We start from the raw sequence: 72,089 nt of genomic DNA, 5'->3' as shown, positions 1-72,089 counted from the left end.
TAAGGGGGAGAGTATTCTGATACTGAAATTTACTGTATAAAAGTTGGGTGAGCCCCAGTGTATGTGTGTGTATTCCCAGGGTAAGGGGAAGCACCCAACTTTGCATTGTTGCTGTAATAACTGTTCTTTGTTCTCAATTTTTGTCTTGAGCAATTTCTTTAAAGGTACATCTATTTCTAACAAATGGGGGCTCATCCGGGATCACACTCCCTCCACTGACAGAGTATCCCGACGACGAGAGTAGGTGCACCCCGGCTGATTCAGCTGGACTCACGGACGACGGGTGGCTGGTCAGTGGAAGAAGCGAGTGATATCCGAGAAGAGGCATTGAGAACAAACGACGGAAGAAACGTTAAGGAAGCGCGCTAGAACCTTGCTACTGGAACCCGGTAAGAGGAATTTTACTTGCCTTTCAGTATGGGAAATACAGGTAGCAAGGAAGAGAGTCCTGGTTCAGGATGTGAGGATCAGATAACTACACACAGCCCGCTTCGGTTGATGTTATCTGAGTGGGGCACGGGAAGGACCCGTTTGAAGGACAAACTGACCATGGTCAGGTATTGTTGTAGGGACTGGGTTAAATACCCGATAAAAGGGAGCTCTGTGTACTGGCCAAAACTCGGATCCGAGGATGACTGGATGTGTCAAGCATTGAACATCTGGCTCTATCAAAACCAGAGAGATAACCTAGAGAGCAGAGAATATGCAGCCTGCTGGCTTAGGGGATCGTTTGATCAATTGGTTTTGAAAGAAAAAGAGTACAGGGACAAGAGAGAGGAGGAACTTTTTGTCCCTGAACCACAAGGGTGGGATGTGTTACATTCCCTCCCTCCACCTTATGTTCCTCCTATGCCGGCTCCTATCTTTCCTCCCCCTCCTATAACCTACCCTTCTGCACCTTCCCCACCTCCCCCACCACTAGAGAAGAGAGAAGAGAGCAGGAGTGGTATGATGACTCGCTCACAAAGCACTCGATTACCACCCCCGTTGACAGGAGAGAGAGGAGACTTTAATTCAGAACAGTGTGAGACTCTTCAGGAAGAAAGGGCAGAGCCCCCCAATCCATCTCCCAGGGAGCAGGAACCCAGACCTAATCAGCCAGAAACCAACTGGATGCGACCACTGCGGGAGGTTCCCGTAGGAGAGGGTCTCGGTTTCGTTAATGTGCCCCTGACCAGTACTGAAGTGCGTAACTTTAAGAAAGAACTCACCTCCCTGATAGAAGATCCCCAGGGATGTGCTAAACAGTTAGACCAATTTTTGGGACCAAATCTATATACTTGGGAGGAGTTAACATCTATCTTTAGGACCCTGTTTACTTTGGATGAGCGTGGGATGATCCGCCAGGCAGGGATTAAAGTCTGGGATAGGGATCACCAAGGGGGACTAGATGCGGTAGCAGGAGAAACTAAATTTCCCTTGGCAAGATCTAATTGGGATAAAAATACCAATGATGGTCGGGTATTGATGGAAGAATACAGGGTTATTTTGATAAGAGGAATCAAGGAATCTGTCCCAAAGGGACAGAATTTCAAGAAAGCCTTTGAGGTTCCCCAAGGTCCAGACGAGACCCCTTCCGCATTTCTGAACAGATTGCGTGCGGCAATACAGCAATATGGGGGTCTCGACATAGAATCCCCGGCAGGGCAACAATTGGTACTAACTGGTTTTGTTACCAACTCAGCCCCAGACATTAGAAGAAAGTTACAAAAGACAGAAAATTGGCATGAGCAGGGAATAACCCAGCTTCTACAGATCGCACAAAAAGCATTTGTCCAGAGGTCTGAAGATAAGCAAATAGTGAAGGCAAAAACATTATTCTAAGCAGTCAGAGAGCTAGTAGATGAGCGACCTAAAAAGGATAGGGTCTGTGTGCCAGCTCCTGTATGCCGTGAGGGAAGCCACGGGTGGGGAAGTGCGGACCTCAGTGGATGGAGGAGTAGAGGAGGATTCCGGGGACGACGACCCTTCCCGGGGCACCTTAGAAAACCAGGTAGAGATTGGGAAACGGGAACATTTGTCTGTTTCCATTGTAAAAAGGAAGGACACTTTAAAAAGGATTTCCCACTGCGAGCCAGGGACACACGATCCTATACCCTGATGGAAGCAGACTATGAATAGGGGGGTCACGGTTCTCAGTCAATACACACTGTGGGGCTGCACGGAGAACCATTAGTTAATTTATGCATAGGACCCCACAGTGACAACATGATATTTCTAGTTGATTTTGGAGCAGCCCGATCTAGTATCTTACACCAACCAAAGGGGGTTACAATAGAAGGGACAATGATAGTTTCAGGGTTGGGAGGAAGAGAATTCACAGTCCCTGTATTAAGAGAGGTCAGAATCCAAATGGGAAATAAGGTAATAGTAGAGGATCTTCTACTACTTCCCCAGGCTGGGGTATGCTTATTAGGACGAGACTTACAGGACCAATTGGCTATCGGTACCAGACCACTAGAATCAGGCATCGGGGTTCAATTTTATATTTTAAGCGAGGAAGATCGAGAACTTATCAATCCAAGAGTATGGGCAGAAAAAGGCAATAGAGGAGTTTTAGACATTCCTCTCCTCCAAGTTACTTTAAAAGACTCGCAACAAACAATTAGAAGAAAACAGTACCCAATTCCTATGGCTGGCCGCAAAGGTCTGCAGCCCGTAATTGACCAGCTGCTTAAGGATGGTATACTCGAACCTTGTATGTCACCCTTTAATACCCCAATTTTACCTGTCCAGAAACCTGACGGTACCTATCGATTAGTACAGGACTTAAGGGAGTTGAACAAAATCATTCTCACCCGTCACCCTGTTGTACCTAATCCCTATACGATCATGAGTAAAATCGATCCCCAGAGTAAATGGTTTAGTGTGATTGACCTCAAAGATGCTTTCTGGACCTGTCCCTTAGCAACAGAAAGCAGAGACATGTTTGCCTTTGAATGGGAAAACCCTTTTACTGGACGTAAAAATCAATACCATTGGATTGTCCTTCCTCAGGGCTTTACAGAATCTCCAAATTTATTCGGTCAAGTCCTGGAACAGATATTAGATGAGGCTCCATGGAGAGACAATTGTCAGCTAATACAATACGTAGACGACTTGTTAATTACGGGAAGAACATACGAATTGGCTAAAGAATTTACTGTTGCACTTTTAAATTTTTTAGAAAAGAAAGGTCTTAGAGTGAGCGAATCCAAATTACAATTTGTTTAATCAGAAGTTAAATACTTAGGTCATCTGGTAAGTCAGGGAACTAGGAAAATAAGTCCAGAGAGGATACATGGTATTCTGCAAATTCCCCCTCCCAAAAATGCCAAGGAACTTAGGAAATTCCTTGGCTTAGTGGGATTCTGTAGAATCTGGATGGAAAATTATTCTAGCCTTGTCAAATTTCTTTACGATAAACTCATGACTATAGAGACCGAGCCTCTAGTCTGGACAGACGATGAGATCAAAGATTTTGACTTTGTTAAACATAGCCTTACGCGTGCCCCAGTCTTGGCACTACCCGACTTAAATAAGCCTTTTGATTTATATACTAATGCCAAGCGAGTAGCCACCGGAGTACTAACCCACGACAGGGCAGGCTATAGACAACCAGTGGCTTTTCTATCAAAGATTTTAGACCCCATTTGTCGTGGCTGGCCAGAATGTGTACAAGCCATCGCAGCCACTGCTGTTATAGTTGAGGAAGGACGGAAAATTACTTTCGGCGCCCCTATGATAGTTCACACCCCTCACACAGTCCGCAATATTCTTTTACAATGTGCTGGGAGATGGCTCACAAACCCTAGAATTTTAAAATATGAAACGATCCTAATGGATAGGGATGATTTGACCCTGCTCACGACTAAAACCCTTAACCCAGCAGCCTTCCTCGTTGCTCCTAATTTGGACAATTCCACAAATGAATTAGAACATGAGTGCTTAGAAGTCATAGATCTACAAACCAAAATTAGGGAAGATCTAACTGATGTCCCTTTAAAAGAAGGTGAAAGGTGGTTTATTGACGGCTCTTCACGATGCATTGCAGGAACTCGCTACAGTGGGTACAGTGTAGTGGATGGGAAGCAAGGACTAGTGATTGAAGCCGGTCGCCTCCCTGGTCATTGGTCAGCGCAATCCTGTGAATTATACGCCCTATGTAGAGCACTCCACGTCTTAGAGAACAAAATAGACACTATCTACACTGACTCTAAGTACGCTTTTGGTGTAGTCCACACCTTTGGGAAGATCTGGAAAGAACGGGGAATGATAACTGGTAAAGGACAAAAGTTAGCCCATGAACACTTAATTGTCCAATCCCGAGATGCTCTGATGCTCCCGACCGAAATAGCCGTAGTACATGTCCGAGGACATCAAAGTGGTGACAGTCCTGAAGCGAACGGCAACAGACAGGCTGATGCAGCTGCCAAACAGGCTGCACTTGCGGAAAATATTCACATCCACCTATTACTGCCCACACCACTAGAGATTTAAAAAAAACCCATCTTTTCACGGGAAGAAGAGGTCTCAATGAAAGATCAGGGATTTCGCCAAACTGCCGACGGGTTGTGGTGGACAGCAGACGGACGTCAAGTCCTTAACAAAGCATTAGCCCGCCAAGTGGTAGATCAGCTACACCAACAGACACATTGGGGAACTCAGGCGCTTGTTGATGCCTTTCAACGATCTTTATACTGCTCCGGTATATATACAATTGCTAAACTTACTACTCGCAGCTGTCCGATCTGTCAGAGAATCAATAAGAAATCTATGCGCCCTGTACTGCCTGGCGGTCGCGACATCGCAGTTCGCCCGTTTCAACGCATACAAGTTGATTTTACAGAACTTCCTAAAATTGGTATTTACAAATACCTTCTAGTCATGGTAGATCATTTTACATGATGGGTTGAAGCTTTCCCCACCCCAAATGATCGAGCTCTCACTGTCATCAGAATACTTATTGAATCTGTGATTCCAAGATATGGTCTGATTCAAACCATTGATTCAGACCGAGGAACACATTTTACCTCTCAGGTTCTCCAGGGTGTCTGCAAGAAACTGGGAATAGACTGGCAACTACATACCCCATGGCACCCCCAAAGTTCAGGTCGAGTTGAAAGAATGAATCAAACTTTGAAAAATCAACTCACTCGACTTCGTGAAGAGACTGGCCTCTCCTGGATTAAATCTTTACCATTAGCCCTGCTTAGAATTCGCACAACCCCTCGTAAAGACCTTGCAGTCTCACCATACGAAATGATGTTTGGACTTCCATTTATGGGATTCCACACTGATACCCCTATCCCTGAGGCTAATGATCAATACATTTCAAAATTTCTACAGGGTCTTTCTACTTCAATTCACGATCTGAAACAGAAGGGATTATTAGCCCAAACTCCACCCCTGGAATTTCCTATCCATTCTATTAAACCTGGTGATTGGGTTTATGTCAAAGCATGGCAAGATAACCAACGGAAACCTGCCTGGGATGGTCCCTACTGTGTCCTTTTGATTTCAGACGCTGCCGTGCGAACAAGAGAAAAAGGCTGGACCCACATCCAACGGATTAAACCAGCTACCGAACCACAGGATCAAGACAGTCAAACTCAAACCTCCACCTGGCGTGCAGTGCCTCATCCTTCTGACCTGAAACTTACACTACGCCGTGAAAAAGTGCCTTAATGTTGTTTTTATTCTTTACAAGAATTGTTTAATTGTTAAACAATTGTTTAATTGTTGCTTCTCCATTTCTGGGACATCACTTAATTACTCACAATGTATTAAGTCCTCCTGGAATAGGGGCAGCAGAGGTCACAATTTTTTTCCTTTAGAGTTTAGACAAGGTGTAGATTTAATTTTTAGCCATAGTAAGATATGTTTTAACAAGGGATTCCAATACGGACCAGGGGACCAGAACAGCTGTAGAGACCATCACTTAACTTCCCACATAGATATTAAAGGTATGAGTTCTAAACCTGTAGCACAAAGAGAGCGATATGACACAGACACACTGAATGTTAGTGACCAATGCACCTGTCAGAGAGAGAGAGAGGACTTTTGCTAATGTACACAGACAGGCTTCGACTCACAACTTCAATTCTACTCAGACTGTTACACACATCTCTAATCGTAATGCACAATCCTCCCCAGACTGGTCTTTTCTCAAACATCCTTTGGGTTCCGCCGGCATTTACAATCCTTACTACTGCATCGTTAAGGGAAGTTCCAGTTATAAACGGCAACAGCGGCTACAGATCGCTAACGCTCCTTGCCATCTGAAACATCTAATCAGACTCCATGCAGCCTTGGGCATTATCATCCAACACAACACAATGGCCCTGAGGTTACGGGCTGAAGTTAAACAACGTTTACCAGACACACTTCAACAACACCGCCTGCCTCTCGATTACAGCTTCGCTGCTGAACGCAGCACTTGTGAAAGACTCCTTAAAGACACTACTCACAACGGGCAGGCGGTTAAGAACACTTCTTCAGGACGTCAAAAAACTTCCCATGCCCAGGGACAGACTTTGCCACCTCGGTCCTCTGCGGGATGGACTGGACTTTTCACCGGTTACTGGAATCTGATACTCGCAACCCTTTTAACAGCTGGACTCATTACTCTCACCATCTTACTGCTTCCCTACATACAGACTGGTACACATCGTTTAACTCATCAACCCTTTCGTCAGAACACTTACACCCAAAGGATGTACGCTTCCCAACATCTTTCTGAGGACATGGAAACTGCTATCCGTTTATTGACCAGCTGGGAAAACCGACAAGTTCCACTTTACCGCATCAGTAATACCGATCTAAAAGAAAACGGAGGATTGTGAGAGACCAGTAACACTGAGATCAGTAACACTGATCATTGCGTGAGATCAGTATTACTGATCTAAAAGAAAAGTGAGGATTGTGAGAGATGAGAAAAACTAACATTGCAATATGAACATGAAGAAAATAAAATTGATACATAAGTAAATGAATGAAGCCAGTGCAAAAAACATGAGGCATGGATATTAGAAGGCAGGAAGCTGACACTGTCTGAGTAAGATAAGAATCTCCTACACCAGCAAGTTCACTGAATGAAGGAGAGAAGGACAGACAATTGAGAATAGAAGTAGAGTTAGTCTGAACGAGATAAGGGTCGCCAAGCCCCAGATAGAATTAGCAAGGCTTGCATAAATAATTAGAAGACCTTAGACAGTATTAGCAAGTTATACATATATAATTAGTAAGCCATACAACAGATTTTTCAAGTATGCATATTTAACTAGTAAACCCTAGACAAGATTAACGAACCCTGCAGATGAAGGGACTGTAGCCCTGAGAGTCGGGAAGGTGTGAATGAGGACAAGGGCTAGGATGTGAATAAGGACAATGAGAATAATGGCATAAGAAGACACCGACAGGATACCCCCTGGTCCTCCAAGTCTACTGAAACTGCATGTAAGCAGGAAGGATTGCCTCTGCCAAACCCATCCAGGGGGCAGAAGAATGTAAGGGGGAGGGTATTCTGATACTGAAATTTACTGTATAAATGTTGGGTGAGCCCCAGTATGGGTGTTTATTCCCAGGGTAAGGGGAAGCACCCAACTTTGCATTGTTGTTGTAATAAATGTTCTTTGTTCTCAATATTTGTCTCGAGCAATTTCTTTAAAGGTACTTCTATTTCTAACAGGACCTACTCTGGATTTCACCAATCTTTTCCTCTTGACATATCTATAAAAGCTTTTGCAGTTGGTTTTTATGTTTGCCGCAAGCTTACTCTCGTAATTTATTTTTGCCTTCTTGATTAATCCCTTTGTCCTCCTTTGCTGCATCTTGAACTGTTCCCAGTCTTCGGATTTGGTACTTTTTTCGCCAATTGATATTCTCTCTCTTTGGACCTAATGCTGTCTCTAATATCCCTTGTTATACACGGTTGAGTCACCTTTTTTGGTTTATTTTTATGCCAAACTGGTATAAACGATTTCTGGAATTCTTCCATTAGATCTGTGAATGCTTTCCATTGTCTATCCACCGTCAACACCCCCGCCCCCCATAAACACCACCCAATCAATCTTACTCAACTCCCATCACATACCATCATAATTCCCTTTATTTAAATTCAGGACCTTAGTCTCGGTTTTAATTTCTTCACTCTCCATGTCGAGTGTGAATTCGATCATATTGTGATCGCTGCTACCCAAAGGACCTCGTACAACAAAATTGCTGATTAGCCCCTTTTCATTGCATAATACCCAGTCTAAAATGGCCTGCTCCCGAGCTGGTTCCTCGACATATTGGTCTAGATAACCGTCCCGTAAACATTCAAGGAACTCCTCCTCCTCAGTATTTTTACAAATTTGGCTAGTCCAATCAATATGTAAATTAAAGTCTCCGACAGCTGTTCCCTTATCTAATTTCTCTTTTTATGCCTTCCCTCACCTCTACATTACTATTTGGAGGCCTATATACCACCCCCACTAACATTTTCCGCCCCTTGCTATTCCTCAGTTCTACCCATATAGATTCGGTATCTTCCAAGTTAATATCCTTTCTGTCAATCGTGTCGGTCCCTTCTCTCACCATCAATGCTACCCCACCCCCTTTTCTTTCTTGCCGATCCCTCCTAAATATCGTATACCCCGGGATGTTAAGTTTCCAGGCTTGCCCACCTTGCAGCCATGTTTCTGTAATCCCAATCAAATCGTATTTGTTTGTCTCAATGTCCACAGCCAATTCATCTACCTTGTTCCGAATGCTTCTTGCATTAAGATATAAAGCCTTCAAATGTGCTTTTTTTTACCTTCCCTGCTCTTTCTGATTTTTTTACTTTCGCTGCCCAACCTAAATTTTCCTATTTTATCTTTCCTGTCCTTTGCCCTATCAAACAGGTTCCCATCCCCCTGCCAAATTAGTTTAAACCGCATCCGACGGCTGTACCAAACCTAGCTGCCAATATATTGACCCCTTTTGGGTCTAGGTGTAACCCATCCTTCTTGTAAAGGTCATGACTTCCCCAAAAGAGATCCCAATGATCCAAGAAGCCAAAACCCTGTCTTTTACACCAGCCCCTCAGCCACACATTCATTTGTCTTAACCTTCCATTTTTGTCCTCAGTTGCACTTGGCACAGGTAGCAATCCAGAGATCACCACCCTGGCGGTCCTTTTTCTTAGCTTCTGTCCCAGCTCGCTGTAATTCTTTTTTAGTACCTCCTCCCTCTTTTTATCTATGTCATTGGTACCCAATGAGGCATGTACCAAGACATCAGGCTGCTCACAGTCTCCTTTCAGAATACTCTGGACCCGATTTGAGATATTCCCGTACCCTTGCACCAGGGAGGCAGCACGCCATGCGGGTATACCTATCTGGCTCACAGAATCTCTTGTCTGTACCTCTAACAATGGAGTCCCCAATGACCACTGCATTCCTCCTCACCTTTTATCAACTTGATCCTGAATGTTGAATGTGTATGTTCATGTAATTTCCCCGTCTCTGTCGGTTTCTCCCTCCTAATTAGAAGTGTAGAGGCTTGCCTAACATATCAACCCTGTTGTCCTGTTTCCATCCCCGAAATAAATGTGTGCTTTGTACCTCCGCTTTGGTCTGGTTCTTAATCTGTGGGACCCACACGAATGTGACAACAATGGAGGAGGGGAAGCAAAGTATGTCAAAATGTGTTATTGCCTATGAACAGAGGCAATAGAATATTAAATTTATGTTATGACAGAGTATATGATATTTTGAAGATGCTACATGGAAGAAATTCTTCAAACAATTAAACACAAATACGGAGAGGCAAGTGGGACCTTCTGTTTTCTCCCGCTTAGATCGTTCTTAAGAGAAAGATAGGGACCAACATTGACTCCACCTAAAATTAGTGAAATGGAACAAAGAGTTGGATGGGAAATACACCCAAAGTTATCAATGAAATGTACGATGCTCTCCAGAGAGAAAATCCAAAACCAGGATAGCAGAGGTCAGGAGAAAGATGGGAGTCGGGCTTGGATGTGACGATTTCAGAAAGAAGCTGTTCAGAGTGGTGTGAAGATTGAAATATACAAATTCAAGAAGAAATAGGGTCAGGATTGTGTCAAGAGTGTTACAAATATGATTAATGCCAGATATAAAAATAAAAATCTCCACATCAATTTTGCTATACTACATATAAATTAAATGGACTTATCTCCAATTATTCCGAGAAATGTTTTCAATGTAATCAGGTGATTGAGACTTTTCTTTCCATTCGGTTTGGACCTTTGTAAAAGTGAAAGGATTTCAGTCTATTATTAGGACAAATTATGAAGATTAAAATACAAAAGGGTGTGAGAATATTTGTGCTTGGTCAGAGATATGAAGCAGATACAAAACTGAAGTTGAATAAATATCAAAATCATTTTCTGAGTCCAGCCATAACAGCAGTGAAGAAATGTGCAGCATGAACGTGGAGAGCAGAGAGTTGTGTAACGAGAGATGGGACATTGAAATGAAAACTGTGTCACCATGTAACCATATAACCATTTACAGAGCAGAAACAGGCCATGTCAGCCTTTTGAGACTGCACCGGTTCACTAGAACAACTCCACTAGCTCAATCCTCCCGATTTCTGCCAATATCCCTCCAACCCCCTCACCTCCATGTACACATCCAACCTTCTCTTAAATGACAGAAGGGACCCTGCCGCAACTATCTCATTCGGAAGATCATTCCATTCTGCCTCCACTCTCTGAGTGAAGAAGCATCCTCTAAAATTTCTCCAGAAGTTTTGCCTCCTTACCATTAACTCATGGCCTCTTGTTCCAACCTTCCCTTCCCTCACGGGAAAGTGTCTGTCTATGTTTCGTCTATCTATTCCTTTCATAATTTTAAATAGCTATATTGTCCCCTCTCATTCGTCTACGTCCCAATGAATAAAGTCCCAGTCTCCTTAATCTCTCCCTGTAATGCAGATGCTGTAAGCCAGGCAACATTCTTATAAATCTCTGCACCTTCTCCACCTTATCTATATTCTTCCTATAATTTGGAGACCAGAACTGAACACAATTCTCCAAACATGGCCTCACCAATGCCTTAAACAGCTGCACTCTAGCCTATGCTATGATTTATGAAGGCCAGCATGTCATATGCCTTCTTAACCACCCTGTCTACCTGGGAACCCACCTTCAGTGAACTCTGTACCATAACTCCAAGATCCCTCTGTTCCTCTTCATTCCTCTACCCCCTCCCCTTAACTGCATATGTTCTATTTGTATTTTTTTTTCCAGAATGCAGCACCTCACACTTGTCAACGTTAAATTCCATCTGCCATCTTTTCCAAACAAACCAAATCCTTTATTCCAAGAAAGTCTACCTCACTGTCCACCACTCCCCCTATTTTCGTATCGTCTGCATATTTGCTTACCCAGTTAACCACACCCTCCTCTAAATCATTAATATTAATGATAAACAACAAGGGACCCAGCATCGATCCCTGAGGCACTCCACTTGTCACAGGCTTCCAACATGACATATAGTTGCCCACCATGACTCTCTGCTGTCTATCTCCCAGCCACTTCTGAACCCATCCCACTATCTATTAATCCCTAATGACTGAACCTTCCTAAATAACCTTACATGCAGAACCTTATCAAAAGTCTTACTAAAATTCAAATAGATCTCATCAACCATCCGACCTTCATCCACTTTTCTTGTCAACTCTTCAAAAAAATTCAACAAGATTCATCAAACATGATTTTCCTTTCACAAACCCATGCTGGGTGCCCCTGATCTATCCCTGCCTATCCAGATATTTGTACATACTATCTCGAAGTATATCATCCATAATCTTCCCCACTCGGAAGTCAAACTTACTGGCCGATAATTACTTGGACTCCACCTACTGCCTTTTTTGAACAACAGAACTACATTTGCAACCCTCCAATCCCACGGCACCACACCCTCCTCCAGTGATCTTTGAAAAATCGCTGTCAGTGCCCCCGCTATTTGTTCCCTGACCTCCCTTAAAGTCCTGGGAAAAATCTCATCAGGACCAGGAGACTTATCCACTTGAATTGACCCAAGAAGCTCCAAACCTCTCACTTTACTAATCCTTATCCTTTCCATAACTAACCCCTTTGCCTCTCTTATCTTGTATTGCCCAATGTCCGTTTCCCTCGTGAATACAGACGAGAACAAATTGTTCAATATTTCTCCATCTCATCCGGTTCCTGACATAGTTCACTGGTCCCATCATCCAGTCGACCTATTCTATGTTTAACCCTCCTTTTACTGTTCACATATCTGCGCTGGATGGGTCACATCTCCAGAATGGAGGACCATCGCCTTCCCAAGATCGTGTTATATGGCGAGCTCTCCACTGGCCACCGTGACAGAGGTGCACCAAAGAAAAGGTACAAGGACTGCCTAAAGAAATCTCTTGGTGCCTGCCACATTGACCACCGCCAGTGGGCTGATATCGCCTCAAACCGTGCATCTTGGCGCCTCACAGTTTGGCGGGCAGCAACCTCCTTTGAAGAAGACCGCAGAGCCTACCTCACTGACAAAAGGCAAAGGAGGAAAAACCCAACACCCATCCCCAACCAACCAATTTTCCCCTGCAACCGCTGCAATCGTGTCTGCCTGTCCCGCATCGGACTTGTCAGCCACAAACGAGTCTGCAGCTGACGTGGACTTTTTACCCCCTCCATAAATCTTCGTCCGCGAAGCCAAGCCAAAGATCTGAAAAAACCCTGAGGATTCACCTTCGCCTTATTAGCTATGGACACCTCATCCCTTCTTTTTGTCTTTCTAATTTCCCTCTTCAAGTTCTTAAGAGTATGTCAAAATGATCACTGGATCCGAAGTTCTCCCTAACGCTCACCTCCGTCACCTGCCCCATTGCATTCCCAAACAACAGATCGAACACTGCTCCCACTCTAGTTGGCATCTCAACATATTGCTGCAAAAAGCAATCCTGAACACAATGCATAAATACTAAGCCATCCTGCCCTTTTACTGACTGTGTTTCCCAATCGATGTTTGGAAAATTGAAATCCCCAACCAACACCACCCTATTTCACTTGCACATTTCACCTATTTCCTTGCACATTTGCTCTCCTCGTTCCCTTTCCCCATTTGGAGGCCTTTAATAATCCCCAAAATAATAACCTCACCCTTCTTATTTTTCAGCTCTACCCACACTGCCTCTTTTGACGAGCCCTCCAGTCTATCTTGCCTCAGCACTGCTGTAATATCCTCCCTGACATGTAAAGCCCACCTCCCCCTCTTAATCCACCAACTCTGTCACATCTGAAGCAGCAAAATCGTGGAACATTCAACTGCCAGTCACAACCTTCTTTCAACCATGTCTCGCTAATGGCCACACATCATAATGCCACATGTCAATCCACATTAATCCTCGCATTAAAATAAATACAACTCAGGGATCTCCTACATCCTACCTACTGCATATCCTCCTCTATACCATTCTCACAATTTTCACTGCAGTATCTGTTTACTACTTCCTGCTTTTCCTCCCTCAAATTATCTAAACTTGTCTCTTTCCTTATCCTACTAACCCTCACCCTACTGTCCTGCCTAACTTGAAACCCTGTCCCCAACCATACTAGTTTAAACCCCTCCTGACAGCCCTAGCAAATGCCCCCGCCAGGAGTCTGGTCCCTCTGAGATTAAGATGTCACCCATCATTATGGTATAGGTCCCAGCTTCCCCAAAAAAGGTCCTAGTTGTCCAAGAATTGAAACCCAGTCTCTGACTCCACCCCTTGAGCCACATGTTTAACCTCCACCTAATCCTAGGTGCTCGCTGGAAGTGCTAGCTGCCTGATGTTACTCTCGGAATAAGTGAAACAGGAAGGACCACAGTGCTAGCCTGAAAGAAAGAAGTTATCATCTGGAGAACCCTGATGGGCCAAGTTTTATCAGCGACACATTGAGCTGACTAATGGTGTTAGATCAGTTGTGAAAATCCTGGAACAACAAATCTCTCTCTGCAAACCCTACAGAACTTTCCTGAGTGGCAAAGCCTGATATACTTTATACATGTTCAATTCCGTGCACAGTATCAGAATTGCCTACAACCAATGAACTTAGAAGAATGAGAAGTGAGATTGAACTGTGAACCAAATAACGTTTCTTATATTTAAACACACATCATACATGTGCACTTAGACTTAGAAGGGGATTAAGGTTAGTTAAGTTAATAGAGATAAGTTAAAGTTTGATTCTGTTTTCATGTTTAAAGAAAATTAAAAACAACTTATCTTTATATAACTACTCGTCCTGGTGAATGTCTATTGCTGCTGGGTTTTGGGGTCCTTTGGGCTCATAACACCATAGTCTGGCGATGTACATGGACCTCCTTCCCACTCCATCCATTTTGGATCCCCACATGAAGAGGGAAACTGCTCTGGTAATAGCCAGGGCAGAGGTGTGTGGGATGGGCCACGCCTGCATCACGTGCAGCAGTACCGAGAGCACCTTGCACCTGATGACCAGGTTCTTCCCCATTACTGAGAGGGAATGTCATTCCCACAGACCCAGTTTCTGGTGGACTTTTACAATCGGCTCTGACCATTTTTTTGTTGCATGCCTCGGCCTCTCCAAGCCAGATCCCCGACACCTTCAGGTAGTCAGATCTGACTGTGAAAAGGACAGCGGACTGATTTACCAAAGTGCATTCCTCGCTTTTGTTCCAGTTTACCCTGGAACATAGATTTGTATACTTCCTGGTCCAGCCACTTACAGACTTGTGTACAACTCAGCCGGTCTCCCAGAACTGGGGGGTCTCTGTGCTGCTCCCTGTCTCCGGGAGCTGGGGGTCGCTGTACTGTCCCCATCTTGCAGATCTGGGGGTCTCTACACTGCTCCCTGTCTCCTGATATTGTTGTTTTATTCTCCACCAGTCCCCCAGCACAACCCTGAACCCTGGACGAAATGTAGAGGCACAGAGGGATCAGTGAAAATATGGGTAGTTTTGCCAGGGTGGGGTCCATGCAGGAGCATGATAACAGCAGGGAACCCGTGGAAGGGGATGGAGGGCATTCGATGGTGCACCAGCAGGACACTGCTGAGGGTGCAGATTCCCTCGGGCTCTCGAGGGTAAAAGGCGCAGGTTATTCCAATGGTTTAGGTGAGGCCAGGGTCCAAATTAGAGCTGGCGCAGGTCATCAAGGGTCGACATAACAGGTGCCTGGAACTGTCATGAGGATACTAAGGGCTGGTAGAGGTAGGTAAGGAGGGGGTAGTTGTGTTCCGACGAGGGATTGATGAGTGAGGGGCCACATGGATGGGACTTCGAGACAAGGGGCCTCTGATTGTCCAGGGATGGGGCCTGTAAATAGACCCGCAGACATCCAACACACAGCATCTTTGACCCACTACCATCAGGAAGGAGATATGGAGGAACAAAATCAGGCTGCCAGACAGGGAAATAACTTCTTCCAACAGGCCGTGAGATTGACAATGCAATGCGAGTTGAATGGGTCTGTGGAATGAAAAGGATGAGAGGGATATGGACTGTTTGCAAGCAGCTTGGCCAGCAGAAAAGAAGGGCCAAAAGGATGGTTTCGGAGTTGTCTATCTTGTCCACACTTTTGAGTTGAATCCTTAAATAATTCATGACAGGCAGGACTATCATTTTAGATGGAGATTTTAGATTGACACATGCAGCCCGGGAACAGGCCCTTTCAGCCTCTGAGCCACAACCACTCAATTACACCAAAGACCTCCAAGCCCCGGTACGTTTTAAATGGTGGAAGGACCAGGAGCAACTGGTGGAAATGCACGCAGACACAAGAAGAATGTACAACTCCCCAGAGACAGTGTCAAATTTGAACCTGGTTCGCTGGCCCCTTATCAGCATTTTTCTAACCGCGGCACTAACCTCGCCACTCTCAATTATTCCCAGGGTTCTTCCTCCTACTTTCCATGAGCTGTGATTGCTTCCAATTCCAGTGCCCTTGTTTCCCTGAGACTCTGACCCCTGCCCAGTGACTCTGTCCCTAATGCCTCTCCCTGGCCAGATGATCACCAGTCTCTCCTGGCTCTCACCCAAATTTTCTTACCCAATTCCATCACCTACAACCCCCTCGTCATGGCCCACCCACTCGCCCACAGGGCCAAGGGTAGCAAGGTGGGGGAAGGTCCAGCCTGTAGTCACAAAGCTTGTCGAAGGACAAGTGAGAGCAGGAGTCCTGGGGCAAGAGGTGAAGGGCAGTGTGTACTGTAGCAGCCAGCTACACAGGGTCACAGCCTCCAGGGTGGGGGGGAGAGAGAGAACTGGCTCAGATGGGACAGATGTCCCGGTGCCAAGGGTCAAGGAATTCCCCAGCTCGGTGAAGGTCTGGGACACTGCCACCGGCAAGGAGACTGGACCACTGCCCTCCCCACATCTCCACCATCTGGGGGTCCCAGGAGCAGCTCAGGTTCCAAGGCCTGTCAGTGGGGGAAGGGGTAGGTTCGGGAATTGGGGAGGGGTAGTTCTGAATGGTGATCGAGAGGATCGGTCCAGTGGGAGGACAGACATGACAGACATGAGGGCTGGGGCTTCAGGACAGATCCTGTGGGGAGGCAGGAGCTTTGGTGACCAGCCGGTGGGGGACAATGGCTTTGGAAATGGACCTGGTGGAGGTCAGGGGCTTTGGGGAGAGACCAGTGGGTTTGTGGGAGGACCTGTCGGGCAAAAGAATTAGTGACAGACCAAGTTGGGAATGGCATTGGGGATGGACACAGCAGGAGATGGGATGTTGATGGACCTGGCAGGGATGCGTTTGGGAATGGATCCGGTGGGGGATGGTATTGGGATGGATCAGGTGGGGGACGGTATTGGGGTTGGACCCAGTGGGGGACAAGATTGGGGATGGACCCAGTGGGGGGTGGGATTGGGGATGGACTCGGAGGGAGACAGGATTTTGGATGGACCCGGCGTGCACAGAATTGGGGATGGACCCGGCGGGGGACGGTATTGGGGACAGATTCAGCGGGGGACGGTTTTGGGGTTGGACCCAGCAGGGGAGGGGATTGTGGATGGACCCGGCAGGGGATGATATTGAGGATGGACCTGGCGGGGTCAGTTTTGGAGATAGACATGCTGGGGGATGGACCCGGCAGGGGACTGCCCATTGACTCCGTCTTCAATGCCTGACACCGGCTGGATGATCACCGTTCTCTTTCCCAGGTCTCACGAAAACTTTCTTACCCCAATTCCACCACCTACAAACCCTTCTCATGTCCCACCCACTCACCCACAGGGCCAAGGGTAACTAGGAGGGGGAAGCTCCTGGCTGTGGGCACACAGCTCGTTGAAGGACAAGTGGGAGCAGGAATCCTGGGGAAGAGGTGAAGGGCAGTGTGTACTGTAGCAGCTAGCTGAACTGGGCCACATTCTCCAGGATGGTGGGGGGAGAGAGAGAGAGAGAGAGAGAGGACTGGCTCAGATGGGATAGATATCTGTGTGCCAAGGGTCAGGGGATTCCCCAGCTTTGTGAAGGTATGGGACACTGTCAACGGGAAGGAGATGGACCACTGCCCTCCCCACATCTCCACTGTCTAGGGGTCCTAGGAGCAGCTCAGATACCAAGGCCTGTGGGTGGGGGAAGGGGAAGGTTAAAGAACTTTGGTGGGGTAGTTGTGATGGGTAATCGATTGGAGAGGGTCCCAGTGAAGGAACTGGTCTGGTGGGAGGACAGACCTGATGTTGGGCCTTTGGATACAGGCGAATTGGCGTGGGGGACGGGGACAGGGACTTTTGGCTGGGCATGTTGTGGGACAGGGGCTTGTTGAAAGCCCTGGTGGGAGACAGGAGCTCTGGAGACGGTCCAAGCAATGGGTGGAGCATTGGGGATGGGCCCAGTGGGGAATAGGGGCTTTGTTGACAGGCCTGACAGTATTTTGGGGATGATCTCAGCAGGGTGAGGGGTTTGGGGACAGGCCTGGTTGGAGATGAGGGCTTTGGGGAAGGGCCAGGTGGGTGACAGGGGACAGTATTAGGGAAGGACCCAGAGGACAAAACCACCCCTGGAGCTCTGGTTCACCTCGGGTCACTCACCTTGGCTTTGATCTGCGGGAAGCTGAATTCATTGCAGTTTGGGTTCATCTCCCGGATCTGCTCCCTGGATGAGGTCTGCAACACCTGTTGGGACAGAAACCACCTTCACTACTGGCTCGGGGTGGGCGGAGCAGGAGGGTGACAAGGGGAGGGAATGCAGTGTATGTGTACCAGGTCATGGACATGGAACGAGCCCTAGAACTGGGATGGTGGTGAAGGCTGAAACCTTAGGGGCATTTAAGAGGCTCTGAGTCACGTGGATGAAAGAAAAATGGAGGGTTATGAGGGAGGAAGGGGTTAGTTATTTTTATTTTGGTATGAATACATCGGTCGGCACAACATCGCGGGCTGAAGTGCTTGTACTGTGCTCTCATGATCTATGTTAAACGTGTCCTGTCAGTCTTTCAGCAAGCGGATATGTCGGGGAGGGACCGCTGCCGACTGGCACATTCCAGGCTGCAGGCGTACATGCTGAGGGATGCACGGAGGCTTGGCGTAGCCAACACGAAGGCACTATGGGGATGGATCATAATCCTTCCATAACCGTGCACTGAGAGGCTGAGAGCAAGGGGAACTCCTCCAACAGCAGAGGGGGGCAGTAACCACACGGTATCAAAGTGGTGGCAATGAAGGTAAACAGAGACATATACAGCAATGTGTAGTGAAGGGAATATCTGGATACAACAGGAGGAGGAGAAAAGACTTGGAATGGTCTTCCTCTTTGGAAATAATTTGTAAATAAAGTCAATTTTGTGGCGTTGGGGGAGGGGAAGAGAAAAGCCCTACTCAGTCAACTTTGCTTCATGAGATACATTCTCCGATCCAGAAAATCTCTTCTGCACCCGCTCCAGAGTACAAGAACAAATTTATTACCCTTCGATAGCACAAGTACGACCTGATAAAACAGAGTTCTTGGGGTAAACATACGCAAACACACAACCAAGCCCTCACACAACAGACAAATGATACATGTGCAGCACGTCCAGAAAAATTACTCGATATTGTTGAGTAAATAGCAGAGTGGAGGAGTATTTGTATGAGCAGCTCATCAATCGTTCCACGTTCTCCCTGCCTGGAGGAAGAGGCTGTTCCTGGGCCTAGTGGTACTGGCTCTGAAAGTCCTGGATCTCTTTCCCGACGGGAATAGCTGGATGATGCTGTTGGCCGGGTGAAGGGGTCCTCGATGATTTTGTCAATGATCATAGTGGATCACATTGATATTTGGGGTGGTGGGGGGCAGGAGGGTGTCCCCAGTGTTGATCTAGGCCACTTTACGTCCTGTGGATTGACCTCTGATCATTTTTAAAAAAATATTATTTATAAATAAAATCCACAAAGAATTCACACAATTAATAATAACACAAATAAAATATAAATACACTTGTCATAGTTAAAAGAAAGAATAAAGAAATCCCACCCCCCCCCAATTAAACCACCCCATCTCCCCTCCATCCCCTTGCTAAAAGAAAAAGTAGAAAAATGAGGACAAGGGACCCCCAACAGGAGAACCAATTACTTTAACGTTCCTTTTCAGAAACTGAGGCCTGAAGCAGAAAGGGAATGTTAGAGCCACCCTTTGTAAATATGGGGTCCATATTCTTCCAAAATATATGGTTGAGGTGGCCTGCTCACCAGGACGAAAGCCAGTACACAAGATGGATGACGAACACGGTGACTACACAGATCCTGCGGCAACCAATCATCTTCGTCCCAGGTGACATCCCGCACAGTGGGAAGCAATGAGCAATGGCGAGAACACCCACCAATCCGAGGCTGGCTTTGCCGTCTCGAAAGACCTGTCATCAGTAGCGGGAGAGTATATAAGCAGAGCTGCCAGTTCAACGAACCAGTCTTCGACTTCAACTTCACGGGTGTGTATCATTCATTCCACACATCATGGTGAGTGTGCTGGATATCGGTGCGAAGGAAGAGACTTTCACCATTGACCACCTCAAACCAGCACATCTGGACATTAGCAAATTCAGCCCCCACGACCCAGATATAGGCGACCGAAAGCAGCGAACAGCGCTGGTTCTAGGGAGGTGGGGCATCATGCTAACTGGGATGCCACTCTGTACACAAGATGGCCAACGAATGTGGCAACTGTTCAGAGTCCACGGGGACCAACAACTTTCATACCAGGGGACAACGCGCACGGCAGGAATCAACAAAGAAGGGAACACCAAACAATTGGAGGCCGGCATGGATGTGACATCACTCCAGTCGACAGCAGCAGGGAGAGAATAGAAGCAGAGCTGCGAGTGTAATAAAGGAGTCTTTGACTTTGATTTTTTGGGCGTGTGTCTGCCTTTCCACCCATCACAGTAGCGCGCACGCTCCAATTTCACATCGAATGGTCTTGCTCATCTTACATCGGGAGTCACGTGTACAGTTTCCTTACCTGAAGCATGAGAAGTGCACAAAGATCATCAGATTTGTTTCTGGGGTGTTTTAAGCAGGTGATAGAAGGAAAGTTTGAATGTGGATCTCTTGGTCGTTGGTAAAAAGGGAGATGACCTTACAACATTATGAGAGGACACAGCAGCACGGATCGAGAGAGGATAATGCAAAGGAGCCGAACACCAAGTGTCACAATTTCCCAATAACCGATCAGCTGCTTAGACTTTAAGAAATGTCTTCAATGAAAATGTAATATACTTGGAATTCTCTCTGCTTTTGAAGGTGCATTTGAAATTGGGATCCATGGACTTGTGATGAGTTTATTGCCGTACCCACTCGTAGAGGGATCATATGCATTGAACTTAGATGTAAATACTTTGAAAAAAGTAGCAGACATTAAATTGGAAGCGGTAATAAATATTGTCAGAAATAAAACTTCTCACACATGAGTCTCTTTAAAACTGATGACACGACAAGCTTTATTTACAAGTCTGCAGAGTTGGACTCAACTGGCTTCTCACCAGTTAAGCCCAGATACATACAGTGCATTGATTTTTATACCCTTGTTGTTTGCCCTTCCCCTTCTTATTAATACTGTTTTAATTGGTTAGTATTGCAAAAGCATTCTAAGTACAACTGCATTTTTAATTATCACGTTCGTTACGTACGCTGCGAACTCTACATACACTAAATTCTGTTTCTCACCCTTCTTATCAATCTTTTGTCTCCTGCATGTCTCTCACTATGACCATGGAAAGATATGTTTAAAAAAACATATCCAGCTGAACCTTTTGTCCTTGGCTGCTAGTAAGCTCCCTGTCCGTTCTGGCTTCCCTTTTTATGATTAATCATCACATTTTAACTTAAGCCATTTTAACCTAAATTCTCTATCTCTAACAATTATGAAGGAAAGATTGAGAATAAATAGTCTCCCTTGCAGTTGGGGTACAATGTATTGCTTGAGATCAGAGGAATCCTGGAGCCAAGACAAAGTGATCCTGTGTTTCCCAAGGATTTGATTGTTGTTGGATTAGTAAAAAGTGGAAGGGCCGAAGGGTCTTCTGATCCTTCGACTGCTTCATTTGTCTTCTGATGCTGATTGGGTTCACCTGTGTATTCGCTCGCTCGCTCGCTGATTGGTTGCTTCAGTGACGCGAGGCAACGGGTTGATTCGGTGAGGCCGTTATTTGATTGGACGCTGAAGTCGGGTTGGATTGATGGGCGGGTTCGCGGGTTGATTGGCTCTTGCTGTGAGGAGGCGGGACATTTGCGGCAGCGTCGTCTGCTCGGGGTCCGTCGTGTCGCCTCGGGCGCGAATGGGAGTAAGTTGGCGGAGGCGCCGGATCCTTCCACAGTGGCGCGGTCCAGGGAAAGCGGGCGCCCCGCAGTCCACCGGGCCCCACCCGGGACCGGCCGGTACCGGCGGGGTGTTTGGGTCGAGCCGAGGCGTCGGTGTGAGGCCTGATGCCGCCGACAGGGCGAGGCTGGAGGCCGCGGGCTTACTTGCAGCGGGAAGGGGTGGGGGCAGGTGATTGGCAAGTCTGGTTTGCGCATGCGTGGTGGGTTGGCAACGGAGTTCGGTTCGCGCATGCGCGGCTGATACGCATGTCCCAACTGAGGGCCACGAACTGAATCGTATTTGCAAGCGCCAACTGACACTCGCGCATGCGCACAGAAATTAAGATGGCTGCCCCCAGCCGATGGAGCCCGAGACGCTGAGTCACAAAGTCAATCCGCACATTTTGGGTTTTACGTGTCCTGTGTCTGTTCTTGTTTGTCAAATCGTTTGATTTTAAAAAATAGGCTCTAAGACTTCAGGGCTCCTCGCACGGGGGCAAAACCCCGACTTGCGACCATCGTGGACCCACCCTCCCCCCCGACTCGACGATTTTGGGACCTTTGGACTAAACTCCTTTAATTAAAATAATACTGTTTATAAACTCCTACAAGACTTCAGGGCTCCTCGCACGGGGGCAAAACGCCGATTTGCGACCACTGTGGGGTCTGATTGATCCTTTGGACTACACTATGGTCGCAGGTCGGGGAGGACCTGTCGGGGTCATTGGGTCGCTGAGGAAGGGATGGAAAACCAATCCATTTTTTGCTTCCCAATGCTCATAGAATGTGTCTGATTCCATCCGTTTTTCCTGTTGTAGTATCACATAAGATTGAAGAGACTGCCATCCGTGCGGTACCGGATGTAAACAGCGTCTTCATTGTTGGGGTCTTTCATGGCTTGGTTCAGCATCATGCTGAAGAAGATTGAAAAGAGGGTTGGTGCGAGAACACAGCCTTGCTTCACGCCATTGTTAATGGAGAAGGGTTCAGAGAGCTCATTGCTGTATCTGACCCGACCTTGTTGGTTTTCGTGCAGTTGGATAATCATGTTGAGGAACTTTGGGGGACATCCGATGCGCTCTAGTATTTGCCAAAGCCCTTTCCTGCTCACGGTGTCGAAGGCTTTGGTGAGGTCAACAAAGGTGATGTAGAGTCCTTTGTTTTGTTCTCTGCACTTTTCTTGGAGCTGTCTGAGGGCAAAGACCATGTCAGTGGTTCCTCTGTTTGCGCGAAAGCCGCACTGTGATTCTGGGAGCCTGCAAGCTCACACCAAGACACAAGAGAAACTTGTCCGTGAACTACTCTTTGCAGATGATGCCGCTTTAGTTGCCAATTCAGAGCCAGCTCTTCAGCGCTTGACGTCCTGCTTTGCGGAAACTGCCAAAATGTTTGGCCTGGAAGTCAGCCTGAAGAAAACTGAGGTCCTCCATCAGCCAGCTCCCCACCATGACTACCAGCCCCCCCACATCTCCATCGGGCACACAAAACTCAAAACGGTCAACCAGTTTACCTATCTCGGCTGCACCATTTCATCAGATGCAAGGATCGACAATGAGATAGACAACAGACTCGCCAAGGCAAATAGCGCCTTTGGAAGACTACACAAAAGAGTCTGGAAAAACAACCAACTGAAAAACCTCACAAAGATAAGCGTATACAGAGCCGTTGTCATACCCACACTCCTGTTCGGCTCCGAATCATGGGTCCTCTACCGGCACCACCTACGGCTCCTAGAACGCTTCCACCAGCGTTGTCTCCGCTCCATCCTCAACATCCATTGGAGCGCTCACACCCCTAACGTCGAGGTACTCGAGATGGCAGAGGTCGACAGCATCGAGTCCACGCTGCTGAAGATCCAGCTGCGCTGGATGGGTCACGTCTCCAGAATGGAGGACCATCGCCTTCCCAAGATCGTATTATATGGCGAGCTCTCCACTGGCCACCGTGACAGAGGTGCACCAAAGAAAAGGTACAAGGACTGCCTAAAGAAATCTCTTGGTGCCTGCCACATTGACCACCGCCAGTGGGCTGATAACGCCTCAAACCGTGCATCTTGGCGCCTCACAGTTTGGCGGGCAGCAGCCTCCTTTGAAGAAGACCGCAGAGCCCACCTCACTGACAAAAGGCAAAGGAGGAAAAACCCAACACCCAACCCCAACCAACCAATTTTCCCTTGCAACCGCTGCAATCGTGTCTGCCTGTCCCGCATCGGACTGGTCAGCCACAAACGAGCCTGCAGCTGACGTGGACTTTTTACCCCCTCCATAAATCTTCGTCCGCGAAGCCAAGCCAAAGAAAAAAAGAGAAAAGTATCACATAAGAATAGACAATAATATAAAAGGAATAAAAATAAAAGACAAGGAATATAAAATCAGTCTATTTGCAGATGATGTTATAGTATACTTAACAGAACCAGAACTATCAATAAAAGAATTATATAAGAAATTGAAGGAATATGGAGAAGTGTCGGGTTACAAGATCAACGTAAATAAAAGTGAAGCAATGCCTATGAATAATGCGGACTTCTCAAAATTTAAGAAGGAATCTCCATTTAGATGGCAAATGCAGGCAATAAGATACCTAGGTGTACAAATAAACAAAAATCTTGGCCAACAATATAAACTCAATTATTATCCACTAATGAAAAAATTACAGGACGATTTAGAGCATTGGAAATATTTACCACTAACACTAATAGGAAGGATAAACTGTATTAAAATGAACATTTTTCCAAGGATATTATACTTATTTCAGGCATTGCCAATACAACTGACAGAAAAATTCTTCAAAGAGTTAAAGAAAATAATAAGGAATTTTTTATGGAGAGGGGGGAAACTGAGGATAGCACTAGATAAATTAACAGAATGGTATAAACAAGGAGGCTTACAATTGCCAAACTTTAAAAATTATTATAGAGCCGCACAATTAAGATACCTATCAGATTTTTATCAAACGAGGGAAAAACCAGACTGGACGAGATTAGAATTAGATAAAATAGGGGAAAAGATACCTGAACACATATTATATAAATGGGATGAAAAATTGGTACAACATAGAACTTCTCCAGTATTACATCAACTCCTCAATATTTGGAAGAAGATTCATGTAGAAAGAAATAAAACAAACTATCAATTACCAAAACTAATATTGACGCAAAATAAGTTACTCCCTTTTACAATAGATAACCTTTCCTTTAGAGAATGGGAAAAAAAAGGGATTAAAAGAATAGAAAATTGTTTGTCAGGAAGTAGATTCTTATCCTTTGAACAAATGAGAGATAAGTACCATATAACTGGAGATACAGCGCTGGCATATTACCAATTGAGATCCTACTTGAAGGATAAATTAGGAAGCAGTTTGAGTTTGCCAGAGAGAAGTAACCTTGAATATGTGATTACAGATACAATGTTAATCAAAAGATTTATAACAAATATGTATATTAAACTGCAAGAAAAGGATAATGAGGAAACAAATGGTAAAACTAAACAAAAATGGGAACAAGATTTAAATATAAAGATAAAAAAGGAAACATGGGAGAAATTATGTTCTGGAACGGTGAGAAATACAATAAATACGAGGCTACGTATGATACAATATAACTGGTTACACAGACTATACATTACACCTCAAAAGTTAAATAAATGGGACCCAACAGTATCTGATAGATGTTTTCGATGTAAAAAAGAAATGGGAACAACAAATCATGCAATCTGGACATGTGAGAAAGTAGAAAAATTTTGGTAAGATCTCAATCAGATATTAAATAAAATAACAGAAAACAATATACCAAAGAATCCAGAGATCTTTCTCCTAAGTAACATAAAAAACAAAGAATTTGGAATTGATTTGGAGGATGCACAAAAAAGATTTGTTAAGATAGCTCTAGCCGTAGCAAAAAAATGTATTATGTCAACCTGGAAATTGGAAGATAATTTGAAAATACAACAATGGTATATAGAAATGAAAAAATGTATTCCATTAGAAAAAATTACATAGTTTAAGAAATAATATCGAAATATTTGAACAAATATGGGAGCCTTACATTAAATACAATAGTGAAAACCTACCGGGGACAATCATTACCTAAGTTGATGGAAGGAGAAGGAAAGAAAAGAATGGACTCAGTAGAATTTCTGGTGTATTTTTGTTGAATGACAACATTGTCTGACTTGTTTATTGTAACCTAGATTGTATACCTTAAATGGATGGGGGGGGTGGGGGGGGGTGGGTTGGGAGGAGGGAGGGGGGACGAGAAAATGTCACTGTATATGTGTGAAAAGGAAAAAGTGTGTATCATGGCTAATGTGATTTATGGTGTGAAAAATAAAAAATGTTAAAAAAAAAGTTATATGTTATTTTTTAAAGTTGTGTCACTTGAACAATAATGCTCCAATCCTTCTGATCCTGACGTACCATGTGTTTAAAATGTAATGTTTCTCAGTTACTTGATCGAATGCCTTAAAAATATAGGGACTTTGGTGTTAAAAATACAGAGTAAAGATTTCACCAATCCTTTTGAATTTATGATCTCTGGGATTTCTGGTCATGTTTTCTATTTAGGTTGGTGTATCTTGCAGACCTGTTTGGTTGCAGCAAGTAAGAAGTTATCCAATTGTAGCATCCGCTGCGGCAGCGCTACCAAATAAAGAGACATCCAACCAAGGTGAGTGTAAAACAAAGACTGGCTTTTCTGGTTTAAATTCCCCACGTGTGCTCACTGGCCCACCCACTTCTGGTGACGTACCCCTGACTTCCAGCATCACTCTCCAGCTGGCTGGCCGCTACGCGGAAGTGAAGGGCATCTCAGCCCGCACATGGTGCACGGCCCAGGCTCCTTCTCAGTGCCATCTTGGACTGTCCAAGTGTTGCAGTGATTTGGCCTTTTTTGCTTGCCCGGTCGCCTAGTGGGCTATAATCTCAGCGTTGATAAGGGGGAAATTCTTTCAATGTTTTATTCACTTTTATTACAGAATTCTTCCTAGTTTATCTGTGTAACATTGAAAGTAATGGGTTTTCATGAACAGGGATCATGATTTTACTCATAATTTGGTGAGCCAATGGATAGGACAGTTTTTGCTAATGCCCCATGGGAATCAAAATAAAAATGAAGTAACAAAATTAGGAAGGTTTGTTGACCCTTCCTTTTAAGCAGGATGTCAGGATAACCTTCATGTTGCTTGCTGAATTAAAATGTGATTTGTCAGTTCTTAATGGCAGCTGCCATTATTGGCATTGCAAGGAGAGATGGGAAATGGGTCAGGTCCTTGGTGGTCCCAGTAATGCAATGTAGAAAGATGTCACGGGGCTGAATGTGGTTTAGGGAGGGAGAGGGTATTAATTTTTAGGAAAAGTATGTGGCCAGCCACCTATCAATATTTTTTTATCAAATAGAAATTACTGCTGGTAGAAGCCATTTCCTACTTTGAACAGGCCCAATATCATTATCCAAACAGATATTGTTAAGAGCCCAAAGGATCCCAAAACCCAGCAGCAAGAGACATTCACCAAGACAAGTGGTTTTTAAAGCAGAAGTTATTTTTAATCAAATTTAATCATGAAAATAGAATTAAACTTTAACCTAACTCTATACTTAACAAACCCAAATTAACCCCTTTTTAATTCTAAGTGCACATATTTGTAATGTGTTTAAATTTAAGAAAAGTGATTTGGTTCACAGTTCAATCTTACTTCTCTTTCTTCCAAGTTCTCTGGATGCAGGCAATTCCGCTGTGCACAGAATGGAATGTGTATACATTTCACCAGGATTTGGTGCTCGATAGGTAAATGTTTACCGCTCAGGATAGTTCTTGTAGGGTTTTTAGAGAGAGATGTGTTGTTCCAGGATTTCCACAACTGTGACCATTAGTCACCTCAATGTCTCACTGTTGAACTTTGCCCCGTTAGGGTTTTCCAGAGGGTAACTTCTTCCTGCAAGCTACTACAGAGTTCCATTCCTCTTATTCCAAACAACAGGAGTTCTTTCTTCTGCTTAACCTAGTGTTAGATAAACAAAACCAAGGAGTGAATTTCCTGTAAGCACCCTGCAGAAATGTACTTGTAGCCATCCTGGCTCCATTTCCAAACAATGGTCATTCATTTTATGACATCAGTTTGATTAACACCTACTTGTGAATGTGCATAACATTCTCCAGAGATCTTCAATATTTCTTCAGTCTTTCAAATAAGATGTTTTAAAATGTATTTGTGTGTGTATGTATGTAACCTACTCTAAATCTTACCAAAATCCCAAATATTACCAAATTCTCCAAATATATTTATCCATTACAATATCACGTAAGGAGCATTTAAGAGACTCTTAGACAGGCATACATGGGTGAAAGAAAAACAGGGTTGTAGCGGATGCACAGCGCAGTATTACAAACCACCACCATCAGTTCACAGACTTACCTGACACGTCGCGAGCTAACAGTGCTGGGCACCAAAGTACAGTGAGTGGATCAGATGAAGCCCCTGCCTAAAGGCACTGGGCACTAATGGCTCGTAGCTTTAATCTGCTGGTCCTGTGGACCGGAAGGTGTTCACTAATATTCTCATTGACAGGCAGGGAATAAAAGGTCTGTGTATGTCTGCAATAAACCAGTCTTGAGTTGACTACCTTTGTATGTGTTTGCCTTTATTGAGTAGCATCTACCGCAGTAGCCGCTACAGGGTTTTTTTTTGTTAGAAATATCTAGATCAGCACATCGTGGGCCAAAGGGCTTGTACCGTGCTGTAATATTCTGTTATTTCTGTTATTGCTTGACTTTGAATTATCTCTTGTAAACACTGTGAGACTTCAATAATGTAGCAAATTTGCACAGCAACATTGCAGTCAGGAGTTTGTATCTCCTGGTTGACTTGAGCTTTTCTCTTTTTTACATAATGCTTTATAGGTCTGGTCAGTAAGAAAAGAAATATTGTGCATGTTGAATATGTCATTATGTCTGAAAGTAACACTGGAAAAGAGTCAGTAACACCAAGGTAAATAGCACCCTTTAGTGGCTGGTGCAGTTTCCTGATGGGCACAAGTTATCACTCAGTGGCGACAGTGATGTGAAAATGTGGGTAAATTATTTTGTATATGATTTATACATGTTAAAATTAGCTGTTGTTTGTTCCAATTTCAGGTAGGTGTGGTTGCAAAGTGGGTAAGGATAGAAAATGCTTGGGGATCAAAAACTGGGGCTTGCATTTGATGGTGTGAAAGTCAAAATGGAAACTCAGGCTAATCTGATTAAGCAAGCCACTGGCTCTTATACTTTCACCAGAAGTGAATCTAGAATTGAATTTTGAGTCTTTTACAGTGGGTATCTTCAAAGTCTGTTGATTGCAAGACTAAATTAAGAGCCCTTTTGCCCCTGGCTGTACTGAAAGATTGTTTTGTTTATTAACTAAATCTTTCTGAGAGGGAGAATAGACTGAATCTGCTTTCCTACTCATTGGTGATGAATCTTACAGTAAGATCTTTCAAATAATTACAGATTCCTAATTCCTCCCAGTCCTCGGGCATTTTCTCCTGCAATCTACATCAGTTACCACCATCCAGGGATTCTCATGCTGGGTAATGTTTCACAATCACCTCCTCCAACCATGTCCTTGCACTCTGTGGCAGGAAATCCAATCCAGAGTAAATGACAGATTGGCTGAGCACCTCCACGTCGATCACAATGGCCATCTTGGCTCATGGTCACAAGATGTTTTAAGTTCCATTCCATTCCCACTCTGACCTTTGTCTTCTGCCTCCTCCATTGTCAGGGTGAGGTCAAATCCAGAGGAACCATCTCTTATTGAATTTGTGAATCGATGGTATGAATATGGAATTTTCCTAGTTCATGTAACCTGCCCACACTCCCCCATATTTATCTCTCTCTCCTATTGATTCACCCAGTTCTCCTCGTATTTTCCCTTCCAAACCAGATGACTTATAAATGTGGGCAGAGAAATGGCAGATGGAGTTTAATCTGGACAAGTGTCTTGCACTTTGAGAAGAGTTGTAGTAGTGTTGCAATGAGGGATCTTGGGGTGCAAGCGCGAGCTCCTTGAAAGTGGCAACAAAAGTGTAGGGTGTTAAAGAAAGTATTCTTCATTGAGCAGGGCATGAAGTATAAACGTGGTTAGACCACATTTCAAGTGTTTTCTGCATTTCTAGTTGCTGCATAACAAAAAGAGTTTATCAGGGGGTTGCTTGGGATAGAGCATTGGTTCTGGGGAGAGGTTGGACAAATTTGGATAGTTTTCTCTGGAACATTGGAAGCTGAGTGATGACCTGGTTGAAATTTATCCAATTATTGTAGTCCTGGAGAAGGTAGATTTCTTCTTCCCCCTCCCCTGTGGGAGATGTAAAAATACTACGATGCCTATATTGAACATGAGAGGGGAAAAGGAGAGAAGTGAGGCAGGTTTTTGCACAGTGCGGTGGGGGTCTGGCCCACGCTGCCAGGATAGTGGTGAAATCACCACGATTTAAGAGGCATTTAGTTGGGCACATGAACAAGAGGGAATAATGGGTGATGTGTATGGACCATGTGCTGACAGATTGGATTATGCTCTATTGGGTGATGATTCATCTCTTTTCAAGGATTGTTGCCAATGGGCAATAAACTTTTCACAATGGTCTATCTCCAATGAATGTATTTAGAACATTTCCATGAGTTAATTCCCGGTAGAAACACCAGTTTATTATTCAAGCCGTGTAGCCACAGCAATAATACAAAATTTGAAGGCCATCATTACTGAATCCATTTTAATCAGCCTTCACCTTGTACAATGTTCAGTTGAGACAACAAAATCAAAATGCAACTTTTAACCTCTAGGAAAGATTAATTACCCTCTGTACCACAGAATTATTACTGAAAAAATATTTGGAAAATTTTGTGAATTAAGCTTCCAAAGAGGTGATGAAGAGGAACCACAACAACATTTTAAAATATTCAATCCAGAACATTTATTAGAAGATGTTTATCACAATAAACATGTTCAGGTTCAGTAATGATCGATTCTGGATTGGCATGTGGCAGTAATAAAAAGAATGCAGGATAGATATATTCCAAGGATAAATAAATTAAAGATTTGGATTGTGGTTTAAATGATTTTGTGGCCAAATTTGCGGAGGTCACCAAGATAGGGGACAGAGAAGGAAATGTAGAAACCGTAAAGTTGCAGAAGGATATAAACAGATTAGGAAACTGGGCAAAATGATGGCAGATGAGATTTAACACCGAGAAATGTACAGTTGTACATTTTGGCAGTGGAAATAAACAGGAAGCATACTATTTGGATGGGATGAAAATCAGACCTTGGATGTGCAAAGGGACCTGGGTGTCCTTGTGCAAGGAAACCTAAAAGTTAATGACCAGGTGAAATTGGTAATGAAGAAAGCGAATACTATGTTGGCATTCATTTCAAGAGGAATATTGTACAAGAGTAAAGAGGTGTTGATGAGGCTCTATGGGGCACTGGTGAGAGCTCATTTCGAGTACTGGGTGCAGTTTTGGGCCCCCTAACTGAGAAAGGATGTGATATTTTTGGAGTGGGTGCAGAGGAGAATGACGAGGATGATTCCCAGAATGCAAAATACAATGTACAAGGAGTGCTTGACAGCTCTTGGGTTGTATTCATTGGGGTATCGGAAATTAAAGAAGAAAGCTCATGGAGACATTTTGTATTTTGAAAGGTTTAGATAGGGTGGATGCGGGTAAGATGTTTCCCTTGGTGGGTGAATCGAGGACAAGTAAATTAAAGGTTATCCATCCAAAACAGAGATTGGGAAGAACTTCTTTCACCAGAGTGTCATGGAGCTGTGGAACTTACTGCCTCATACAGCAGTGGAAGCCAGATCACTGGAAGTATTTAAACAAGAAATAGACAAGTATCTCGTTAGTGAGGGCATGAAGGGATATGGGGAAAAGGCTGGAAATTGGAAGGAGTGTAAGAGTAGCTCAGTGTGTATTTACGGAGCAGACTCAATGGGCCTGGTGGCCTGGTTCTGTTCTTTTTTCTTGGGATCTTGTTCTCATTTGAGAGAGATTATCGAAGGCAACTGAGAAAAATGGAAACATTCGAGGCAATTGTTGGAGTAGGTTATTTGTTTGCCATCTCTATGTAAAACTCCAAAATTATCTGTCACTTTGGATCGGTGCCAGTCTCTCCAATCCCTGAGGAACATAGTCTTTCTAATATGTCATTTGTTCTTTCAGCTACAAATGATTCTCTTTTTCAAACATGGCCACAGGTTACTCGTGTTTCATTTCTGTCTTGCAATCTTTTTGGGTGGTTTTTCAGTTGTAAATGTGGAAAATTCCATTTTGCGAGTGCATTTCTTGTCACATTTTTCCGTGATGTATTTGAAAAAACGTTGTGTGGACTGCAGCTCTTGAATGCAAGTGAGCTGCATTTGTTGTCCTTCCAGTGCCATCTGCTGCCTGACAAGCCTTCAACCTGATTCCTGCCCTTTCCAAGCCTTGCTCAAGTGTTTTCCTCACCTGTGACCCCATCGTAACGGTGTACAGACATGCAATAAGCCACCATATAAAGGCATGGTCTGAGACGCAGGCTCGTAATACCCCCAGATTATCTTAAAATCGCAAGATTGGATTGGCAAGAGTTGGGCGTAGTCCACAGATCTGACAGCTGCTGGGCTTCACGGTTACATATGGTTGTGAAAAAAACTAGGGATTGGCGGCCTTGCAGAGATGATCGTCCCCTGAACAATTCCACCGTGCCTGACTGATACAATATTCCAAATTTACAAGACTCCTCAGCAAACCTCCACAGCAAATATGCATTTGCTAAAATAGATCTAGAACGTGCTTACTATTAGATTCCATTTGAGTCTCCGGATGTCACAAAGACAGCAGTGATGCTCCCGTTCGGCATGTTTGAGTTTCTGAGAATACCATTCGGTCTATGGAATGCAGCTCAGACATTCCAGTGGTTCATGGACCACAAACTCACTGGCCTTGGGTTTGTTTGGTGCTTGTGTTGATCGAGGAGATTCTGGTTGTAAATGTGGATGAAGAGGAGCACAAGAGCCACCTTATCTCATTGTTTCCAAGGCTTGAGGAACGTGGCATCATGATCAATCCCAGGAAATTGTTTCTGGTGCTTCTGATCTTGTATTTTTGAGGCCTAGAGTTATGTAACATGGTATTTTGCCTGATGAATGGGAAGTGCGTGAATTTTGAGAATTTCCTCCCCCCGTTAAGGTTGGCCAGTTGTGATGGTTTTTAGATATGAGGAATTTTTATTGCTGTTTCCTGGTGAATGCCACAGCATCTCTATTTCCTCTTGCTGAATGACTCAAAGGATCTGATGTCTGTTTCAAAAAGACCTTAACTTTGAAAGACTATGCCGTGTATGCTTTCCATGAAGTGAACACTGTTCTTACAAATGCCACTAAGGTTGTACATCAAATGCCCAAGGCGTTGCTCTCTTACCGCAGATGCATCGGTCAGTGCTGTGGAACCAGTGTTCGAACAATGAGTCTGTGGGCGAATGGAAACTTTGGCATTTTTTTTCCAGCCAAGTGGTCACCAGCTCAGGCAAAGTATAGTACATTTAGGCAAGAACTCTAAGCTATCTATCTCGCAGTGAAATATTTAAGTTTTAAAAAAATATATTTATAGTTTTGTATACAGTTCAATATAATAATAGAAACATATCCAAATGATACATTGATCAAAATAGAATAAAAAATAAATGTTTTAATGTACATAAAAGTGAAAAGAGAAAAAAGTATAAAAGATTAAAAATACAGATCTAGGTGCAAAGCTCCTGTGGTAACTATTCCCTCCCAAAAGGAAAGGCAGGATATTAATAAAATATTAGAATTAAATCAACATGATAAGGTTCAACCATTAAGATTAAAAAAAAGTGGTGGTGGGGTGGAGAAGTGAAAACATTAGATATCCAAACCCATATCTAAATATGGTTTCCATATTTTGAATTATGTATCATACCCAGTTCTAATATTATAAGTCACATTTGCTCAGGGAATACAATTTTCCATTTCCCCACAATCAATTTTAAGATGGGATTCAGATCTAAAACATGAATTTGAAAAATTAGGAATAAATTAATTGATGTGGCATTAAATATAATTGATGAATAAGTTATAATTAACTATCAAAAACATTAATTATTGTCCCAACAAATGTCAGACCACCAAAAAGGATCAATTTCAGTTCCAAAATCCAATTCATATCTTTCTTTTGATTTATTCAAGTCTGGGTTTGGACATTCCTGTTGAAGTAGAAGATACAATTTGGAAATGTTTCTTTCTAATTCCCTCATGAATCCTAATTTCCAATGCAATATTTCAGCTTTTTATTGGAAGGTCATCCTTTGACCATTTGTACAGACCACCAGCCTCTTATGCATACTCTATCTCTACTTTCCAAGGGAGACTCGGCACTTGCACTTCATCCTTCAATTTTCATTTGACACACATGACATCTGAGAGAAAGCGAATGCTGTGGTTGGTGCCTAATCCAGGTGTGACATTACATACAACTACTGACATCAATTTCAATGCCATGGCTCATGCACGGTGCACTGATCCCGATTTCATCCGGTGTAACCAGATCAACCCTGGTCTCCATCTTCAAGATGTGACCCTGGATGAATCGGCTGAAAAGTTGGTCTGATTTTTTTTTCCCCCAACAGGAAGGACTAGGCTGTTTGTGTGGGCGGCTATGAGCAGGAGATTTTCTCTTCATAATCTATCTCTTCCTGGTAGAAGAGCATCAATCAAACTGGTTAAGGAACATCTTACCTGGCTTTGTGTGAAACAGCATGTTGGATTATGGGCAAGGACTTGCTTGGTGGGTCAACACACTAAAGTCTCCAGGCACATGAAATTCAAGCTGGGGGATTTTGTTGTTTTGGATTCCTATTTCCAGCACGTGCACCTTGTGGCTTCCAAGGTCCACTTCCACCATCTTGGCAATGTACTTCACTGCTCACGGGTGAGGACAGGACTACCAGGTGGCAGGATGAAATTCCTATCATTGGCATCTCTGCAGAGACAATTGCTTGGACTTTTGTGGATCATTGGATTCCATCTTCTGGTGTTCTGGGCACTATTACAACAGATCGAGGGTCTCAGTTCGAGTCAGCATTGGTCTGAGCTCTCACTGATCCTCTGGGCACTACCTGAATTATCGCTGAGCATTTCAGGGCCAACAGCTTCTTTGAGCATTTCCATTGACAATCGATAGCACCATTGACAGCAGGTGGCAAATCATCGACATGGAGCGAACATTTGCCCATGGTTCTCCTTTGTGTGACTACAGCTCTTAGGGCAGATCATGGATGTTTAGTGGTAGAGCTAGTCTATGGCTGTATGCTGACCTTGCCAGGTGAGTTTGTGAATCTGAGTCCAGACACAGTGCTCCATGAACAGGTCAGTTATCTTGACCGTCTTTGAGAAAATGAGATTACTCTGATGTTCTCCTATGTGGCAGCATCATCTGCAGTGGATGTGCCAAATGATTTACCACGCTGTACTCATGTGTTTCTTTGACATGATGATGTTCGTAAACCACTTTAGCCCATTTACGATGGTTCTGTCTGGGTCTTATGACACCATCCATAGTGTTTTGTGATTGACAGGAATGGAAAAGGTAACACTGTTTCCATCAACAGGTTGAAGCCAGTGTATTTCGAATACACGTTCTGCATCAGGGCCAGAGCCAGAGGACCAGTCATACCCCTGCATCGTCTGTCTTGCAGTATCATACGAGATGAGGCCGAACTGTCAACCCTCCAGACCGTTACACTGGGGACAGTTCCATTCAGTCGCCTCCTTCCATGGATTGGAGGCTGGAGGTGGGCGGGGCTGTCACGGTGATGTATCTGCCTGCTTTGGGAACGGTGCCAGTTGCCGCTGATGATGTAATTGGATAATCGCGCTGGAGGAATAGCCCACGTGTCCGGGTGTGTTAAACATCAGTATATGGGTGATGGATCTCGGATGCAGGAGGAGTAGAGAGACAGGGTCAGGATTACAATGTGGCACTGAGCCAATGAGAAGGTCAAAAGGGTTTGGCTGAGTGGTGTTTGGGGAGTTGAAGAATGCAATGTTGTGTCTGAGGAGGATAAAGAAGGTCGACTGCATTGTCTTCTGGAAGAAACAAGTGAGGGTATTCTTTAATTGTTTGTAAACTATGGTATATCAGTGTCGTTACAAATCTAACCCTTCCCTACCTTACACTCATTACCCTCTATTATTTTTCCATCCATGTATCTTAGAGTGTTTTGAATGTCCTTATTGCTCCAGCCCCCACCTCCACCCCAGCAATGCATCCCAGACCCTCACTGCTCTGTAATTTTTTAAAAACTTGTTTAGGCGATCAAATCAAAAGATGAATGAAGTTCTACTGCTACATCTCGTGATCTCATCATCATTTCTTTGCAGATTATGGGCAAATTGAGAGAAAAAATGTTTGTCTTAAATAAACACTATGAAGGAGAGGGGGAAGGGTGGATCCCTTATTATATCTGCTGTGCAAATACTGCGAGCTGCATTGTTACACCTCTTAACAACACATGTAACACCTCATCATCAGATTTTTAAGAATACTGGGGAATATTAATGATCTAAAATGCCCAAACTGGTGAAATAAGTCGAGATGAATGCCTCGTATTCCCAAATCGGAATGCACTTTGGAAAGCATCATTGGGTTTTAGTGACTTGCTCATGAACCAGAATTTCTCTCACTTGGGTTCTGGCTCCTGAGCCCATTCTCTTGCTTCCATTTCAATGAAGTGGCTACTTTCCCTTCCTGGCTCCCATGCAAGCTCGCTGTGGCTTCTTTTGTACTGACTGTCATTATGTTGTTGCAAAGTTCTGTCCATCCATCTTTTCTCAAAATCTGAACTAATCTGTACCAACTCACAAAATAGAGAGGATTTTGCCAGTACTGGGAGAGTTTAGGACCAGTGGGCACAACCTCAGAATAAAAGGATGTCTGCTTAAAACTGAGATGGAGTAATCTTTACATCTGGAGCAGTGATTTTCAAATTCCTCCTCCACAACCCCACCCCCAACCGCCGGATCATATTCCACTTAGTCCCTGTGCCAGAAGTGCTCTGTTAGTAAGGGATTACTTAAGGTGGAATGTGATTGGAAAGAAAAAGTTTGAAAACCTCTATTTTAATCGTACGTCATTGACTTGTTCTGTGAGTGGTTTCATAACTCCTGAGGAAATGGGCCAAAGACAATTTTTCTCGAGCAAAATGTTTCCTTCACAATTGGGTCCACTGCAGTCTTTCTTAGCCTTTTTTCCCATTCATATGCCACTTTAAGCAATCTCTTACTCATTTTTCAACACTCCAAGGAATAAAGTCCAATCCTGTTCAACCTTTCCCTGGAGCTCAACTCAGGAAGACCTGGCAGCGTCCGAATAAATCTTCTCTGCACTCTTTCAATCTTACTAATACCCTTCCTGTAGCTACGTGCCCAGAATTGCACACAATACTCCATATTTGGCCTCACCAACATCTTATCCAACCTCACCATAACTTCCCAACTCCTATTTTCAATATGTTAATTAATGAAGACCAAGATGAAAAAAAGCTGTCTTTAGAACCCTGTCGTCCTGTGACACCACTTTCATGAAATTATGTAACTGTGTTTTATCTCTTGCTGCAGATTTGTATAACTTCTCTGTTCAATTTCTTAATGTTGACTTCTGGACTATTTTATTGTGCCCCTTGATCGAGAGAGTTCTGGAAGAGCAAAGCAATGTTGTTTTCTTTTGTCAGGTCAAATTTTGTCACATTGATCCAAAAACAAGTATTTTCACCATTCCTTCATTTCAGATTCTCTGCAGCTGTCGTATTGAACCTCACAGTGACGGCATCATGTTTGTCTTGTTCATCCTTTACCCCTCCATCCAGACAGATGTGCAGATCAGCGAGTCGACTCCACTCATCCAGCACCACTGCCATTTCTGCTGCTCGGGCATTTCATCCCACATTTTCAATTTGTTATTTCCACTCTTCTTTTTCTCAGCAAAGAGAATCAGGTTTATTTGATCATCTTTCTGAATCCCAGTGAAAGGTTATCGACCTGAAGGTTTCAACTCCGATTATTTTTCCAGTAGATGACCCGCTGAGTATTTCCAGCATTGAGTTTTTATTTTACTGCCTTGGTGTATTACTGAGAGCTTTGAATGGGAGAAGAAATGTGGGTTGGGTTAAGTAAAGATGTCTAGATTATGGGGTGGATTTAGAAAAATAGACGTAAAAGTGGAGGGTTCATGGAAATAGTTAATTCATCTTTTTGAAATTTGGAGTCTCCTGCCGGAAAGCATGGGATAATCACGGGGCTTAATTCAAACCTGCCGGCAGCAAACTCTTAATGAGGTCCCACCTTGTCCTGTGGAGCCCAGCACATATAACCATATGACCGTTTACAGCATGGAAACAGGTCATATTGGCCCTTCTAGTCTGTGCCAGTTCACATGAACAACTCCACTAGTTTTCCCCTCCAATACTCTGGCCATATCCCTCCAACCCCCTCATATCCATGTACACATCCAACATTCTCTTAAATGACAGAAAGGACCCTGCCGCAATGACCTCTTCTGGAAAATCATTCCATTCTGCCACCACTCTCTGAGTGAAGAAGCATCCTCTAACATTTCACCAAAAGTTTTGCACCCTTACCTTCAACTCATGCCCTCTTGTTCCAACCACCGCTGCCCTCAGGAGAAAGAGTCTACTCACGTCTAGTCTATCTATTCCTTTCATAATTTTGAATACCTCTACCATAACCCCCTTCATCCATCTACATTCCAATGAATAAAGTCGCTGTCTCTTTAATCTTTGTCTGTACTCGAGATGTTGTAAGCCACGTAACATATCTCAGGATAAGACCCACTGTCTTAACGTCCCTCATATGCAAGATTTTGCCTCCTATCTGCACAATTTCTGTGCTTTCTCCATGGTTGATCTTGTCATGAGATACCATCAGATCCCATCCATAAGGAAGACATTCCTAAAACGGTGATTATTACCCCTTCTTGGCTTTTTGAATGTCTTAGGATGCCACTTGAGTTGAAGAATGCTGTTCAAACCTGCCAGCAGGTTATAAGCACTTTGGGCAAAGATTTAGAGTTCCCTTACATCTACTTGGATAACATCTGGTAAAAACAATCTCATCATGAATATTCTCTCCAGACTGACTATATTTCACATTCAAGGTGACATTGATATTCCTGAATTAGCCAGTGTCCAAGCAATGGACGCTGATGTTCAGGCATACAGTACAGCCATTACTAACCTGGACATACAGCAGGGGCCAGCACAACTGGGTGGCCAACCTTACTTTGTGACATGTATTTGGGCTACATTAGACCAATGTTTCCTGCATCTTGGAGGAAACACCTTATTGACCAGATACACAGCTTATCTCATCCATCGATCAGAACATCTGTTAAGCTCATGTCAAATAAATATGTATAGCATGGACTGAGAAAAGGCGTCGTGCAATGGGTTTGCACATGTTCCTCCTGCCAGACTGCCAAAACTCAGTGCCACACTAAGGCACCTCTACAACATTTCCTCACGGTATGCAGACAGTTGGAATACGTGCATGTAAACCTGCTTGGACCATTGCCAGAATCTGAAAACATGAGATATATTCTAACAGTAGTAGAACATTTCACGTGCTGCCCAGATGCCGTCCCGTTGCCATCCAGTGACACTGAGACAAGGGCCAGAGCATTCATCGTCAACTGGATGGCTAGATTTGGTTTTCCCACATTAATTCAGTCCGCGGAACACAATTCACCCTCGTTCCCACCGGTAACTGAAGTCCACTTTTAAGGCACGACTCACTGGTCCCAATTAGGTTGATGAGTTGCCATGCATTCTTTTGGGAGTGCACACAGCTCCAAAGTAAGATACATCTGCATTGTCTGCAGAGATGGTTTATGGTACGGTCCTTACAGTTTCATGGGACATTCATTTCACAACCATCTCTGATCTGAACTTCCTTCCACAGCTTCGACATGGTATCATGATCAGCAAAGCTTTTCCTACCCATTGGCTTGGATCCCCTTAACAGAATGTACCCCACCACTCCTGGACACTGATTTTGATTTTGTGCGCAGACAGGACACAGGAGTGCTGTTACAATGACCGTATGAGGGTGTTTTCCGCGTGGTGAAGAAGGATGGGTTTGAGTATACTTTGGACATTGGGGGACATTCGCAACTGTTTAGTTGGGACAGACAAAAGCCTGCTCATGTGGATCCCACTTTACCCATTCAGTGCCCAGACGATGAGGGTGTCCACCTAAGGTGCATGCAGCTGGTGTTTTACTTTCTGGCAAGGGTTCTGGGGGTGGGGGGGGGGGTTGTGCATCAGCTCTGTAGCGGGCCGAGAGGGCAAGGTTCTTTGGCCGGCACATGAAATCATAAGGCAGACAGCTGGGAACTCATCCATTTAATTGATCGTATGCACGTGGTCCTGCGTGCCGAGGAATGGCACGTTGATCTGTGATTTCCCCTGCCGGAAGGTACGGGACACTCACAGGACTTAATTTAAACCTGTGGTCCCGTGGATCTGCAGCAAACTCATAAATGATGTCCCACCTTGGCCCATGGAGCCCGGGACATGCTGTAAATAGAAGAAGCCTGTAAAGACTGAATAAAGCACTTTTGTGTTGACTAACCAGGTGTGTGTGTGTGTGTGTGTGTGTGTGTGTGTGTGTGTGTGTGTGTGTTGCTTTAGTAGCTCTATCGAAGTAGACGCTACATATATAAATATTTGGGAGGATGATCACACTTACAGGATACTTTTCATCCATCTCACAGCCTGTGGGAAGAAGCTATTCCCCAGCATGTAAGTCCTGATTTTGATGATGGACGTGGTTAAAGATGCTGTTCACTAGATCAAAATGGTCTTTGTACTATTCCTTGAGCCCAATTTGAATAACACTCCCAGAAAATGTCATCTACAGAAAAAGGGAGACCCCAGTGATCCTCACTACTCTGCATCATTGCTGTCTGATGCTATACAGCAACTAGACCATCCAATGGTCGAGACTCAACTGCGCCTCTGTAAAATCTCAGGATGAGAGTCGTTGGCCTTGACCTCCTCAGCCTCTTTGGGAAGTGTAGGGCCTTCCTGACTGATAAGGAGGTGTGATTGTTTTGTGTATTAATACGTGTGCTGTATGGATGGGAATTTTATGTGATTGTATTGTCTATTCTTGCTCCTTAACAATCTTTAGTGGATAGAAGTAGTCATTGTACTTTAGGATGTACAATCATGTACAGATTGTCCTTAAATAGCCATTTGGCCCAGATGTCTATTCAGTCTAAGAATACTTTCGATCAGAGGCAGATTTTAAACAATAACACCATTCATACTTAAACAAACATTGTTTTTAATTTTCTTTAAAAAAAACAGGATCAAACTTTAACATCAGTATTAACCTAACAGCCTTCCATTACCCCCTTCTAATTCGAAGAGCATGTGTATTTAATGTGCATACATTTCTTTGACACAACTCCAAGTTCACCGGTGTCTATCAATTCTGATACTGTGCATAGAATTCAACATTTATGAATTTGAATATGAATGATAAGCTCTGGTGCTTAAAAGTAAATGTTTACCCTCCAGGAAGTTTCTTGTTGGTTTCAGAGAGGGATTTCTTGCTAATTGGACACACATAAACTGATTCCCTTTGATCAGCCACTTTGGTGTCTTGCCAAAGAAACTTGACCCATCAGGGTTTTCCAAATGATAACCTCTTCTGCAGGTCACCATTGAGTTCCTTTTGTTTCCTTTATTTCAGGTGAAACACCATTTCTAGCCAGCCATTTCCTCTTGTATGGACAACAAGGTTTTTCAACAGGCTGAACTGAGAACTCACAACCCGTCTTCAAAATGGGGTTTCAACAAGATGTCAGCTTGCCATCTCTCTCTCTCTCTTTTAGAAGAAAAGCCTATTTGGCCTCTCCTCTCTGCTTGCAAAACCACATGACCTTCTTAGAACAGCAAACTGCAACCAGCCAGATGACTGCACCTGACCCAAACTTCTGAGTCCATTCATCTGTTGCTTTAAAAACAATAATCCATTTGCACCTAATTTTGAAATTATAGCAAAGCAGTCTCCTTGTTTTGTCTTTGCAAAGGCTCTTGGCGCCTGCATGACTCACTCTCAGCAAAGCTCTTGCAATTTAAATAAGAGCTGTTTTGTACAGTGTATGTGTTTGTTTGTGACCTAAACGACTCCTACAATCCATCTCTTTCAAAAAAATCTCTATATACAATGTAAAATATATAATCTGTCACAGGACAGATGCAGCAGAGGAGTTGTGATAAAATCAATGGTGTCCTTACAAAAAAAAAGTGGGAAGAGGTATAATCTGGTGAGTGGAGTTTGTAATAGTTTGAAACTTGAACCTCTCTCTCTATTTCAGGAGACAATTTACTGTCATGTAATTAAAAAGTGTCATATCACACAAAATTGCTTTTTTCCTGCTGTAAGACAAACAGACTCACCTCTGGCAGAAATTGCCTGAAATGCCTCTTGCAGTCAGAGAAAGACTGAGTGCTCCCCCACCCCCACCATCCCTAGCCCTGGGCCAAGTCACTGAGGGTCTGTGGATTCTCTTTCAGTGCTCACAGACTATCCAAGTCATTGGCAATGTGAGCTCCAGTTTTGAACCTCTGACATAATTAGGAACCATTTAGCACTCACTCGTATCCCAGGTCTGATACCTGACACCATTTTAGCCAGTTTTGACCCAGTCTCTAGCATTCCACAGCCTGGTGTGAGTTCGTTGACTGCTTTGTCCAGAAGCCCACAGCCTGCGTGGGTTCCTCTCCTCAAGTCACCAACAGCCTGCCACCTATGTGGGTCTTTCAGCTGCAGAACCCCTCACTGGTCTGCTTCCTTGGTCACTGACCTGTAGATTGAATTGTCTGCTTCTGAGATGTTGGTGGGGTGTGGTCTTTCTGTTTTCTGGTGCCCTGCACTAGTCGTCCGCTTCCCCAGAGTTCACGGTGGCGAAGAAATCTAACAAATCTAAATAAAAAAAATGTAACTAAGAGGAGAATCTCACATGTCTAGAGGGATGGAAAGGGCATTATTACAAATTGAAGCCTGATATTTGAATATTCAGGTGCCAAATTTGCAAAAGCATAGAGTATATATTTCTCAAGTGAAATGTAATTTTTTCCAAAGGAATACAACTTTGAATTTTTGCATGTCATCTGGGCATCCCTAAAAATATGTGATTTCCAAGTAAGTTCAATACATGTCCTCATCACCGCTAACGTTAATTTAACAAATTTCAATTGATATATTAATAGATTTAATTTGGGCCTTGTTCCTTCAATATTTCTCAATAAAAATAAGGTCAGTTTCTGTGGAAAAACATCTCCTAAAACTTGTTCCATAAATATTGTAATTCTCCACAAAATGATCTCACATTTGGACAAAGATAAGATGAATGCAAGAAAGTTGCGACATCTTCACCACACCTCAAACATTCATCTGATAATTCTGATTTTATTCTATTCAATTTCACTGGTGTAAGAAGTAACTATAGAAGAAAAACTAGTTGTGAATTCCTTCCTCACTGCTGTAGTGTGGAACTCTGGTCAATAGATCCAAAATGCTGCATTGAAGTGAATTATTACAACTCCCCTGGATCACGTGATCAAGAGAGCAAAAATAAATTACCAAAGTAAGCTTGCGGCAAATATAAAAACCTGCAAAAGCTTTTATAAATATGTCAAGAGGAAAAGATTGGTGAAATCCAGAGTAGGTTCCTTGCAGTCAGAATCAGGGGAATATATAATGGGGAATAAGGAAATGGCAGACCAATTAAATTCTTACTTTCGTTCTGTTTTCACAAGAGAGAATACAAATAACCTCCCAAGGATGTTGGGAAACATAGAGACTAATGCAAGGGAGGAACTGAAAGAAATCAGTATCTCTAAGGACATGGTCTTGGGGAAATTGATGGGATTGAAGGCAGATAAATCCCAAGGGCCTGATAATCTACATCCTAGGGTTCTTAAGGAAGTGGACATTCAGATAGCAGATGCTTTAAGAATTATTTTCCAGAACTCGATAGACTCAGGATCAGTAGCCATGGATTGGAGGGTAGCTAATGTTACCCCACTATTTAAAAAGAGGGGTAGAGAAAAAGCGGGGAATTATAGGCCGGTGAGCCTTACATCTGTAGTGGGCAAAATGATGGAATCCATTATTAAGGATGTAATAGTGGAGCATATGACTAGCAGAGAAGGGATCGGACAGAATCAACATGGATTTACAAAAGGTAAATCGTGCTTGACAAATCTATTGGAATTCTTTGAGATGGTGACAGGTAAAATAGATGGGGGAGAGCCAGTGGATGTGGTGTCCCTGGACTTCAAAAAGGCCTTCGATAAGGTCCCGCATAATTGACTGGCTTCCAAAATCAAGGCTCATGGGATTGGGGGAAAAGTATTAATGTGGATTGAGAACTGGCTGGCAGGTAGAAGACAGAGAGTTGGGATAAATGGCTCATTTTCTAAGTGGCAGGCGGTGACCAGTGGGGGCGGTGACCAGTGGGGTGCCACAGGGATCTGTACTGGGACCCCAGCTGTTCACAATTTACATTAATGATCTGGATGAGGGGATTGGATGTAATATCTCCAAATTTGCAGATGACACAACCTAGGAGGGGTTGTGTGCATGGAAGAGGGGTTCAGGAAGCTCTAGTGTGATTTGGATAAATTGAGGGACTGGGCAGATACATGGCAAATGCATTACAATCTGGATAAATGTGAGGTTATCCACTTTGGTAATACAATCTGGAGGAGAGATTACTATTTGAATGGCAATAGATTAAGAGATGGGGAAGTGCAGAGAGACCAGGGGTACTTGTACACCTTTCTCCGAAGGCGAGCATACAGGTACAGCAGGCGGTTAAAAAGGCAAATGGTATGTTGGCCTTCATATCAAGAGGGTTTGAGTATAGGAACAAGGATACTTTACTGCAGCTGTACAGGGCCTTGGTGAGACTACACCTGGAGCATTGTGTGCAGTTTTGGGCACCTTATCTAAGGAAGAATGTTCTTGCAATGGAGGGAGTGCAGAGGCGATTCACCAGGAATGACTTATGAGGAAAGATTGCAGAAATTGGGATTGTACTCGCTGGAGTTTAGAAGATTGAGAGGGGATCTCATAGAGACATATAAAATTCTGGCAGGACCGGACAGAATGGATGCAGATGGGATGTTTCCAATGGTGGGAAAATCCAGAACCCGGGGCCATGGTTTGAGGATAATAGGCAAACCATTTAGGACCGAGATGAGGAGGAATTTCTTGACCCAGAGGGTGGTGAATCTGTGGAATTCATTGCCACAGAGGGCAGTAGAGACAGGTTCATTAAATGTATTTAAGAGGGAATTAGATCTATTTCTTCAGTATAAGGGTATTAAAGGTTACGGAGAGAAGGCGGGGACGGGGTACTGAACTTTAAGATCAGCCATGATCTCGTTGAATGGTGGAGCAGGCTCGAAGGGTCGAATGACCTACTCCTTCTCCTATCTTCTATGTTTCTATTGCCAAATCAGCTTCCTGAGGAGGTTTTCAAATCCAATAGCCTGAGTCACCTGACTCCAGGTGCAGCTTTCAGATAAAATCCTTGCTGACATCTGCTACATGACTGATGTCAAAACAATGATACTGAACTAATTTATATCTTTCATTGAGTTCCTTATATGGATCTCCCATATTTGCCAATCAATTACAATATTCAGATCCATTTCCCACCTTTGTCTCAACTTATGAACTCCTCACTTAAAAGTTCCTACTTGTAATAAAGTGGACATCATCAAATAATTTTTTAACAATTCCTCTTATAAGGAATTTCTATTTCAGTACAACATGGTTGGTGCTAACTTATCCTTCAAATATGCTCTTAGTTGGAAATAGCAAAAAAGATTGCGATGAGTTGTACGATATTTATTTCTCAGTTGCTCAAATGACATTAATTGACCCCTTTCATAACAATCTTCAACATTTATAAATCCCTTACGAAACCCGCTATCCAGAAATTGATGATCCTTTGAAAAAGAGACGAGGATTTTGAATCAAAGCCATTCTGGGTGATGTACATCCACTTACACCAATTTCATCATTTATTTTATTCCATATATTAATCAAATGTTTCAACAATTGTGTATCTTTATCACCAACCATTAATTTTGATTCCCACTTGTACATAATTCTTCTGCTTTTCCCTCTCCTATTTTATTTGATTCTATTTTATCCCTTTCAAATAAAGAAGCAAGAAATCTCATTTGAGCTGCTCTATAACAATTTTTAAAAAGAGGAAGCTGCAGTCCTCTCAATGCAGAATTTGTATTGGGTTATTTGTAACATGGGATTCAATCGGAAATGGGTTCATGTGACATAAAACCACGATGCAGAATGTTTTCTAAGAATGGAATACAAGAGGAGGGTTGTCTTGGTCTCCAGCAGGATATAGATCACAAGATATGGGGATAGTGCCGGAGGATTGGCGCATTGCGCATGTGGTTCCGTAATTTAAAAAGGGTTCAAGGAGGAAGCCTGGCAACTATCAGCCTGTAAGTTTGACGTCTGTGGTAGGTAAATTAATGGAGAAAATTCTTAGAGATAGTACTTATAAACATCTGGATAGACAGGGTCTGATCAGGAGCACTCAACATGGATTTGTGGGAGGAAGGTCATGTTTGACCAATCTGATTGAATTTTTTGAAGAGGTGACGAGGAATGTAGATGAGGGTAGCGCAGTGGATGTTGTCTATATGGACTTCAGTAAGGCCTTCGATAAGGTACCACATGGAAGGTTAGTTAGGAAGGTGTAGTCTTTAGGTATAAATTTTAAGATAGTCAAATGGATTGAACATTGGCTGAAAGGGAGAGGCCAGAGAGTGGTAGTGGATAATTGTCTGTCAGGTTGGAGGCCGGTGACCAGTGGTGTGCCTCAAGGATCTGTATTGGGCCCATTGTTGTTCGTTATATACATTAATGATCTAGATGATGGGGTGGTGAATTGGATTAGTAAATATGCAGACGATACTAAGATAGGTGGAATAGTGGATAATGAAGAAGGTTTTCAAGGATTGCAGAGGGATTTGGGCTGCTTAGAAAAGTGGGCTGAAAAATGGCAGATGGAATTTAATGCTGATAAGTGTGAGGTGCTTCATTTTGGTAAGAAGAATCAGAATAGGACATATGTGGTAAATGGGAGAGCATTGAGGAATACAGAAGAGCAGAAAGATTTAGGAGTAACGGTACATCGTTCCCTGAAGGTAGAAACTCACGTGAATAGGGTGGTGAAGAAGGCTTTTAGTATGCTGGCCTTTATCAATCATTGCATGGAATATAGGAGTTGGGAGGTGATGTTGAGATTGTATAAGACGTTGGTGCGGCCTAATTTGGAGTTCTGTGTGCAGTTCTGGTCGCCTAATTATAGGAAGGATATAAACAGAGTGGAGAGAGTGCAGAGAAGGTTTACCAGAATGTTACCTGGGTTTAAGCATCTAGAGTATAGGGAGAGATTGGACAGATTAGGTCTTTATTCTTTGGAGCGTAGAAGGTTGAGAGGGGATTTGATAGAAGTATTTAAGATTATGAAAGGGATAGACAGAGTGCATGTGGATAGACTATTTCCATTAAGAGGAGGAAAGATTAAAACAAGAGGACATGAGTTAAGAATTAAGGGGCAGAGGTTTAGAGGTAACATGAGGGGGAACTTCTTTACTCAGAGAGTGGTAGCCGTGTGGAATGATCTTCCGGGAGAAATAGTGGCGGCGGAGTCAATTGTATTATTTAAGAAAAGGTTGGACAGGTATATGGATGAGATGAAGATGGAGGGTTATGGGCATTGTGCAGGGAGGTGGGACTAGAAAGGGGTGTTTGGTTCGGTGCGGACGAGAAGGGCCTAATGGTCTGTTTCCGTGCTGTAATTGTTATGTTATGTTATATATGAGCAGAAGTTGGCCTGTCGAGTCTGTTCCACCATTCTTCCACTCATCCCCACTGTCCAGCTCTCTCCCCATTACCCTTAATTCCTTGAAGTATCAAATACCTGTTAAGCTCTGCCTTAAATACACCCAATGACCTCACGTGGGTTTCACGACCCATTGACAAAATCAATTTTTTCACATTTGTTTTAAATTGACACCCTTTTATCCTGAAATTATGCTCTCCTGTCCTAGAATCCCCTACCATGGGAAACATCTTTGCCATATGTACTCTGTCCAAGCCTTTCAGCCATTGAAATGCCTCTGAGGTCCCCCTTATCCTTCTGTACTCCAACTAGTACAGTCGAAAAATTGGCAATTGTTCCTCATACACTAACCCTTTCATTCCTGATATCATTCCAGTAAATCATCTCTGACCTTCTCCAACACCAGCACATCTTTTCTCAAATACGGCACCCAAAACTCTAATTCTGATTGAATGGAAAGGCAATTCTCCAACAACACAAACACAACAGTTACATGATATTATGTCTTGTTGATATTTACCACTCGGGAAGGTTCTTGTTGGTTTTCAGATAGAGGTGTGTTTTTCAGGGAAGCATTAGTGTTTTTGTGACTCAATGTACCAGCATCTGAAGTCTGTTATCTCTTCAGAAAAGCTTGATAAATTTAGCATGGAGCAGAGCTGAGCCAGGACTTTGCAGGTGTTTAAGGGAGTGTGTGGGCAGGGTTTGTTCTGGACCAACAATCTCACCAAATGACTCTGCTTGAAATCAAGATTCAAACCATTTTGAGGAATACAACAGAAATTGTTCAACAAGAGCCTGGTGTTCCCTGAGGAGTTTTCTTTCAATAGTGGAAAAGATTTTTTTTAAAAGCCCGTTAATATTCCTGATACAGATCTTTGTATTTAACTTTCAGGTTGCTATCTGTTGTTAACTTGGAGGCCTTTAATGACGTGACTGGGTGGAATTTTTGCATTAACCAAGCAGTGCTCTTGCATTTTTCCAGCTGTTGGATGCGATTCAGTTGCTTGCAAGTTTAGCAAGTGGGATTTTGATGTGAAACTGCAAGTCACAGCGTCATTTTTGTGTTTGAAAATGCCAATGTGAAAATTTTAACTTTGGTCTCCTTGGTTTGCTTAAGTTTACAGAGGAGACGTTGGGTCAGGCTGAGAAGACAGAGTTGGATGCCCATTTGGCGAATAAGCTGGGCAAAGCAGAAAGCACAAAACGAGGGGCTGAAAAAATAATGAAGCAGACTGAAGTGCCGTTGAACCAAACCCAGGTCAAGAATTTAATTTTGTGCAGTGTACTTAAGAGACCAAACGATTTGGTCTTTTAGTGGTGACCTATTTAAATGAACAAAATATGATTAGAATTGAAGTTTATGGAATGTTTGGAAGTTGCCACAAAAAAATGGAGCACATAAATTAGATGTTGTAAATAAGATAAATGAACAATTCAATGAGCCTGGTGTCACAGTATCTGCCTCCCTCTACTGTACATCACCGTAAAACCTTCTCCCCAATATGAACCTGATGTCAAAGTATCTGACATTGTTAATCGTACATCCATGTTAAACCTTCTCACGAATGTGAATCCTGTCTCAAAGTTTCTGCCTCAGTCTATCATACATCACCGTTAAACCTTCTCCCCACTGTGAACCTGGTGTCACAGAATATATCTCAATTTACAGTATTTCACCATTAAACCTTCTCCCCCCTGTGAACCGGGTGTAATAGTATCTGCCTCAGTCTACCGTCCATCACCGTTAAACATTCTCCCCACTGTGAACCTGGTGTCACGGTATATATCTCAATTTACAGTATATCACCATTAAACCTTCTCCCCAACGTGAACCTGGTGTCACAGTATCTGACTCAGTCGACCGTACATCACCGTTAAACCTTCTCACTACTGTGAACTTGGTGTCACAGTATTGATCTCAGTCTATCGTACATCACTGATAAACCTCTTCCCCACTATGCACCCCGTGTCACAGTATCCATCTCAATTTACCGTACATCACTGTTAAACATTATCCCCAATGTGAAGATGATGTCACAGTATCTGACACAGTTTATAGTAAATCACTGTTAAACCTTCTTACTACTGTGGAATCCATCTCACATTTTCTGCCTCATCTACCATTCATAAACATTAAACGTTTTCCTCCTGTGAACCTGGTGTTAAAGTATCTGCCTCAGTTTAACGCACATCACCATTAAGCCTTCTTACTGCCCTGAACTCAGTGTCATAGTATATGCCAAAGTCTACTGTACTTTACCGTTAAAACATCTCCCCACTCTGAACTTCGTGTCGCAGTATCTCACACAGTTTATCGTACATGATTGTTAAACCTTGTTAATGTTGTGAACCCATTGTCTCAGTATCTCTTATCAGTCTACCATACATCATCGTTAAACCTTCACACATCTGTGAATGGGTGTCACTGTATCTGACACAGTTTATCGTACATTACTTTTAAACCTTGTCCCCACTGTGAACCTGGTGTCACTGTATCTGACACAGTTTATCGTAGGTTACTGTTAAATCTTTTCACTGCTGTGAACCCAGCGTCACAGTAACTGTCTCAGTCTACCGGACATCATCGTTGAACCTTATCCACACTGTGCACCTGGTGTCACATTATCTACCTCAACATACCGTATATCACCGTTAAACCTTCACCCCATGTGAACCTGGTGTCACAGTATCTGACACAGTTTATCGGACATTACTTTTCAACTTTCTCACTGCTGTGAACCCAGTGTCAGTAACTGTCTCAGTCTACCGTACATCATTGTTGATCATTCTCCAACTGTGAACCTGGTGGCACAGATTCTGCCTCAGTCTCCCGTATATCACCATTAAACCTCCTCCCCACTGTGAACCTGGTGTCACTGTATCTGCCTCAGTCTACAGTACATCACAGTTAAACCTGATCTCCACTTTATTCCTGGTATCAAATTATCTGCCTCAACATACCGTACATCACTGTTAAAACTTCTCCCTCTGTGAACCTGGTGTCACAGAATCCCCACCTATTTTAAAAATTCCAAAAAAAAGATAAAAATCAATCCCAAAACAAGCTACTCAAAAGTAGTAGCCGCCTAAAAATCTGGGTGTGGTAAAGTCCACAAGTGGCAGGTGACTAAAGGACTCAGTGTCACCCAACCCCAGTCAGACTTTCACAAAGTACTGAAACAAACACATTCAACCCATTGATTCCAGTCCCACTGATTGTTCCGGATCTTCAATATCGAGAAGACTTTGCATCAATTCAACTTTTTTCCCATTCTTTCCATATTTTCCAATCTTCCCATTTCCATTCCCATTGACTCTTCTCTTCGGTGACAATGGTGACGATCGCCCATTTCCTCGTCCATCTGGCAATGAATTAGCAAATATTAAAGCATCTTGGTCATTCTCAAAAAACTGAGATTGAAAATTCCCATAAAAAGCTTTCAATACTGCTGCATAACGTAAAGCAAATTTATATCCCTTTCGCCACAATACTTCTTAGGCTGAATTAAATTCTCGGTCTCTTCTGATAATTTCTTGACTCAGATCTGCATTATAAAAACCCTATTATTTTGAACCATCAGTGGAGCCTGATTTTGCCGTGTTTTCTGCACCACCAATCGGAGGATCATCTCTCTGTCTTGATATTTAAAACAGCGAATCAAAACTGCTCGTGGTAATTGGCCCGGAAATGGTTTCTTCCTTAATGCTCTGTTCGCTCGATCTAATTCCAGTCCATCTGGAATGAATTACCTGCCCTACACTTCTGGGATCCATTTCTTCAAAACCTTCACCGGATCCAAACCTTGCATATCTTCCAGAAGACCTACTATCTTAACATTATTTCTACGACTTTGGTTTTCTAATGAGTCAAACTTCTTCAATAATTCCTTCTTCTGAATCCCCCAATCTACAAAAGGATCTTCCACTTTTGCCATTTTTTCTCTATTACGCTCCACTTGACTCTTGCATTCAAGAAAGCCTCCTCAATCTTTTTAAAATGATCTTGCGCAGTATCCACTGATCGTGTCCATCTCGTAATATCACTCTTAACGACATTAATATCTTGCTTCATAAAAGTTATTTCTTCACACACAGTGTTCATTTTAGTTTTCATTTCTGAAAATCCTTGAGTCATCTGATGAGTCATCTGCATTGATATATTTGCCATATCTTCCATGAGCTGAGCAATCCCTTCCAGAATTGGAAACACAGAATCCAGTCCAGGATCCATCATCTCCCTTTGAGGCCGACCTTCTTTTGCCGCAGTCCCCAGTTCTTCAAATTCTAATGAAGTTGAGCATCCTCTTCCTCCATAGCAATAGCTCCTCTTCCGGTGCTGCTGCGGGTCTGGACACCCGACAACAGTGTGCCGACCTCGTCAGTTCACCGTCGCTCAGACTCCTCCACAGCCCACACCTTCTCCAAAGGTTTGTGGACCCTCGACACACTGTGCATGCCCGGTAGGGCCACCGACTGCGCAGGTGCGTCTTCTGATGCTACACTGTACCTCCCCTGACCACCAGGCAATGCTGCAGGCTCACGGGCCTGTCCTCGCTCAGCTGGCCCGCCCTCTCGCCTATGTTCATGAATGCACGAGTCAAAACCGCTGAACTCATCGCTGAGCTGGTGCCATCTTGCGATAGCGCAAGTGGTGCTGACGAAATACTTCGCCGGGCAGGAGTCCTCTGAGGCTTGGAGACGCCAGTCGACAACTCCGTTGCTTCAAGTTGAACTCGGCCATAATTCTTCAACACTTTTGAAAGGTAATTTCTTCTGGAACTGAGTTTTCGATTTTTTCACATTTGTAGCTATTTTGATCCTCCACAATTCCAAAGTCTATAAACAGTATTTTTAATCACTTTTACAACTTTTAAAATGGAGCATTTAATAGTCTAACTGGGGAAGGGTGGAACCACACGTCTACCCTCTGCACCATCTTGTCACAGTATCTGACACAGTTTATAGTAAATCACTGTTAAACCTTCACATTACTGTGAATGCTGACTCTCAGTTTCTGCCTCAATCTACCGTTCATCAACGTTAAACCTTCTCCCCCTGTTAACTTGGTGTTAAAGTATCAGCCTAAGTTTACCACACATCACCATTAAACCTTCTCCCCATTGGGAGACCGGTTTTACTGTATCTGCCACAGTTTATTGTACATCACTATTATACCTTCTCACTACTGTGAACTCGGTTTTACAGAGCCTGCCACTCTACTGTACATCACCAGTAAACCTTCTCCTCAATGTGAGCCTGGTGTTACTGTATCTGCCACAGTTTAGTGTACATCATCATTAAAAATTCTCCCCAATATGAAGCTGGTGTCACTTTATTTGCCAAAGGTTATCGTACAGGTCTGTTAAACATTTTCCCCACTATGAACCCGGTGTCACAGTAACTGCCTCAGTTTCCCAAACAACACCAATAAAGCTTTTTTTCCCCACTCTGAGCCCAGTATCAATGTATCTACGTAGTCTCCTCTACATCACCATTAACCTCCTCCCAACACTGAACCAGATTTCATAGTATCTGCATCAGTTTATTGTACATCATTTTAAAACCTTCTTACTACTGTAAACCTGGAGTCACAGATTCTGCCTTATTCTACCATACTTCTCTGTTAAACCTTCTCAGTACTGTGAACACAGTGTCACAGTATCTGCCAAAGTCGTCGACTGTACATCACCGTTAATTATTCTCCCAACTGTGAACCTGGGGTCACAGTGTCTGATACAATTTATCGTACATTACTGTTAAACCCGCCAGATAAGCTTCAGATAACGAAAGAGGAGTTCTCGCATCTGCAGGAACTGGGGATCATTCGTCGCTCTGACAGCCCTGGGGCTCACCGCTCCACCTGGTCCCAAAAGCCTCCGATGGCTGGCACCCCTGCGGAGATTATTGACGGCTTAATAACATGACAGTATCTGACCGTTACCCCATCCCTCACATTCAGGACTTTATGGCCAATCTGCATGATATGAGAGTATTCTCCAAGGTCAATCTGGTGTGCGTGTATCATCAAATCCCATTGCACCCCGAGGACATCCCCAAAACGGCCATCATCACCCCCTTCGGTTTGTTCGAATTTTTATGCATGCCTTTCAGGCTCAAGAACACCGCCCAGACCTTCCAGCACCTCATGGATACAGTGCGCAGAGATTTGAAATTCGTGTTCATTTATCTGGATGACATTCTTGTTGCCAGCAGAGACTGGGCACAACACAAGTCTCACCTGCACACCCTCTTCTCCCGACTGGCCGAATTCAGCCTAATGATCAGCCCGGCCAAATACCAGTTTTGTGCAGAAGAACATTTGGATGGGATGAAACTAATCCAGAATCCATTGCACAAGATTGGAAAAATTAGATTGAGCGTCTTCAAATACTTGGAAGTTTTGACGTCAACAGACTTTGGAGTGGCCACATTTGCTAAGTTACACCATTTTTCTGATGTAAGTGAAGGTGGTTTTGATCCTGTCAGTTACTGAGTCCTGTGAAATAACCAAGTGCGAGTAGATGGTGGATTTGTAATGGGAAAAGCCAGAGTGGCTCCATTAAAGTCAGTCACCAGACCTTGAATGGAATTGACTGCTGCTACTATGGCGAGCAAAATGGACGCTATGTTAAGAAGAGAATTACAGATGGAGTTAGCAGATCCTGTGTTTTGGACTGATAGAACATCAGTGCTTAAATATATTAATAATGAAATCATGAGGTGTCATCTCTTTGTGATTAACAGAGAGAATGAAAACCTGGACAACAACAAATGGCAGATTTACCACAGGACAGAGTTTCACCTGATGAATTCCCATTTACATCCGTGGAAGTTGATTATTTTGGTCCTTTGCAAGTAAAGTGAGGACGAAGTGTTGAAAAACGATATGGAGTTATTTTCACTTGTTTGACTATGAGAGCAATTCATATTGAAGCAGCGTCATTGCTTGATACAGACTCTTTTATTAATGTTCTTTGGCGTTTTATTCCTAGACATGGTCAAGTAAAAGAATTATGTTCTGATAATGGATCTAACTTTAAAGGAGCTGAGCGAGAATTATGAAAAGTTATTCAAAATGGGAATCAACATCAAATTCCTGATGCATTACTTCACAAAGAAGTTAATTGGATATTGAATCCACCCATAGTTATGGGTGTGGTACGGGTAAGGGTTAGTTGGTTGTGGAGAACGTTTATAAAGGTCTGTACTGGGCAGTACTGGGCAGCAATGCTTAATGTTGTAATGGATGCGGAAGCTCTGGGAAGGGGTAAGGGAGGGACTGGCCAGGAAGTCTGCAGATGCTGGGGCCGAGGGCAATGCACAAACATGCTGGGGAAACTCATGGATAGTTTTGTGAGGAGCAGGTCCTGCATCACGAGTCAAATTGAGTATTTCGAGGAGGTGTCAAAGGAAATCGATGAAGGTCAAGGTCTGTATGTGCTGCACGTGGATTTTAGTAAGGTGCTTGACAAGGTCCCCACGGTGGCCTCATTCAGAACGTCGGGAGGCATGGGATCCATGGAGCCTTGGCTGTGTGGATTCAGAATTGGCTTGTCTGCAGTAAACAGAGGGTAGTAGTGGATGGAACAATGACTAGTCGCGCTCCAAATGGATCTGCTCTGGGACCCCTGCTCTTTCTGATTTTTATGCATGATGATGGGAGTGGAAGGGTGGGTAGACAGTGTAGAAGGTTGTCATAGGTCATCCAGTTTGCAGAGAAGTGACAGATGGAGTTGAATCCTGTAAATCAGATGTACTTAAACAAGCAACTGGTACAGGTTAATTTCCAGAGTCATTTTCAAGGGCACGAATAAAAGTTATTCCAAAGAAGGTTGGAGACCCATTAAAATTAGCTTCATATAGACCAATATCATTATTGAATGCGGATTACAAGAACGTGAGGGCAGAGCACTAGGTTAATGGCAGGATTATGAACAGTGTGCAGGACTGAGATATATTTAGATCCTGCGCCATAAATCGCTCAAGGTTGCTGTGCAAATTGAGAGAGAGTTTAAGATGGTGTATTGTGTGCTGGCCTTCAGGAGTCAGGGGATTGAGTTCAAGAACTGAGAGGTAACGTTGCAGATGTACAGAATTCTCGTCAGACCACACTTGGAATATTGTGTGCATTCCTGGGGCAAGAATACCAGTGGACGTCTAAATAAGGTGAGATGAGGGAACTTTAGACAAGATGTGAGGGGCATATTTTATTCACACAGAATGTAGTGGGTGGCTGGAATACATTGCCAGGGATAGTACTGGAGGCTCATCCAAAAAAGGCATGAAAAAGATTTTAATATAGGGACAGGAATAAAAGAAAAATAGAAGGTACTGGTGAGAGGGAGGGAAGAGTAATATTGTTGTGGGGTAGGTTCAGATGGGTCAGCTGAAGGGACTCGACTGATCCATCCATGATTTGTCCAGCATCTTGCTGCCATGTCGTGGTGAACCAGGGTGTTGCCTGATGGAGACACGGTACTCTGAGCTCTGCAGATATAGATTGTGGTTTCCTCCATAACACACTTCCTCAGGTAAAGCAGAGGAAGGGAAAGGCCCTAGTGTGCAGGGGTAGGGAGGGGGGTGATGGGGGAAGAGTTGGGGCCCTCCAAAGTCATCGTGATCAGGCCTCGGAGACGGCATCTCTCTCACTCGTATTTCTCTTCCCAGAAGAAGGAGCGATCTCAGAGACAAGACAAGAGTCCAGAAGAACATTGCATCCCAGCTGAACAGAGGACGGACAACATCATGATGGCCTGAACCCCTCCCCTTCTCCCTCTGGCCCTGCCAACTCCATTCACCACCTCTTCCATATCCCTTCACCCACTTCCCCTCCCATTTCTCCCCTACCTCTCCTCCATTCCAACCCCCTCCCACTCACCTTCCCCTTCACCTACCCTCACACCTATGCCCTAAAATTAGCCCTCCTCCCTTCACCTCCCCTTCCCCTCTCCTTTCCCCCTCCCCTTTGCCTCCTACCCTTCCCCTCCTCCCCTTCCCCTCCCCTTCCCTTCCTATCCCTAACTTAGGGAAAGGAAGGATAGGGGAAGGGGGTAGGAGAAAGGGGGGTAGTGAGAGGGTAGGGGTAGGTAATGGGGTAGTGGTAGGGGGTGCAGGAATGGGGTAGGGTTAGGGGAAGGGGGTAGGTATAGAGGATAGGGGTAGGGTTTAGCTTAGTGTTGGGGAAGGTGGGTAGATTTAAGATAAGGGTCAGGGACGGGTAGAGGTACAGTTAGGTTTAGGGTTAGGAGATGTGGGCTCGGGTTAGGTCGAGGTTTAGGGTTAGGTTTAGAGTTCAGGGAAGTGGGCTTGTGTTAAGTTTAGGGGAAGGGGGTAGGAGTAGGAGGTAGAGGTGGGGTGTGAGTTGGGGTTAGGGAAAGGTGGGTAAGATTAGGGTTGGGTTTAGGGGACAGCGTAGGTATAGGGTTAGAGGACAGGGTGGAAATAAGAGTTAGGGTTGGGGATGTGGTGTAGTGTTTAAAGGTATCGGTAGTGTTAAGGTTAGGGTTTGTTTGGGGTTAGGGTTAGGTTGGGGAGGGGAGCGTGGGCGGCGAGCGGGGCACAGGAAATGTGGAGGTGATGAGGGAGGGGAATGGGCAGGGAAATGAGGAGGGGTACGGTGTAGAGGAAATGGGAGGTGAACGTAGGAAGGCACCCCTTCCCCCACATTATCCCTGCCTCCTCTCCTCCTTCCAGAGGAAGCCAGATCTCATTCGGGCCAGAAACTCCCTGTCGTTTCAGAGCCTCCGTTTCAGGAAGTCCCTTCGACGCTTGCCGCTGGACAGACATCTTGTCTCTTGATTCATTCTATACCGTTGATGTTAAATTTAAAAATGGTTTGGTCTTTTAAAGTTTGAACTGAAAAGGCTGGTCCAGATAGACAACACAGAAACAGGCCCTTCGGCCCCACTCTCCTGCTGGCTGTGCTGTTGTAATCAGTTCATATTCCTCACCACCTTTTCATTCTTAGCTCCCATCAAGCTCATGTTGCCTTGTCAATCTCACGGCCTGTGGGAAGAAGCTATTTCCCTCCCTGGCTTCTCTGCTTTTATTCCTCCATATCTCCTTCCTGATGGCAGGGGGACAAAGATGCTCTTTGCTGGATATCTGGGAGTCTATTTACAGAGCCCATCCCTGCAAAAAATTCAGGGGTCCCTTGCCTTGAGGTTCCACTCATGTTGCCTCTCCCTCAGCACTCTCTCGTCAGAACACAATTGCACCGTCCTTCCCCTCCTCTCCCAGGTCTCAGTATCCCCCTGACAATTCCAGTCAGCTGCCATGTCTACACCCTGCCCCACCTGCTATCGAATGCCCTGCATCCTCCTTCCCCATTGGTTTCCTCCTGTTATCAGGCATCAGAATGGACCCCACCCTGTTGAAACTACCCGTATTCTCACTGATCTCTCTGCGCCTCTGCCCTCCATCCAGGGGTCTTGGTTGTCTTGTGGTGATCGTGGAGAACAAAGTGCCAACTCAAGGAGATGGGGAGCTGTAAGGAGACCCCCAGTTCCAGGAGACAGGGAGAACCACAGAGATGCCCAACTCTGTCAATCCGGTAGAACCCGGTCATCAGGTGCAAGGAGCTCTTGGTACTGCTGCAAGTGAGGCAGGTGTGGCCCATCCCCACACCTCCACCCTGTCAATTCCCAAAACACATTTCCTATTCATGTGGGGGTCCAAAATGGATAGAATCTGGAGGACCATGTACGTCGTCAATCAATGGGGGAATAACCCTAACCAGCATGGCTATTGTGTATGGCTGTGCTTGGAAACAAAGTGCAAGGGCACCAAAAGCCGCTATGTACTGAGGTTCTACCTGGCTCAGGTGTTGTGAAAGATTGGTCTGGCCCTGATGCCACACAATGTCCCAGTCAGCAGGACTTTGCCCCATCACCTTCATGGGAATGGTTGCATAGACAAACACTATTGACCACAGGGCCATCAGGCAGTGGTCAGCATGGAATTCCTGCTGACACAGAGACTAGGACTTGATGAGATACTGTGGGGTGGTCCCCTGAGCAGAGCATCCAGAGACAGACATCCAGAACTGCTGGAAGACCAGAATCTCAGTGAAAGATGCCCTTTGGTCTGCCTGAAACCCAGATAAGAGAAGCAAACACTAGAAGCCCAAAGCAAAGGGAGGAAGGTTTAGGGGCAATATCAGGGGTACTTGTTTTTACACAGAGTTGTGGGTGCCAGGAATGCCTTGCCAGGAGTGGTGATGAAGGCTGAAATATTAGCGGCATTTAAGGGCTTCTTGGACACATGAATGAAGGAAACATAGAAGATAGGAGCAGGAGTAGGTCATTCGACACTTTGAGCCTGCTCCGCCATTCAACAAGATCATGGCTGATCTTAAAGTTCAGTACCCCGTCCCCACCTTCTCTCCATAACCTTTAATACCCTAATACTGAAGAAATATATCTAATTCCCTCTTAAATATATTTAATGAACCTGCCTCTACTGCCCTCTGTGGCAATGAATTCTACAGATTCACCACTCTCTGGGTAAAGAAATTTCTCCTCATCTCGGTCCTAAATGGTTTGCCTATTATCCTCAAACCATGGCCCCGGGTCTGGATTTTCCCATCCTTGGAAACATCCCATCTGCATCCATTCTGTCCAGTACTGCCAGAATTTTATATGTCTCTATGAGATCCCCTCTCAATCTTCTAAACTCCAGCGAGTACAATCCCAATTTGCGCAATCTTTCCTCATAAGTCATTCCTGCCATTCCAGGTATCACGCTAGTGAATTGCCTCTGCACTCCCTCCATTGCAAGAATGGAGGGTTATGAAGGAGGAAGGGTCAAGTTTTTATTTTGCTTGGAATTGATAGGTTAGCGCAACATCGAGGTCCGAAGGGCACAACTGTTCGACGTTAACCTGCTGGTCATTTAGCACATGGAGATGTGGGTGAGGGAACGCTGCCCACCGGCCTATTCCAGGTTGCTGAGAGATGCACTGAGGCTTGGCGCAGCCAACACGAGGGCACTGTGGGGAAGGACTCTAATCCTCCGGGTCTTGAGGGGTGGAGACTAAGGGGAACCCCTTCAACCACAGAGTGCAGGGAGTAACCACAAGGTGTCAAAGTGGTGGAATGATGTTAAACAGAGAACGTGTGCAGTGAAGGGAATATAGGCATGCAACACGAGGATGAGAAAAGACATGGAACAGTTGTCCTCTTGGTCAATAATTTTAGAATAAAGTTAATTTTGGTGTGAAAAAGAGAAAAGCCCGAACTCAGTCACCTTTGTTTCATGAGATACATTCTCCTATCCAGGAAAGCTCCTCTGTACCCGTTCAAATTTAACCCGAGGAAACTGTATTCATGGTGGAAACCTCTGCAAACACACAACGGGACCTACGCACAGAGAGACAAATGATACACGTGCAGTCCCTCCCAAAAAAGAAATAAATTCTGTTGAATCAATAGCAGAGTCATGGAGTCTTTGACTGAGCCGGTCATCCATCATTCTCCATTCTCACTGCTCGCAGGAAGAATCTGTTTCTGGGCCTGGTGCTACTGGCTCCGATATTCCTCGACCTCTTTCCTGATGAGAAGAGCTGCCAAATGCTGTGGGCACGTGGAAGGGATCCTCGACGACATTGACAATGAACCCGGTTTATCCCATTGATATTTGGGGTGGATGGGTTGGGGGGAGAGAGTCCCCATGATCCTATCTGCCACTCGTGGTCCTGCCGATCATTTTAAAAAAATATTTATAAACTTAAAACCACAACAAATTCACACAATTAATAATAATGCTCATCTAATGTGTGGCATCTATAAAAGAAAGAATAAAGAAACCACCCCCCACCCCCATCCCCAATATCCTACCCTCTCCCACTTCTCTCCTCAACAGAAGTGTCTGCTACAGTGGTGACCTCAGCAGGACCCAGCCCTTCAGTTGGACGTGAAGATCACGGTCCAGGCGGCTCTTCAGATGGTTTGGTTGAAGCTGTCAATGTTCTGGATGTCGCAGCCACACGTGGGGTTCAAACAGGCCAAGGACCAATTCCACCTCCAAGAGATCACCGCTGATGACATCCATTACTCTTCCATGATGTTCTTGCTCATCAGGACATGGCAGCAAGGCTCATCGACTTCTGACATCAGCCTCCCGAGCAAGGCAAATAGGATGCCCTCAAGGAGCTCTTTACCCACACCTTCAGGCCACGCCTTCATCCTCCACCTCATTCTGTTCCTGCTCTCACTGTCGCATGGCCCAGACAGTCATCCCAACATGACTCCCCTCATGCTATTTCTTTTCAGCTCTCACCAAACGCCCTGGACCCACTTTTCAGGAACTCTTCCCTCTTCCTCCCTATGTCATTGGTATTTCCATGTACCGCAACCTCTGGACCACTTTAAGATGTCTTGGACACCAGCAGCAACACCCCAGATACTGGCACCAGGGAGGCACCACCTGGAAAAGGTCTAGGGTCCTAGTCCAACAGTCTTTTTCCTGAGCATCCAGGCAGCAGAGAAATATCAATGGTTGCTCAAAGCAAAATCCTCATTGCGGTGCCCACCAACAAGTTGAGGCACAAAGTTTTGTGGGTCTTTTGGGTTACTGGTGCCAACATATTCCCCATCTCACCCTGTCCCTCCATCTACTGTACAATGTTGCCCAGAAAAAAAACTCTCCGCTTCATTGACGACCTGAACAACAAATGGCTTCTTAAATGGTAAAACACGCTGTTGAACACCACTGCCACTGACCACAAGCACCCCCCAACCCCTCAAAACTGGAAGACCCTTTGAATGACTTGTCTCTGCAATGAAGACAATGGCCTAGTGGAGCCTCGAGCAAAAGAGGCAAGGTCGCCGAGTCCCACACAGCTTCTGGTTCAATTCCCTCCTGGAAGCTGCCTCCCGCGACTCCCCATCTGAGTGTCAGATGCTCGCCTGCTCACCACAGAGAACCAGATGGCAGCAGAGACAGTCACACTCCAGCCACACCTCCCCAACATGTGATGGGTTAAATCTGCGGATGCCACTCACAGCGGACCGAAGAAGTGGTACATGGCAGACCGCACAGAGGCCGGGCCCGAAGGGCTGAGCCACTTGCAAGAACAGATCACGTCCTGTCCGAAAGTAACAGCCTCCCACTTGAATGACCCCGAGAAGAGCTTGGCACCATGGCCTGGGGCAAACTGTTCAACATCCTCAATGCTGGACAGCAGGAAAAAGCTTGGTTTACTGACGGCTCCGGCTGGTGGATGTGCAAAAACCAACGGTGTAAAGTTGGAGCGCTCCAGCCCACCACAGATAAAGTATTGACACAAGAGGGTGAGGTGGAGGGGAGAGCCAACTGTCCAAGCTGGCAGCTGTGGCACTGATCCGAAAAGGGACAACCAGGCGGGCCCAGGAGCCTCTTTTCCGATTAGTGCCACAGGATTTCTGGGCTGTGCCAAACAGCACGTCAGTGTGGATGGGTCGGCGTCAGGAGACAGGGAGGCAGATCCATGGCTGCCTGCTCTGAGGACAACAGCACTGGCAGATCTTCTGAGAGGTGGAACAACAAAAGAATAGTCAGGGTCCACCACGTGGATGGACACATCTCCAGGAAAACCGCTGAAGCTGACGCGATGCCACTGTGGACTGAGCTGCTCAAATATGCTCTGCCACTATTTTCCCCAAGCAGAGTGACCCCGGAGCCTTGGCAGCATTGGTGCATCATAAATGTGGGCATATGGGGGCACTATGATGGACAAAGGATCTGGGGGTCTCATGATGTTGCAAGAACTGTGATGGCCAAATGCCCTATTTGTCAGCAATTAAAACCAAGGGCCACATTCGCTGGGGTTCAGGAGCTGGCCAAGTCTGATAAATTGACCATATCAGGCCTCTCCCTTGCCAAAATAAAAAGTGATATGTTCTCACGATGGTCAGCACATACTCGGATGTCCTGCCAGCGGGCCGACCAAGCACCATTTAAGCGTGCTCCATATGTGGAATACCCTATCGGGTAATGTCTGACCAGCAATGGGTGGTGATGCCAAGTATTTGGGGCCACCTGCATATCCCCTACCACCCACAGGCATCCAAGATCAATGAGTGAATGAATGACCTGTTCAAGGTATCGTATGTGAAAAGTTAATTGTCAAGTCTTCTATCCATGAGTGGGTGCAAGTGTATCGATTAATCCGCCGAGGTTGTGTCTGTGTGTGTCTTTTACGCCTCGTGCAACTTCACTACATGTGTCAATAAAAGACAACTGTGTTCAAATTCGCCACCCTTGGGAACCCTCGAATCAGTTTCACACACATAATAATTGGTGCAGTGAGCAGGGTCCTTCGAGTTCCGACTGAAAACAGCTGCAGTGGAGATGCTTTGGAATCGGGACAGGAAATCTAGTGGTCCTGCGGGTGGACTGACGAGAGTGCAGGGTTGGGGAGCTTGGCAAGCATGCTGGCGGACCACGGCAAACTGGTAGACTGGTCCAAGCTCCTGGATCCACATCTTGAGAAAATAGATCACCACGTGTTGTCCCACTTCAAGAAGTTGGGGTTCCCAAAATCTAAGGGGAATCAGAGGGTGCCTTTTGGCTGCCAGTGTTTCTCCTGAGAAACCAATGTGAGATCATAGAAAGGAAAGATTTGGAGAGGGCCCAGGAAAATAAGGAGATAACGGTGGTCCAGCAGTGCTGCTGTGCACTGCAGGAGGCAGCACAGACTCCCCCAACCTGAGCCACAGTTGTCGAGATGAGAGGGACAGAGGTAGCCAACAGGCATGCCAATCAAGGTCTGACTCCCCCCCACTCCCCCAGTGAGTGAGTTTGTACTGGCCATGGAGCGATTAGCTGAGGCCATTTGCCAGGATTCAGGCATTAAAGGTTTCAGAACAGGCCAGGAAGAGCATGAAATCAATTTATTTGCAGAAGTTGTTCTGATATATCTGACAGACCCAACACACTCATTGCCCAAGTTGTGCACCACCCTGGAGGACTATGGGGAGATCACTGGGTATAAGTTCTTTTGGGATATGTGCAAAATCATGTCACTTAGGAAGGGGGATTAGAGCCAATGTCAAGAAAATAGTCAACAAATGTGGAGGCAAAATGGGATCAAATATCTAGGAGTTAGAATAGATAACAACGAGTAATTTAGACCAGCTGAATTATTCTCCCCTTGCTTGGGGAAATTGAGGAGGATTTAAATGGTTGGATGTCCCTGCCCATTACACTAGTGGTGTCACAGAGAGGGGAGGTGTCACAGAGGGGGGAGATGATGACACAGAGGGGGTGATGATGTCACTGCATGGGGCAGCCATAGCTGAGTTGTGCCATGGCACAGCAACACGAGAAAGATGCATCTCCTGGAAGGGGATTCTGGCCCGCATGTCGGAGTAGAACACTGTCTCATCCCAGGGACCCTCTGATCAACAGGGTTGTGTTTGGAAGCACCCTGCACCCATGGGTGAGATAAAGAGCCTGTTACAGGCTCCCCGACTGGGACAGAGCCTCCACTGGCACCATCCTTCACCCAGTGTGGGCAGAGAGAATGGAGGCTGCATTTAATTTCCCCTCTCCCCATCCTGAGTGCAGGGCACTTTATGAGGCAGCTGGGGGGACTTGGGAGGGGAGAACAATGGCATGTGAGGGAATACAGGGGTAGGGTCTGTAGGAGTGGAGGGGAGAACGAAGGAACGGGGTTGCACCACAGGCTAATGTCAAGGGAGATTGGATCAGAGGTAGGGGACATAGGGTTGAGCTGGGAGGATGGGGTGCGAGGGGACGGAAGGCACTGGGGAAACCATGGGGGTGGTGTTGGGTGGGGGATGAGATTGTGGTAGAGGAATCGGGGAAGGGGAGAGTGTGAGGTGTCTGAGGGAGAAGAGAAGTTGCGAGGGGGATGGAAGGTAGACCTTTCAACAGATATGGGACAGAGCTCCCCCTCCACCTGGAATGGGATCTGTCCACTGAGAGACAGGACTGCTCCTCCACCCACCCCCCCCCCCCCCCCGGGTTACAAGATCCCTTCCACCCTTGCATACACCCCCACACCCCCCCAACCGGGATAGGATTCTTTCCCCCAGTGGACCTGGATCAAGGTGTTAGAAAGTGTTTCTGCTGCGGCGGACCCAGCAGAGTTGAGCGATGAAGCGTGGGGGTCTCTCCGCACCACCTGCTCCCTCAGGCGACGGGGTCTCGCTTGCATCATGGAAGATCACGGTGTTGCTGAGCTTCTGGGAATGTGGAGGGCTTCTGCTAAACCTGTGGTAGCGTTCAGAGTGGTTCATCTCCCCGGGACGTGCTGAAGGTCAAGGATGACCCGATCCTCTCAGGGAGGGAGGGTTGTAGACAAAGTGAACGTCTGCGGAACTGGCTTCAGTCTGAGGAGAGTGATCAAAGAGGGACCTGGGGTGGCAATATTTCTACTGAGAGGCTGGAACGAACCACCAGAGGATCAATTCTGACATTTAGGTGACCCTTGGAAGGGAGTTAGAGGGAGGGGTAGAGACTAACTTGGACAGCAAGGCTGGGTTGGGATAAATGACCTGTTGTGTACCCTCTGGGTGTGTAAATGCTGCTGCTTCTGCCCCAGAGGACATGGCAATAAGGTCACAACAGAGGTGGCCACACCGTGTCATGGACCCAACGTCTCCAAGGTGATGTCGTGCACAGATGATAAAATCATCGACAATGGATCTTTCGGTGTGGTGCACCAGGCAAGGCTGGTGGACTCCGGAGAGCTGATTGCCATCAAGAAGATCTTGTAGGACAAGAGATTCAAGGTGAGGGGCAGGAGCAGTTGTGTGGAAATGGAACACCCTGATATTTAACTTTAGGCCTACAGCATGTTCACAGGCCCTTGCGACACATGACCCGTTTCACACAATTACACCCAATTGACAAACAACACCCCAAACACATTTTTGAAGGGTGGGTGGAAAGAGGAGCATCTGACAGAGACCAAGGCAGCCATGGGGTTTGGAAACAGAGAAAGTCACACAAACCAACAACAGTCCCCCCATCCCCACACACAACCCCCCACCCCACACACACACACACACACACACACACACACACACACATACACACACACACACATACACACACACACACACACACACACACACACACCCCTGGCAAATATCAGAGATTTTCTGCAAATTCATTGTTTAGTAGAAGCTGGGAAAATCATAAAAACTGAAATGATACTTCATTGAACCCCCTGACGAGTCCCCGCTCCAGCGACACGAAAAGTCCCCCCCAACGACTCTCGACGAGTCCCCCACTACGGCCTCCCTAGGAGTTCCCCACCTCTGACCACTTGACGAATCTCCTCCCCGCCTCCCCCCTCAACTTGGACAAGTCGTCCCTCAGGGCCCCGACCCATCGCCCAGCCTTGCTGATGTTCCTCTCTCGCCATAGAACCGCAAATTGCAGATCGTGCGAAAGTTGGATGACACCATCATCGTCCCTCTTCTCAACTTCTACTCCTCTGTAGTCAAGGTAAGATCCACATGCACCCACCCCACCCCCACTCTGATACATTTCATTTGCTGCTACCTTCCCCATTCCTTCAATCGATCTGTCTTGCTGCAGCCTCTCTGTTGCCTCCATCCTGCCCCTCTGACCAGTGCCGACTCCTTGACGCTGGCTGCCCTGCTCCTCACCCATTAACTCATGACCTCTTGCCATTTCAACTTCAGACCGCAGCAGCCGAGACCACAAGACAAGGTCGCCAAATTCGGCCACTCAGCCCCTCCAGTCTGTTTCCCCAAATCATTTCACGAATGTATTTTCCCCCATAACTCATTTCCCCAGAACCTTTTGGTGCCCTTCCCAATCAACACCTGCTCTGAATCGTCCCAACAACTCAGCCTCCACATGTACGACCCCAGCCAACACCTGGCTGCAAACATTTCTCATCTTGAAACGTCAATGGTTTTTCTCTCCCGGTGAATCCTTGCCTCACGAGGGAGGGCGGTCAGAGCTGCACATTTTGTGCAGTCTCACCAGAAGCCGAATAATCGGGCAGCGGATGGGTCCACTACGGCCTGTTGACGCTCTGCTCGCTGAGCCGTTGGATTCATGCCATGTTGTGTTGAACAGTGGGGGCATCAGGCCTACAGAGAGCAGGAGGGGCTGGCACTCCAGTTGGGAGAGGCACAGGGTGTTGAAGGGTAAATCAAGCTGACATGTTTGTATTGTGTCCAAGAGAAAGAGGAGGTTTATTTGAATCTGGGTCTGGACTATGTTCCCGAGACGGTTCACTGCATGGTCCAGCACTTAAACAAGGCCAAGCAGCCCATTCCCATGATCTACATCAAGGTGGTTGTGGGTCTGGGTGGTCAAGTTGTCCACTGGGGCAAGCTTGGATGGTGGGGTTGGAGGATATGAAGGAGTTTACTGGCTGAGTCTCGCTGGGGACTGGATATCGATGAAGGGAGCATGAGGGTCTCAATGGGTATTGGTGAGGAGAGAAAGGGTAGTGAGGGGAGAGGGGTGGAGAGGATGATGAGGATGGATGTTGATTGGCAGGGAGGGGCCCGTCACCCACCTCCCCTTACCCTCAGGATATAGACCCGGCCAGTGTGGAGGCAGAGTGGGTCATGTTATATCGTTGTGTTGCCAGATGTTCATGTACCAGCTGTAGCAGAGCATGGCCTACTTCCATCCTCAGGGGGTTTTCCATTGAGACATCAAGCCCCAGAAGATGCTGGTAGATTCCGAGATGGCCTTCTTATTGCTCCTTTATTTCGGCAGGTAGATCCACCCCTGTCTGTCCGTTCACCACCTCAATGCGGTCCTGATCCCTCTCCCCAACACGGCCTTGTCCCCTCCCCACCAGCTCTCACCCCTCCCCCACCAGCTCTCTCCCCTCCTCCCTCTCCCAACTTGCCCCTTCCACAGCTTAATAACTTATTCTAAATAAGATTGTGGGGGGGCTTAGATGGAATGAACAGCCAGAAACCTTTCCTAAAGTGTCAGGTGCAAATCTCAGAGAGCATCCGCTTCAGGTGAGGGGAGATTTTTTTTATGCAGACAGTTGTGAGAGCTTTGAATGCGTCACCGGAGAAAGTGGTAGCGGTTGGTAGAATAGGTACATATAAAAGTCTCTGAGACGAGCATGTGGATGTAAGGGAACAGAATTTTTACATGATAGAGGAATTTGGGGATATGGCGAGAAGGCAGGGTAGGTCGAGTTTGGTCATAAATTAGATCAGCCATGATCGTATTGAATGGCGGAGTAGGCTCGATAGGCCATTTTTGTCCTACTCCTGTTCCCACTTCCTATGTTCCTATGGGTGTGGTACAGGTAAAGGTTGTGGAGAACATTTACAAAGGTCAGTACAGCCTTTATGGGCCAAAGGGCCTGTACAAGGCAGCAATGCTTGATGTTCTAATGGATGCGGAAGCTCAGGGAAGGGGTAAGGGAGGGACTGGCCAGGAAGTCTGCAGATTCTTGGGCCGAGAGCAATGCCCAAACATGCTGGGCAAACTCATGGATAGTTTTGTGAGGAGCAGGTCCTGCTTCACGAGTCAAATTGAGTTTTTCGAGGAGGTGTCAAAGGAAATAGATGAAGGTCAAGGTCTGTATGTGCTGCACGAGGATTTTAGTAAGGTGCTTGACAAGGTCCCCACGGAGGCCTCATTCACAATGTCTGGAGGCATGGGATCCATGGAGCCTTGGCTGTGTGGATTCAGAATTGGCTTGTCTGCAGTAAACAGAGGGTAGTAGTAGATGGAACAATGACTAGTGGCGCTCCAAAGGGATCTGCTCTGGGACCCCTGCTCTTTGTGATTTTTATGAATGATGATGGGAGTGGGAGGGTGGGTACGTCAGGGGATCACACAGAGGTAGAGATGTTGTAGACAGTGTAGAAGGTTGTCATAGGTCATCCAGTTTGCAGAGAAGTGACAGATGGAGTTCAATTCTGTAAATCAGATGTACTTAAATAAGCAACTGGTCCAGGTTTATTTCCAGAGTAATTTTCAAGGGCACGAATAACAGTTATTCCAAAGAAGGTTGGAGCCCCATTAAAAGTAGCTTCATATAGACCAATATCTTCATTGAATGCGGATTACAAGAATGTGTAGGCAGAGCACTTGGTTAATGGCAGGATTATGAACAGTGTGCAGGACAGAGAAATATTTAGATCCTGCTCCATATATCACTCAAGGTTGCTGTGCAAATTGAGAGGGAGTTTAAGATGGTGTATTGTGTGCTGGCCTTCAGGAGTCAGGGGATTGAGTTCAAAAACCGAGAGGTATCGTTGCAGATGTATAAAATTCTCGTCAGACCACACTTGGAATATTGTGTGCATTCCTGGGGCGAGAATACCAGAGGACGTCTAAATAAGGTGAGCTGAGGGAAATTTAGGCAAGACGTGAGGGGTACATTTTATTCACACAGAATGTAGTGGGTGGCTGGAATGCATTGTCGGGGTAGTAGCGGAGGCTTGTCCAAAAAAGGCATGAAAAGGATTTTAATATGGACAGGAATTCAAGAAAAAGGGAGAGTACTGGTGTGAGGGAGGGGAGGGTTCAGGGGTAGGGGGGATGATGGGGGAAGTGTTGGGACCCTCCAAAGTCATTGTGTTCAGGCCTCAGAGACAGTATCTCTATCACTCGTATTTCTCTTCCCAGGAGAAGGAGCGATCTCAGAGACAAGACACGAGTCCAGAAGAACCTCGCATCCCAGCTGATCAGAGGACGGACAACATCATGATGGCCTGAACCCCTCCCCGTCGTATCCCTCTGGCCCTGCCAACCCCATTCCCTGCCTCTTCCATGTCCCTTCACCCACTTCCCCTCTTCTCCTCTACCCCTCCTCCATCGCAAACCCCTCCCGCTCACCTTCCCCTTCCCCTGCCCTCACACCTATGCCCTAACCCCAGCCCTCTACTCTTCACCTCCCTCTTCCCCTCCGCCCTTCCCTTCCCCTTTCCCCCTCCCCTTCCCCTCCCCCATCCCCTCCCCTAACCCTCCCCCTTCCCCTCCCTTTCTCCTCCTCCCCTTCCCCTCCCCCTTCCCTTTCCCCTTCCTACCCCTAACCTAGGGGAAGGAGGGGGAGGGGAAGGGGGTAGGAGAAAGGGGGTAGTGGAAGGGGGTAAGGGTAGGGGTTGTGGTAAGGGGTAGGGTAGGGGGTAGTGGTAGGGGGTGCGGGGATGGGGAAGGGGTAGGAGGTAGGGTTAGGGGAAGTGGGTAGGTTGTAAGGGATAGGGTAGGGATAGTGGTAGGGGGTGCGGGTATGGGGAAGGGGTAGGGTTAGGGGAAGGGGGTAGGTTGTAAGGGATAGGGTAGGGGGTAGTTGTAGGGGGTGTGGGTATGGGGAAGGTGTAGGAGGTATGGTTAGGGGAAGGGGATAGTTGTAGGGGGTGCGGGTATGGGGAAGGGGTAGGAGGTAGGGTTAGGGGAAGGAGGTAGGTTGTAAGGGATAGGGATAGGGTTTAGTTTAGGGTTGGGTAAGTTGGGTAGAGTTAGGGTTAGTGTTAGGAGACATGGGGTAGGGTTATATCTTGGTTTATGGTTAGGTCTATAGTTCGGGGAAGTGGGCTGTGTTAGGTATAGGGGAAGGGGGTAGGAGCAGGGGGGTAGAGGAGGAGTGAGGTTTGGGGTTAGGGGATGGTGGGTAGCATTAGGGTTGGGGTTAGGGGGTGGCATAGGCATAGGAATAAAGTTAGGGTTAGTGGACGGGGTGGGGGTAGAGTTAGGGGACGTGGAGTGGTGGTAGGGGTATCGGTAGTGTTAAGGTTAGGTTTAGGATTTTGTTAGGGGTTAGGGTTAGGAGTAGGAGGAAGGGAAGGGGGAGGGGAATGGGGGAGGCGAGCGGGGGACGGGAACTGGGGACTGGAAGGGGGAGGGGATGTGGGAGGGGAACGGGCAGTGGAAAGGGGAGGGGAACGGGGTAGAGGAAAGGGGAGGTGAACGGTGGACGGCATCCCTAGCCCCTCCCCTCCCCTTCCCTTCCCCCGCATTTCCCCTGCCTCTCCTCTCCTCCTTCCAGAAGAAGCTGGGCCTCTTTCCGTCCAGAACCTCCCTGTGGTTTCAGAGCCTCCGTTTCAGGAAGTGCCCTCGACGCTTGCTGCTGGACAGACATCTTGTCTCTTGATTCATTCTGTACCATTGATATTAAATTTAAAAATGATTGGGTTTTTTAAAGCTTGAACTCAAAAGCTGGTCCAGATAGAGAAAACATAAACAGGCCCTTCAGCCCCTCTCTCCTGCTAGCTGAGCTGTTGTAATCAGTCCATATTCCTCTCACCCTTTTCATTCTTAGCTCCCATCCAGCTCATGTTGCCTTGTTAATCTCATGGCCTGTGGGAAGATGCTATTTCCCTCCCTGGCTGCTCTGCTTTTATTCCTCCATATCTCCTTCCTGATGGCAGGGCGACAAAGATGCTCTGTGCTGGATATCTATGAGTCTATTTACAGAGCCCATCCCTGCAATCAATCAGGGGACCGTTGCCTTGAGGTGGCACCCATGTTGCCTCTCCCTCAGCACTCTCAGAACACTACTGCACCCTCCTTCCCCTCCTTTCCCAGGTCTCAGTAACCCGCTGACAATTCCAGTCAGCTGCCATGTCTATACCCTGCCCCACCTAAACTGATGGATCGACCAGCGCCTTCTCCCCTGAAGAGTTCGAGGAATCCACGCTCTTGCAATGTCCTGCTATCGAATGCCCTGCATCCTCCTTCCCACTTGGTTCCTCCTGTTATCAGGCGCCTGGATGGACCCCACCCTGTTGAAACTACCCGTGTTCTCACTGATCTCTCTGCGCCTCTGCCCTCCATCCAGGGGTCTTGGATTTCTTGTGGGGGTGGTGGAGAACAAAGCACCAACTTAAGGAGATGGGGAGCAGTACAAAGACCCCCAGGTCCAGGAGACAGGGAGAACCACACAGATACCCATCTCTGTCATTCGGGTAAAACCTGATTATCAGGTGCAATGTGCAAGGAACTTTCGGTCCTGCTGCACGTGGGCCAGGTTTGGCCCATCCCCACACCACCACCCTGTCAATTCCCAAAACAAATTTCCTATTCATGTGGGGGTCCAAAATGGATATAGTCTGGAGAAGGACCGTGTACATCATCAATCAATGGGGACAAGGGTGTAACCAGCATGACCATAATTGTGTGTGGCTGTGCTTGTAACCAAAGTGCAAGGGCACCAAATGCTGCTCTGTGCTGAGGTTCTACCTGGCTCAGGTGTTGCGAAAGATTGGCCTGGCCATGGTGCTGCACAATGTTCCAGTCAGCAGGACTTTGCCCCTTTACCTTCCTGGGAACGGTTTCATAGACAAACACATTTGACCACAAAGCCATCAGGCAGTGGTCAGCAGAGCATTGCTGACAC

The 72,089-nt window shown here is 45.3% G+C and overlaps 2 long non-coding RNA genes across 3 annotated transcripts; both read left to right on the top strand.

Moving 5' to 3' along the window:
- The first annotated feature begins 21,662 nt into the window (after positions 1–21,662).
- On the top strand, positions 21,663–51,396 carry LOC138750227 (uncharacterized). The gene is made up of 3 exons (XR_011349180.1): positions 21,663–21,742; positions 26,319–26,421; positions 48,897–51,396. It is a non-coding gene; the product is annotated as an uncharacterized lncRNA (long non-coding RNA).
- Positions 51,397–64,072: 12,676 nt separating this feature from the next.
- On the top strand, positions 64,073–69,882 carry LOC138750219 (uncharacterized). 2 transcript variants are annotated; one of them, XR_011349172.1, is made up of 3 exons: positions 64,073–64,199; positions 65,328–65,517; positions 66,158–67,569. It is a non-coding gene; the product is annotated as an uncharacterized lncRNA (long non-coding RNA). The 2 variants fall into 2 exon arrangements; XR_011349173.1 differs by lacking the exon at positions 64,073–64,199 and adding an exon at positions 69,380–69,882 and having other exon boundaries at positions 64,752–65,517; positions 66,158–66,238.
- Positions 69,883–72,089: the final 2,207 nt, after the last annotated feature.

This window comes from Narcine bancroftii, unplaced genomic scaffold (assembly GCF_036971445.1).
Source record: "Narcine bancroftii isolate sNarBan1 unplaced genomic scaffold, sNarBan1.hap1 Scaffold_108, whole genome shotgun sequence".
In the NCBI taxonomy this organism is placed as follows: domain Eukaryota; kingdom Metazoa; phylum Chordata; class Chondrichthyes; order Torpediniformes; family Narcinidae; genus Narcine; species Narcine bancroftii.
Note: the sequence above shows the minus strand (reverse complement) of the source record. Positions and strands in the feature narration are given on the sequence as shown.